We start from the raw sequence: 60,948 nt of genomic DNA, 5'->3' as shown, positions 1-60,948 counted from the left end.
ACTGTGTATTTTCAGTTTTTGAAAGTATTCCACTATCGTTTTTTTGTTCTCAGTTTTGTTAGCAGGTAATTATGTATAGTATATTTTGGTTATTTTTTATTTCTTCTGTTTTTTGTTTAGATTTCACCTTGCTCATTTCATATTTTATTGATCTGATTTGCTGCCCTCTTATTTTAGATTAGCTAAAGGTATATTCATTTTATTAATCTTTTCAAAGAACCAGCTATTAGTTTTATTTATCATTTCAATTTTTTGTTTCCAATTTATTTCTTTTCTAATTTTCAGAATCTCCTCTTTCGTGCTGATTTTATGTTTGTTTATTGGCTTTTTATTTTTTAATGCAAATTCAGTTCATTAATTCTTGCTTCTCTATTTTGTTAATGTGTGTTTGTAGGCATATGGTTTTGCCACTGAGGAATGCTTTAGCTACATCCCAGAAATTTTAGCATGTTGTTTCAACATTATAATTTTATTTTACATAATTATTAGTTGTTTCCTTGTCTGTTTTTTGATTCATTATTTAGGATTTCACTGTTAAGTTTCATTTGAGTTCGTGTCTTTTGTTTGTGGTCCCTGAACCAATGGCTGTTTTTATTGTGTTATGGTCTGTAAGGGATGTATTAACCATTTCTACTTTTTTGCATTTGTTTGTAAGCTCCATGTGGTGCTGAGAAATATGTATTTTTTTTTGCTATCTTATTTCAAACATACCTTAAGACTTTTAGCTCTAGTTTCTCCAGCAATTTGTTTAATGTCACGTTTTCTATATTGTTTATCTTTCTGTTTGATTTAGCCAAAACCGAGAGAGGAATATTGACGTCTTCATTACTGTTTTGTTACTGTCTATGTCTTCCTGTAGCAAGTTAGTAATTCCTTTTTAAATTTGGATGCTAAGGCATCTAAAGCATATACATATAACTGATATTGGTTTGCTGTCTATGGTTCCTTTCAGCATAATGTAGTTTCCTTGTTTGTACCTTTTTATTTTTTGAATGTTTATATTTAACTTTTCACATAGTATGATTTCAGCTCCTACTTTGTTTGGATTTACTTGATGCATAGTAAACATTTTTCTATCCCTTCGGTTTTATTTTTATGTGTCTTTGTTTTTCAAATTTTATTTTATTTTTTGGCAAGCAATGGATTTTAGGATTTTGTTTTCTTATCCTATCTATCACTCTTTTTTTCATTTTATAAGATTATTTAATCTAATTTAATCAAATAACATTTAAAGTTTTGAGAGTTAGGTTTATATTTTCCTCCATTTGTTTGAATACTTTTTCAATTGTAATTTTCCTTCCATTTGCTGGAAATACAATACTATATCTGTTCAGTTAATACACTTTAGTCTTTTTTTTTAATGTGTCCCTATTCCCACTGGCTCTCTTTCCCTTACCCTCAATTCTCCCTGCCCATTTGTTATCCTTCCTCTTTGGAGTTTTAATTATTAGCTCCTATGTCTTTCCTGATTTTATCTGATTATCTAATTTTCCCCCTCTTTTCTTCCTCTCAGTCAGGTAGGTGTCCCCTTCTCCTCCTCTCCTTCAATTAGTCCTGTTCATTAATTTTTAAAATTTCTTTTTTTCACATCTTTCCAGCAAGGATTTCTCTTCTTTACTCTCTTCCTTTTCCATCATCTGTCTGTCTACTCTGGACTCCCCTTCTCTGGTTCACGACCTCATATTTATCTAATCCGCCTATATTCTGTACATTCTTTATGAAGTAAAAACTTCTGAAGTATCCATTATTTGATACATAGTAAATTTTATGCAGTTCTTTCTCAGACCGTGTAGAGCTTGTCCCATGAATTTCTCTTTTTCATTGTGCCTCACTCCCAGAAAAATATCAGTTCCTACAGGTGACAGAGAGGCCACTGTTCCATGGCAGGACCTCTCCACCCCACACCCCTGGTTATGCAGCCTTCCTCTGACCTATATTTTTCCCTTGGTAAATTCTTCCCTATTTTCCTCAAAATTTTTTATTTGGACCTTCTCCTCCCATTCTCCCAGGCTCCAGTTGCCCCCAGGAGTTCTAACTCCCTGCCTCTGGAAGCAGGTCAAATGGTCTATTCGAGGGCCAAATCCCAACAGACAATACCCAGTACGTGGATCCCATCTCCCTTCCCAGAACATCCCTCTTCACCCACAGGAGCATTCAACAGCGGAGCTCCCTTTCACCATCCAAACAAGGCTTCCTCCTTTCCAATTTCTCTCCCACCTCTCTTATCTATAGGTTCTCTTCCCAAAAGTCCAAAGGAATCGCACTCTCCTCACTGCTAACCCTCAATTTGACCTAGGCACATCACAGACTCTCCTCCGTCGCCTTCCTCTCTTCCCCCCTTCCATGCACCCTTCTGTTTTGTAATGTAGACAAAAGACATTGATTCACCTATAGGAGAAGTGTTGTGACATTCTTTCTATGACGCCCTAGGCCCACCTCTTCATATTACCTCCACCTGACTTCGGCCTTCACCCTCTCTCTTTGTATATACACTTAGAAAGAAGTCTCTTACTGACCTTTCTGCTGTCACTCTGTTGCTGCTGTTGCCCTTGGCTGCTGCATTCATTTATCTCTCCTGAATTTCTGTTGTCTGAGATGTTCAAAAAACAAACAATCTCTTCAGGCCTAGATTTCTTACTAAGAATATTTTCAATTTCTCTATATTACTGAATTTCCATCTTTTTTCATTTATGGTTAAACTCAGATTTCTAGGGTAATTCACAATGGCCTATACCAGGGGTGGGGAAGCTGCGACCTCAAGGACACATGTGGGCCTCTAGGTCCTCAAGTGTGGTCTTTTGACGGAATCCAAACTTCACAAAACAAATCCCCTTAATAAAAGAATTTGTTCTTTAAAACTTGGACTCAGTCAAAAGGTCGCACCCAAGGATCTAGAAGGCCACATATGGCCTCCAGTCAACAGGTTCCCCACCCCTGGCCTATACCCTATTCCACTGTTCTTTGGAACATATTACTCCATTCCCTCCTGTGTTTTCTGTTAGATGCAAAATAATTTTTGTGCCATCCTAATTTCCTTTCCTTTGTATTTGAAGGTCTTTCTTCTGCTCCCTTGTGGAATTTGTTGTTTCTAAATTGAATTGTTCAATTTAACCACCATGTGTCTTGGAGCTTGCAGCTTTGGGTTTTTTTCTGGAGGCAATCTATGTATTCTTTCAATTGATATTTCCATTTCTGTGTTCACAAGTTCTGGGCAGTCTTCTTTTATTGTTTCTAGAAATCTGTTATTCAGGCTTTTGGACTTATCGTATTCTTCTGGGAGACCAAAAATCTTTAAATTGTGTTTATACATCATTTCTTCAAGAACAATATGTTTTGCTTGAATAGAAAGTATCTTTTCTTTTAATGTTATTTTTTTTTTTGCTTTTCTTCTCCTAGATTATCCTACACTTCTGTGTATGTACATTCTCAATCAGTTGTTCTCTTTTTTGTTTCTTCAGTGTGATGTCATTACGAATTCAAGTTTATTATTCTGCCATTATTTCTACTACAAAAGCCACAAATTCTGCTCTAATAATTCTCACCTCTTTTAGACCACTCAGAAACAGTGGGTTGTGGTTCCATGTTCTCCTCATATTCCACAGGGTGCTCTGTCTCATCAAATGTTGATTCATTTTCCTTTGTTTTGCTTGTTTACTAGATATGGAGGTCACATTTTTTTTCTGCTCTTAGTATTTATTTATCTTATCTTTATTTATTTTAGTGTTATTTATCATCTACTTATGCTCAAGCTCTTTGATTTTTCTTCCACTCGAGATCTTTAGAAACTCTAGTCTCTCCCCGCCCTACCATTCACATTCTGACTCCTTCCTCTCTCAGAATATTTTCCCTTGGGACTGGATCTCAGAGTGTCTCCACCTTCACCCAGACTGGGTAATTCATTGTTCACCAACCCATTCTTCTGCCCCAAGTAACTTTTGTTGGGGCATAATTAGCCTCAGTTGGATGCTGAATTCTTTCCCTCAGGCTTAGTGTTGTGCTGTGTAGCCCCTTATACATGTTTTGTTCCCTCTGTCCTGTTTTGTTGAATGATGAGGTCAGAAGCCAAATTGTATAGATTTAGGGAAAGGGTGAGAGGAGATGAAGTAAAAGCACCTATTATGGAAAGCCTTTCCAAAGAGTTTAGCCACAAAAGGAGGGAGAGAGCTGGCATGATATCTAGTGGGGATGGAAAGATCAAATGAAGGTTTTTGGAGGATGAGAGACATATTGGCATATGTGTAAGCATTGTAAAACAGCTAATAGACAGTGATAGATTGGAGATAAATAATAGGGTGGGGTGGAGGTGAGAGAGAAGGCAATTTGTTGGAAGAGATGGGATAGAATGAGATCCCTTGTTCAGGTAAAGGAGTTTGCCTTGGAAAGGAGTAAGGCTACCTCTTCATGTGAGACAAGGGTGAAGAAGGAGGTAATAGTAGAAAGCATCTGTGTGATGAGATGAGGAGGAAGATGAGGAAGAAGGAGTTCTTGGTGAAAAACCTTAATTCTTTCAGCAAAATATGAAGCAAAGTATTCAGTGAGAAGAAAAGTCATGGAAAGTTTGAGGAGGAATGAAAAGGTTTAAAAGTTCTGCTATAGTGAGTGAGATAATGAGTTCAGTAAGGAGGTATAGAAGTATTGCCTCACAGCAGAGAGGGCCCAATTGATGTTAGGTACCATAAGTTTATAGTAGATCTAGTCAAAATGGTTGCACATCCCCTTTAGGAACAATGATATAGTTTATCTGATCATGGTTTATGGTTTCTGAACTAGAGAGTGAGTGAATAGGTGAGAGGGTAAGGGGCAACAGTTGGTCAGGACATCAGTTAGTTAACAAGCATTTATTAAGTGCTTACTATGTTCCAGGCTTTGTGCCAAGCTCTTAGTACATTCCAGCCATGTGCTAAGTACTGGTAATATGAATATAAGTAGAAAGACAATCCTTACTTTCAAAGGGCTTGGCATTCTAATGGGGGAGGACAGTATGAAGTATGAAGAAGGAAGCTGCAAAGGGGTTGGAGTAGTGGGAGAGACAAAGGTACCAGGTAAAGGGAGTGTGGTAGGGAATGTCTAGAGCAGGGGTGGGGAACCTGCTGCCTTGAGGCTACATGTGGCCTTCTAGATCCTTGAGTGCGGCCTTTTGACTGAGTCCAGATTTTACAGAACAAATCCTTTCAAACAAAGGGCCACCCTTGAGAATTTGGTGAGAAATGAAGAAACAGTTGTCCTGAGAGCCCTCCTTAAATAAAGGTTCTGGGTGGAACCATCCAATAAGAGAGAAAGGCCAGAGGGGTGGATGATACTTTCAATGGGTGAATTCCAGGGCTAGAGGAAGAGCCTTGGCATGGTAAAGGAGATTGTAGAGAAGGTGGTTGGAGAAGAGGAAGTGAAGTATGGCTGGGGCTAGTCTGAAATAATGTTCTGTGAGAGGCAGTCACCAAACAGGTGAGCTGGGGCCTGAGGGTAAAAATGCCTCTGGTGCATGGTTTCTGGTGTGGGTTGTGAGCTGAAATACCATGGAACTGGGAGTCAGGACAGCTGGATTCTAGTCTTTGCTCTTCTAGTAAACTCACTTTACAACTTTAGGCAAGTCAGTTGACCTCTTTGGGGCTCGGTTTCCTTATCATTTAATACATACTTAGTAAGTATCTGCTATATTATATGCTTCCCACTGTTGAAGAGCAATAATGATAAACTCGATGTATCTGTGAAAGTGACTGCATCATAGCATGAATCAGTCAGGCAAATGAGCCACTTACTCCACAAATGGGAAAACCAATATTTCCAGTACGTAGATAAAAAATTTCACTATATAGACAAACCTTGAAAAACTGGTCTGACACAGATCAATGACTCTCGTTCATTTTTGCCTATAATGTGTAGATATGGTCCAAGGTTCATTCATTGAGCATGGGAGTCTTAATTTAACTTGTCCATTTGCCATCTTAAGACTATTTCCATACTTATCTACACACACATATATACATGTGGAATAATTAGATTGTTGGAACAACAATCCAGAAAAGTCAAAGAAAATCTTTATATGGTATAAGGCCAATCAGTAAGTGAAAGACCTTTCTGGCCCGTTGAAGAGGCCTCAGGTGGGCCAACAAAGAGAGGCCTGATTAGAGGCAGGCCCATACCCTTTTACTAACTAGGTGTGAGGCCCCAGGCCCACACCTTTCTGCTACGTAGACTCTGAGCCCTCAGGACCCTGAACAAGGTATGAAACCTCTGAGGTTGGCATTTTGCCTTTGGGGGCACATTCATTGAAAGAGTGTTGATGACAAGACTCTGGGTTAGCCATTGAAGCAGTGGGGGGATGGGGGGGTGGTGCTGCACTTTGAAAACCTAGATGTTGGTGCTCCTCTGGTAACTATGTATCGTGATTTGGTTAGACAGAAATGTTGATCTGTTTATATTGTCTCTACTTGTAATTTCTGTTTGTATTTGCTCTGAAGTTCAGGGTACTGGCTTTTCCCCCCCAAACTAAGTGAATGGTATTTGTATGTTTAATTAAAGTAAGATTGTTAACCCCTTAAAGTTATTTTCCTTCAAAAAGTGGATCAAAGGACCTGTGCTAGCAGCCTTCCTGTGTGCTGGTGCTGGTGGTCTTATGCAACCACAGTAGCGGCAGGCAGCATTGTTGTTACATATGGTCTGGATTGTCTAGAAATATTCTACCTCACCAACTTGTGGACTAAGTGAAAGGCAAGGCTGGAGCAGACTGGATACATTCCTATGATGCCTAGGCCTAACATGGTGAGTAGTAAGTTAAAGTTTGTGAAAAGAATATGAAAGCCAGAAGATGACGCACAAAAGCTACAAATGTAGAAATATCTTAAAACGTTTAGTAACTCATAAATGCATAAAATGTATGTATTGTTATGAATAACATTACCTGTACAGTATGTATTTTACTGTTTAATAACATAAATGAACATAATATCATAACATAAATGAATAAATGCATTGTTTTCCTGAAAATCAAATTTGTAGTAAAGGAACTGTGGTTCTGTGCACTGGTTTAGGGCTGCCAAGCATGTTTACAGGAGTCTATCATGTGACATCTTGTGGTGATCTCGCAATGATCTTTGCATCTTGAATTTCTTGTATCTTGTGTCATTTAAACAACATAAACTCTTTAAAACTCATGGGTCCCAAGTGTAGTGTTCCTAATGCTTTGGAAAGTGCTACCAAGAAACAGAGGAAAGTGATGAACTTGAAGGAAAAAGTAGAATTGTTTGATGTGCTTCATTCAGGCAAAATAACTGCTGTGGTTACCACCATTAAGGTGCTAACGAGTCAACCATAAGGCATATCAAGAAAAAAAGAGAAGGAAATCTGCACTGCAGCTCCACCAATGTCTGCAATAAATCAAGAGATCCACATGTCTCTCGTGTGGAAAGTGCAATATTCTTTTGGGTGCAGGATTGTTATAAATAAGGCATTGTGATTGACTGGTATTATACAAGAAAAACCTAAGATCTTCCATGATTTCCTAAAGGAAAATGAAGGTGATGGGACTATCCCTGCAGATTTTCAGGACAGCAAAGGCTGGTTTGAAATTTTTTTTTTTAAATGGTTTAGCCTACACAATGTGAAAGTAATGGGAGAGGCAGCCTATCGAGAGTCAGTTAAGGAGTTTCCTGAAACCCTGAACAAACGAATTGAAGAGAAAGACTACAAACTGGAATAGATATCCAGTGCTAAAGAAACTGCCCTATAATTGGGGTGGCGAAATGCCTCAGAGTATATACATCAACCAAGAAGAGAAGCAAACCCCAGGTTTTAAAGATGCAAGGGATAGAGTAACCCTGGTCTTTTGTGCCAGTGTCGTAGGGTTCATAATAAAGACAGTCCTGATATACAGTATTTCCCAAAGTTAAAAACCCAGTAACCCTTTGGAACTCATCCCTTCCACCTCTGGTGTCACTCTAGCCACTCCATCAACCCCTACCACCCCTGCCCATTCTCCTTCTTTTCAGGACATGGAAGATGATGATAATGAAGAGCTCTGTGATGATCCACCTCCATGACAAGAATGCTGTACGGTTAATAAATTAATATTAATTTAGTGACAATATTAATAATAGGTTAGTGATAATATATAATAAGGTGCTATATACAGTGTACAGCATAACAAATAAGTTAGAGGGGTGTTATGTATGTATATGTGCGTGTCTTAACTGTATGGAAAGAATTGTATGTCTGATACCTGCACATACATAGTCATGAGCATTTGTCATCACCAACGTCAACCAGCATTCGACTCCTTCATTTCAAGTTAGACCATAGCAATATACTGAAGGTGGCTGGTAAATATCAGTAGGGAATTTCAAAGGTTATGTTTGTAAAGCATCTTTTGTTACACATGCAGTATGTTCAGTACTATTCTCAAATTTGTTTTGTTTTTTTAAATGTTCATATTTATTTTGTATTTTTAAAATTTCTTTTTCATACAGTGTTTTTACTTAATATTGATCTACATATAGCCTATGGCCAAATACTTAATCCAAATTTTACAATAAAGTACTGTAATAAAATACCCTATAAAAGAGAAAGAAAAAAAATCAGACTTCTTTTCTGGTATAAAGAGAGGGCCAAAATATTTTACATGGATTTTCCAGATTGCAGGAGTGCTGTACCCCTAACACCTGCAATGTGTAAAGGATAACTGTACTGATGTGCTGGTCAGTTAACACTGCCTTATCATCTGACAGCCATTTCTCTGATTCTGTGTTTCTCCAGATAGAAATGTGACCAAATTAGAGCAAACTATTGGTTTTGTTCTAGGCACATACCTATCAGGGGACCTGAGGATCCCTTACTGCTTATTTGTCCATTCACTGCTTCTCTGTTTTTCTCTTGTATTGAGATTTGGAAGGTCAACATTCCAAAGGCCACTTGTTTCTAAGTAATTGCTTTGTAATTAGAGGAAGTTGTTACCAGGTGAGTGGTTTAGCCTTGGTTTCCACAGAACCAGGATTCCGCTGTAGATACAATTGACGTGCACTTCTGTTTGTTTGGCTGTTTTAACAAAGGTTTCTGATTATTCTTTTGGAAAAAAAAGATATGCATAACAACACTCAAGATTTTTAAAGGCTCCATGTAGGACAAGATTTTAGAGAAAATATGTTCAGGTATGACTTAAACAAACATTCTAAGCCAGGTGTGGTGGCATGCCCTTGAAATCACTGAAGTCGAGAAGGCTGAGCCTGGGGATCTCTTGAGCTTTGGACTTCCAAGCAGCAGAGGACTGAGATAATCAGGTGTCTGAGCTCAATTTGGCATTAATACAATGAGCCCTCTGGAACATGATTCCACAAGGTTATCTAAGAAAGATTAATCCCACGTTGGATATGGAGAGGTCAAACTTCCATGCCAACCAGAGTAATATAGAGTCTGCAAATAGCCTTTGAATTTCCAGCCTGGGCCAAATTAAGAGACTCAGTTTTTATAAATAAACAAACAAATAAATAAAGGAATAATGGATGGATGGATAATAGATAAATTCATAGATAAAAATAGATAAAAATAAACATATATGTATCTCTCTCTCTCTACATATATATATATATATATATAACATATATATATATATATATGTATATACAATTTTTACAAGAAGCATTCAATTCTAGAATGGAGAAAAACCAGAGATGGACTAAGTATTCACTGATGTTAGCAAATAATCCTTTACTAATGTGGAGAAAAGGCAGGATTAGATTAGATTGTCACTGACATTAGTAAATAATTTGCCTTCCTGCTCCAACACTGGTGCTTCTTTATGCTAGTGCAGAATGCTTCCTTCTAATTCACTCTGGATCTTTTTCTTGGAGTTAGATTCTCCTCCTCCCCTGCCCCAATCACACTGAGTTTGTGAATGGCAGCTGGATAGGGATTTACTTACTGGGGACAAGGCAAGAAAAGATGGGAAAACCAAATAAACAATAGTGATTAGGAACAAGAAAGAGATTAGGAATCCAGGTTTATAGACCAGCTCCATTTAGTATCAGCACCAGTGATCAAAACAAAGAGATGTAAATCTGATATGTTGGACTGTATTTATAGAGTTGTGAGGACATTTTAGGGCCTGGTTTACAGAGCTCAGAGAAGAAGACAGAAGGGCCTTGTTTACAGAACTCTGGAAGCATTTGTGGATCTGGTTTATGGAGCTCATGTAACATGAAGTGGGGGTTGCATGGAAAGAGTTGGGGGATTTTGGGGGGTTTCCACAAAGTCTCCGTGACTCAAAGGGAACAGATTTGGCATACATCTAAGGGAAAAGGTACCCAAATGCGGCAAGTCTTATTGTCCAGGGCAATATTGCTGGGACTGGGTTACTAGGTTTAGGTAAGGAACTACCATAGATGAAATCAGGTCAGGAACAAGGCTTCTTTCTCTAAATTACAGGTCTGTAACTCAATTCTTAAGATGACTATCTTGGTCAGGGGTCCCCAGGAAAGATGTTCTGGTGTTCTTAACTGAGTCTTTCTTTAGGCACTAGCTTCAGTATAGTATCAATGATGGGGCTTGGACAGCAACAAGATTCATCCATTTGTTCATTCAGCAGATATTTATTAAATACCTACTATGCAGAGTGTGGGGTAACTAGGTGGTACAGTGGATAGAGTGTCCTGGAGTCAGGAAAACCTGAGTTCAAACCTGCCCTCGGACACAGACATGCTATGTGACCCTGGGCAAATCACTTAATACTGTTTTCCTTGGTTTCCTCATCTGTCCAATGAGCTGGAGAAGGATTGGCAAACCACTCCAGTATCTTTGTCAAGAAAATCCCAAATGGGGTCATGAAGAGTCCGACAAGACTGAACAACAACAAGTGTTTTATGCTGGGTGCTAGGTCAGATACAAAGATAAGTAAGAAATGGTCCCGAAGAATATACCTAGAAAAGTAGAATATGGCAAATGAGAGAGTCCAGAGAGACTTTCAAAGGGTGGTACCCTCAGGATCTTGAGTCATATGATCCAACTCCTCATTCTTCTGATGAGGAAAGGGAAGCTCAGAGAAGGACTCAGAGTCAATTGTCCAAGGTCACATGATGGGTTGGAAGTGGCAAAGGGAAAAGCCAGATCTCCTGACCCTTTTGTTACTATGCCATGCTCATTTTAAATTGTTCTGTTAATCCCAACTTAAGCCATTATATAAATCTGAGCATTAATGAAGAACATTATGGAGTCATTTATTATTGAGGCAAAAATCTGTTTGTAAAGCTGGTATCCAGAAGTGCTATTCTGTATCTTAAGTATTATAAATTCTCAATCTCTGATTATGGTTTTTTTATACATGGAACTTCCTCATATGACAACTGGCTCTAACCATACTATTTTTAAAAGCATCTTCCACTGTGGGTGTTTGTTATATCCAATTAGAGTTATTTGTGTGGAGTTCAAAGCTGGTCAGGTGCCAGATGGTTTGAAGCCCTGGGAGAAAATATATATGGCAGTCAGAAAGAGAAGGTTATTTATCAGGGAGCCAGAGCAAGGAAAGGACTTTAAATAGGCTCACAGTGATCAAAACTGAGGGTGAAAGAGGAAACTAGACTCCTGGCTATCCTGACATACAATGATACCAAAGCATTAAGGAATGATTAGGCATCTTTAATGAGTGAGAAGGGAAAGGTTGCAGGCAAAGTTGAGAATCAAAGAATCCAAGTTGGGAGAGGTGGTAGCATCAGGAAACCTCTAGGCCTGTAGCAGACCCATGGCATCACATCCTAGCTAGAAGAGACTCATCCTTTTCTCATTTTTCCAAACCCCCTCCCCTTTTTTCTTTATGGGAGCCACATCTGTGGCATTAAACTTCCATCCTCAGTGAAAGGATACAAACGGTCTGACTAAAGTTAAGCAGTATTTCAGAGGTCAGACTGCTCTTACAGATTCAGACTCACTTGTCTGAGTGTTGTTTAACCTACTGATACCTGAAACTTCAGGAAATTTGGAGAAAAAAAAGGAAAAAAAAATTCCTTTCCCAGTGACCTAAAACAAAGGTAAGGAAGAGTCAAGATTTGGGAACTGAGTCTAAGGCACTGGCAAGGAGATTGAAATTTCATATTACTGTGGCTTTATCAGCCAGCTATGCGGCCTGACCTGGGACAGAAGTGATGTCAGAATATAGGTGGACCTTACCCCACAGCTGGAGATAAAAGCATTCCTGTCTGGAGCAGAAGTACTGAGTGGGTAGAAAGCAAGGCAGGGCAGTATCAGTGCCAGGCTGCCCTACCTACTTGCTGTGAATACCATCTAAAGTAGAATTTGAGCTGCACATCGAACTAGGGGTGTACCCCAAGGCTCTGTCCTGGGCCCTTTTTTCTCTGCATGTAAGCACAGCACTCTCTCTCTGTGGCCCCATCAGCTCCCATGGTACAATAATTACTTTCATGTAGATGACTAGTTCTATATGTATTTAGTCCTAATGTCTCTTAAAGTCCATTTCTGTGTCACAAACTACCTACTGGACATTTCAAACTGTCTGCCCTGCTCAACTAAAGAAAATCAGATGAAACACGTCCAAAACAGAACTCATTACCTTCTCCCCCAAACTCAATCCTCTTTTGAACATTACTATATGTGTCAGGGTTGCCGCATATGCATACCATCAAGGGTCATCCAGGCTGAACCCCTTGGAGTCATACTTGATTCCTGGATCTCCCTTGTCCCACATACCCAAGTCATTTCTACATAACAACTCTCACACTGGTCCCCTTCTCTCCACCCATAACACAGTCTCTCTAGTTCAGGTCCTCATAATAGCTGACGTACACTATTTCAATAGTCTCCTAATTGCTGTTCTTGCCTCAAACTCTTCACCGTTCTAATTTATCCTACATACGGCTGTCAAAGTGATTTTCCTAATGCATAGCTTGCACTATGTCATTCTTGCTTAACAGACTCCAGTGAATCTCTACTATCTCTACTCCTCTTTTTGGTGTTTAAAGCCTTTCATAATCTGCCTCAACAGACCTCTCCAGCTTCATTATCCTTTATTCATTCCCGTTTACAGACTGTGGGATCAAATTAACCTATTAGCAGTTCCTTATACACCACAATGCTATTTCTCTGTCTTTGCACAGACAGACTGCCTCCCCACACCTGGAAGTCTTTCCCTTCTCATTTCTGCCTCTTCAGAATCCTTCCTTTCTTTTAAAGACCAACTCAAATGCTAGCTTCCCAATTATCCCAGCTGCTATTAGTGCCATCTCCTCAAAACCTAACTTTTATTTAATTTATATATGCTTCTCAAAGGCAATGTGGCTTCGTGAATAGAAAGCATAAACCTCAGCCTCAGAAAGTCCTGAGTTCAAGAACCACTTGATACAAATTGGTTGTGTGACTGCAAGTCACTTAAATGCTCGGGGCCCTAGTAACTCTCTAAAATCTGTAAGCTGCTGAGAAGATGCTAACCTGCATCTGTTCCAAGATTTTCGTCAAATAGAAGTTCCCTGTGCCAGTTAAATCACTGATCTAGCTACTGTCCCTTGTAGGCTTACATGTGCATTTGCTGTTAAGCCTGATAAACCTAATCGAGAATTTTTATCTTTGTATCTCTAACACCTAGTGCTTAATAAGTGCTTGTTAATTATCTGCTTCATTGGAAGACTGTCAACAGGACAAAACGAAGCCAAAGTCCATAGTTTCAGAAGACGATGACCCACCTTAGGAAGGCAAGTATTCAGATTCCTTCTGCCCAGGGCAGTTTTTCTGGTTCTTTCTGCACCGCCAGGCCTTTCCCTCCGCCTGTTCGGGCGGGTAATATGACTGTCCAGGGTTACATACTGCCAGCTGCACATTGAGCAAACCAGAAAAACAGCCCTCGGGAGGAGGCGATATCTTCAAGCTCTCCCTTCGCCAGGATGGGCACAGCAAAAGTTCCCAAGACAGAGACTTTGCCCTTCTTTTGGCCCCGGGTTTCGTCTGTATGACCCGCCCTTCCCAGCCTAGCTCACACCCGGCCCGCATCACGTCACTCTTGGTGGGCGGGGAGGGAGGGAAGCTGCACAGGTGAGTGCCGGACCTCCGGCCAGAGCCCTTCAGTTTTCCTGGTGTCTCGCTCTCCCTTCTCCTGCCCACAGCTTTCCTCTGCTCTCCCACTGGGTGGAGGAGACTGCCAGCGCCCGGCTGATGCTATGATTGAGCTGTCTGAGCTCGAACGAAACCCCAGCGAGGCAGTGCCTCTGAACGGGACGGTTCAGCAAGAGACCTGTCTCCAGGTGGAGTACCCCGAGCCAGCCCAGGTAGGAAGCACGAGCTTTGAGTATGCTTAGCCTAACGCGGTTATATGAAGTTCCTGATTGCGACGTTAACAGACTCAGGAATAGACTCATCTAAAGTACTTAAGAAAAAATTAACGTTGCTTAATTGACCAAAAAACAAACGAATGCAAAGTATGTTGCGTATTCGAAACCCCAAGGAAGAAAGTTTGAGCTCTGAACTGGGACCACGTAAGGCGTCCCACAGCCTCCAGGTTTAAATTGACAAGGAAGTGGCTTCTTTTTGGCTGATCTCCCTAAGTAGATAGAGGGAGATAAGATTTTGCGGACCAGGACTCTGAGGTTTGGAATTCTTTTCTTACTCAGTATTGTGGTTGAATTGTGTTGCGTGTAGGATCAGGGACCATTTTTAATGTTTCCTCAAAGTTGTTAAATAATTGTCTATTTGGAAATAAAGGCGATGCCACAGGGCAGATCTGAAATATTTTAGATATGCTTTGGAATGTAGCTGTCTACAGTTACTAAAACAAATATCGTTTTCCTTTTATTGTAATACTCTCTGTTAGAGCTACCAGATATTTTTGAAAATGTGCATTTGAAACTATGGGTGCCAGATAATTGCCATTTTAGTATAATTGTATTTAACATTATCAACAAACTATGGGATTTTTCTTTTTTTGGAAAATGACATTTTCATTGGTATGGTAAGTAAATACTAAATAGAATAGAAAATAAATTATCTTTTGCACTGAACAACAGCAAGAAATAATCCAGTAACTACAACCAAAAGGGAAGCTAGAGGGTTGTTGGCTAAAGGTTGATTCCATCCATCTGCTTTGACTCCCACCCCAGCTTTCAGTCAGCAAACTTTTCTTAAGCACTTACAGCAGGCCAGTCAACATTTTCTACCCTCAGACCAATCCACATCTCCTTCCCCACACAATCCCTCAGAAGAAGAGAGAGAGAGAAGATGAGTTGGGATTGAAGTGTGAGAGTTATGGAGGAGATTAGCATACGTTTTTCACCTGCTTAGAAGAAATGAAATGAATTTGAAGTCTTCCATTCCAACCTTAGTCCTTGGCAATTTTCAGTCCGGACTTGTCTTTCTTTTCAGTTCAGTCCTAATTGTGTCGTATGCATCATTAGTTTTCAATAACTGGTTATAAGACAGCCATGATGGAATTTTGTGCCAAATGCCATCTTAAACATAGAAAAAAAAATAGAGCTGTTAGAGAGCTCTCCACATATCGGTCTAATGGTCACTTTTTCTTTCATTGGTTCTTCCCTCACCCCCACACCCTGAACCCCCAAGCAGGGAGTTCAAATGTGGAAGTTCCCTTAGAAACATACACTTGATGTTCTGGTGCTTATATTTCCAGGAATACATAATTCTGTTAAAAGGTTTGTGTGAGAACAAATCGGCTTCTCTCTTGAATTTGAAATGATGGGAATTCTGAGAATGTTCTAACTATTACTACATGTGGCCACAAGCATGAACCTGGTATATCAGTAATCTAGGCCAGTGCCTAGGACTGGGACTTTGGATCTTAGAAAAAAAAGATTGTCTGGAACTTCAGTCTAATATTTATTGAGTATGTGTATATGTCAAACTATATAAACCTGTGTTCTCTCTCTATTTTTCTTTCTGCCTCATGTGATGTGTGTGTGTATTTTCCAGAGATATGAGTTTCAGTCCTAGAGTATCTAAATTTAAACAATGCCCAATTAAATTAAATTTAAATTTAAATAGTTCTTATTTAGTCTACATGCATTTATTGTCTATATTTGACCTTGAGCAAGCCACTTAACTTCTTCGTATCTATTCCCCTCCCCCCCCCACCACAATTTTAAAAATTAGGAATGATATTTACCAGACATGTTATAGAACTGATTTATGTATAAGGTTGGACTAAGTACCTTCAATGCTCCTTCCAACTATAAGATTCCACAATACCTGCCTACAAGTACAGCTGAGAGGTCTGGAATCTGTGATGACAGTCATCATAATTCCTGTGATTGGAAGGTCATATTGGAAAGGAAAGAAGAGCTTCCTGTCCCTTTCCTTACCTGTGTCTAGGGCAAGAATTCTTAATCTAGGGTCTATAGCTCCCAAAGACATATGTGGGTAGATTTCATGGGGTTCATGAACTACTTTTTTCAATATTTTGATAACTGCATTTCAATATACAGTAATTTATTTTCTTTGTAATCCTGTATATTTTATTTTATGCATTTAAAAGCATTATTCTAAGAAAATCCATAAGCTTCACCAGACCCAAAAAAAGGTTAAGAATGCCCTGGTGTAATTGAAAGAGAAAAGCAAGACTGAAAGCTACTCTGCCTGTGATCTAGAAGCCAGTCAGTCAATCAATGTTTTTATTAAGTGTTTACTATATACCTGGCCTACCCTCTCGACTGGTATTTTGAAATGCTGTCCCTCCAAGGGTGATAACAATGCAAATATTAATGATGTCATTTTAAAGAAGTTGCCTTTTACAATTAACTTTTTTTTAAAGCAAATTTATTGATATCTTTATTACATCTTTTTTTTAAAGCAAATTTATTGATATCTTTATTACATCTTTTTTTAAAGCAAATTTATTGATATCTTTATTACATCTTTATTACATCCAATATCCTTTCTCCCCCCCACCCTGCCAGAGAACCATCTCATATAACAACAACAAAAAAAAAATTAAAGGAAAGAGGAAATAGAGGAGAAAAAAATCAGCAAAACCGATACCGTTTTTAGAAGTCTGAAAATATGTGGAGTGGTGTTTTTTTTAAAACCACTGGACACCCCTATCTCTGCAAAGGAATAGGATGGGAATGTCTCCTCATATCTTAGGGGCCATGCTTGTTCTTTGTAATTTTACAACATTCACTTTTGATTGTTTGATGGCTGCTTTTTCTGTTTACGCTGTTGCTCACTACATTCTGTATCAGGTTACATAAACCTTTCCATATTTCTCTGTATTTATCATATCTGTTATTTCTAACAACAGTTACCTTCCAGTCCATTCATGTACCACTATTTGTTTAGCTATTCTAATGGGCATCTACTTTGTTTCCAATTCTTTGCTACTACAAAAAGTGCAGTCATGAATATTTTGGTGCATCTAGGGATTCTCTTTTTATTGATAACCTTCTAGGGTAAAAGCCTAGTATTAGAATCTTTGGGTCAAAGGGTATGGACATTTTAGTTAGTTTATGTGCCAATTTCCAAATTGTTTTCAAAAGTGGTTGTGCTGACTCACAAGTCCACCAACAATGCATTAGTGCCCTAATCTTCACCTTTAAACTTTTTCATCCTGTGTCTATTGCCCTACTGATTCCCAAACCTCTTTAGATTTCCCCCACCACATTCTGTATTGTTGCCCATCGAAACTAATCTCACCCCCCAAAATGCCACAACTCTTACCTACCATTTGTTATCATAGTAACAGGTCCTCAGGATAGAGAGGTAGAAAAGGTCAATAGGACTGAGGGCTTAGCAAGTGGAGAAGCCTGGATTACTGCTTACTGTTTGCTATGGCTACTACCAAATAATGGTTCAGCATGCTGTGGTTCTGATTTCCTAGCTGTATTGATCCAATGGACTAGATACCTTCTTGGTTCACAGAGGACTATTTGGAATTGTAGATTTGAGTTAATTAATAGAGAAAATAGAATGTATTTCCTCCTTACCGCTAACTTTTAAAATCCCCAATTTCCTTAAAGACTCAAATCTTGTGCCACTTTCTATGCAAAGCTTTTCCTAATAGTGCCTTTTCCTGAGAGGCTGCTAGATGGTGAAGTGGATAGAGTGTTGGTCCTGATTTCAAATTTTGACTTCAGAAACTTACTAGCTGTGTGATCTTAAGCAAGTCACTTAACTTTTGTTTGCCTCGGTTTCTTCATTGATAAAATGGGGATAATAATAACATCTACCTCCCAGGGTTGTTGTCAGATAAAATGAGATAATATTTATAGAATGCCTGGCACATAGTAGGTGTTCATATGTGTACATATATGTGTATTTATATACACACTCATACATACATATATGTATATGTGTATGTATAATCTCATTTGAGCCTCATAATCTGGTAAGGCAAATGCAATTATGCCTGTTCTACCAATAATAAAACCAAGGCTGAAGGTAGTTAAGTGACTTGCTAAGGATCATGCATCTCATAAGTGTCTGAGGTAAGATTGCATTTCTGGTCATCCTGGCTCTGAGAGTAATGCTCTTTCTCTTCTGTCATGCTGCTTCTTTGGATACATAGCTATAACAAGCAGCAATAATTTTAATAACAACAATGAAAACAGCTGGTCAGGTGTATAAAGTGCTTTGAGGTTTGCAAAGCACCTAAGAAATTTTATTTTTTTCGATCCTCATGACAACTTTAGGAGGTTGGGTGCTATCCCATTTTACAGATGAGAAAACTGAGACTGAGAAATTCAATGAATTGCCCAGGATCACATAGCTGGTCAATGTTTGAAGCCGAATTTGAACTCAGGTTACGCCCTCCTCAAACCAAGTCCAACGCTATTTGAGTCCCGTTAGTTGCAGACTCTCATATTTACGACTGTGGGATATGTGACAGGCTCCTCTAATCAGGAGAGGCTTGGCATTATTTAAGAGAACTCAGAACACTACCTCACTTTTTGTTGTCACTCACTCCCATCGTGATCTCATTAGAGGAATATGTGTCCATGGGAGCATCTAGTTTAATTTTCTTGTTGAGATGGTGATAGGTCAGTTTAAAAGGGGCTGCTCCTCTCAAAATATATGCTTTCATATTTAATAATAAAGTTAATAATAATAACATAATATAACAAAAATAATAACAAAGTTAATAATAATAACATTTGTATGGCACCTACTATGTGTCAGGCGCTGTGCTAAGCACATTTGATCCTCACAACAATTCTGAAGTCAAAATTTGAACTCAGGTTTTCCTGACTCCACAGACCCACCTTGCTGCCTTTCTATATTAGTATATTAGGTCATATGCCAACATGTTCACCTATCTCTAGGTCATTGAGAAGAGGTGGGCATCTCTACTTCTTTGTTCTAGACTGTCACACAGAGACCAGTTAAAATCAAGTTTTAGTATTTTTATTTAATGGGAGAGAAGCCTTTAAGTAAGCATTGCATATCATGATGTTTACCATCCCGAAGAGTAATTCTCTCATGAGAGCGAATGTTTTTCTTCCATTCTGTGTACATTGCTTATCTGTCCTGATATGCTCTTTCAGCTTGTTTATACTACAAGGACCATCCCACTAACCATCATAGAACTTTTCTTCATTCACTTTAGGGGACGCTATTTAAGAAACACTGCCTTAAAGGGATATAAAATATGTAATTTCCTTTTTCTAGTCAATTCTCTGATCTGCCTTTGTAAGAAGTGTGACTTTTAGGGCATGAGACTGATTTCTTTTTTCTTTTTGTACATGAACTTTTATTTCCAAGTAATAAGTTCATCAAACTATTCACCTTAGGAGGTTATGTATTCACTTCTCTGACACTGGCATGGCACAAAGTATTTTGGGAATTCTCTGGAGATGATTTAAAAGATAATTCTATCCAAGTATTTGAAGGCCTGTCTCGTAATGAGGAGTTAGAATTGTTCTGTCTGGCCCCAGAGGGCAGAACCAGGAATGACAGGTGAAAGTTGCAAAGTAGTCATTGAGGTTTGATGTCAATGAGAACTTTCTAGCACTTGGAGAGGACTAAAAATGGAAGTGGTTTGCCCAGGAAGCAATGGTTCCTCCTTCACTGGAGTCTCCAGGCAGAGGCTGGACAAACCCTTATTGGGGGCATTCCCTTTCAGCTGACTTTCCTTGGGTTGGATTGCAAGGCTGCTGAGGCCATGCATGTCCAGAATTTTTTGATTCTGTTCCAGAAGCCTGTGTTATGTCTTTTCGGATAACCTCAATGGTACAAAACGGTTCAAAAGCTTTTGAGGGGGGCAGATTTGATGGTTTCTAGGCAACCAAAAGGCAGACACAGAGCTAGCAAACCCAACTGGGTGATTTCCCTAAGAAATGCAGCTTTGGGTCAAGAGTAGAGTATGATTAAAAAGAGTATTAAATAGAGTATGTGATGAGTCTGGCTGGTCTCATGGAATGTTCAAATTCCTCCTTAAGGCCATTCCAAAACAGGAATTCCCAAAATGTTTTAGACCAATGGCAGAATAGCAGGAGTAAGTAAGCTTATAACTTCCTAAAACCCAGGGGTCATAGATATAGACTTGGATGATTCCTCAAAGACCCTCTAATCTAGTCTAGAACAAATTTTGTTCTGCGAAGCTTGGATTCAGTCAAAGGGCCACACTTGAAGACCTAGAGGGCCACATTTGGCCTTGAGGCCACAGGTTCTTCACCTCTGCTCTAGTCCAACACACTGTTATTTTCAATCTCTTTTATGTACTAGCCCCTTCTGTATTGCTTGCCAATATGGTTGTGTCCTCTGTCACAAAAACACCTCGCCCTCTGCTCCAGCCATTGACTAATGTCTCTTCTCTCTCACTGTTAAACTCATACAGTCATCTTAATTCCTGGCCTCCATTTAGTTCCTCAAATGCTTCAAAGAGATAAATTTTGCCTTGGTATCAGGAAAAAACATTCTAACATTTAGAGCAGTCTAAAAATGGAAAGGATTTCCTAAGGAAATAGTGGGTTTCTCTTTACTGACAATCTTCAAGCAATCTGGCTTCAGGACCCACCATAATATTGATATGTTTCTCTCAGTTTTTTATTATATTGTTGATATTGACATTTTTTATTCCTGTCTGACTCTTTGTGACCCTATTTGGGGTTATCTTTGCAAAGATACTGGGAGTGGTTTGTCATTTTCTTCTCCAACTCATTTTACAGATGAGGAAACTGAGTCAGAGTTAAGTGACTTGCCCAGGGTCACACAGCTAGTAAGTGTCTGAGGTTGGATTTGAATTCAGGAAGATGAGTCTTCATGACTCCAAGCCTAGGTGCTCTATCCACTGTGTCACCTCGCTGCCCTAATTATTAAATCTGGTGGTCTTTTCTCAACTCTTGGCTTCCTCGAACTTTCTACAGTTTTTTGACTTTGTCATCTGCTCTGTTCCATCCTTTATTTTTTCTGTTGCGTTGTTCTCTTCTAGTTTTTCCTTCTGTCCAACCATTCCTTTTCAGACTCTCCTTTTTTGAATTATGACCTAGAGCCTATTCTACAGCTCTATGCTGGGCTCTCTTCTCTCTACTCATCTGCTCTTACGGGCATTTTTCCACAATAGGTGTGTGTGTGTGTGTGTGTGTGTGTGTATAGCTAGCCCTGATCTCTTTTCTGAATCCCAGTTTTACATTTGCACATTCCTCCTAGAGATTTTTCCATTTCAATGTCCTACGAATACCTCAACCTCAACATGTCTAAAACTCAACTCAGTTTCTCTACTAACCCATTCATTTTCCAGATTTTATTCATCCCATTGAAGGTACCATCAACTATTCTCCTGTTAATCTATATACCAAATGTTGCTGCAATTTTTTTTAATTTTTCATTCTTTTTCACTCTCAGACAAATATCCATTTAATTACAGTTTCCTCTTGATTTTATCACAACATCTCTAGCACTAATGTCCTCCCTATCCATACCATACTAGTATTGGCCCTTATCATCCCTCATCCAGACCAATTGAATCAAGCTCAAATAGATATGGGCTGCTAAGCTATATATAAAGATCCCTACAGTGGTATATTGACTTAGAAAACCACAAATTAACGTTGTAATGTATTTTTATTTATTTTGTTAAGCATTGTTTTGGGCTGCCCCAGGGAGTGTTGTAGGCCACATGTTTGCCATCTCTGATCTGCTGTTTCATAGTTTACTAATTAGTCATCTGCCACCTGACTTTTCCCTTCTAAGATTTCACATGGCTACCTGAATCATCTTCTTAAGTAGCATTTTTTATTGTCCTCCTCATTCCCTCCGCTCAGAAAGCTACCTTCTGTGACTTCCTTTTGTTTCTAGAATCAAATATAGACTCCTTAGCAAGGCATTTAAAGCCATAGAGGCTACCCTTTAAGCCTGGAATGCATTCTACCCTCACCTATGACTTCAAAATTCTTCAATTTGTTCAAAGCTCACTTTAGCCTCCGCTTCTCTTGTGATGCCTTCTCTAATCTTACACATACCCCAGCCCTGCACTTCCTACCAGCTGAAATCTTTCCTGTTACTTTCAGTTACTCCCTGTTACCCCAACCCCCAGGATCAAATATAAAGCACTTTGGCATTTAAAACTCTTCCAGCCTGGCCCCTTCTACCTTTCCTGTCTTCTTACATCACTCCCCTTCACCCACTCTATGATCTAGCTACTTGTTTTTCCTCATATATGGTAATCCATTTCCCAACTCCATCCTCTTGCTGTCCCCAATGCCTTGAAGGTTCCCCTTCCTCTTCTCAGTCTCTTAGCTTCCATAGATTCCTTCAGGACTCAGCTCAAATCCAACCTTCTGCAGTAGATGTCCCTTGATCCACTATGCTTCTAGCACCTTCCTTCTGAGATTACCTTCCATACATATTCATTCTCATATTCTCTCTCTCTCTCTCTCTCTCTCTCTCTCTCTCTCTCTCTCTGTCTCTCTCTCTCTCTCTGTCTCCCTCTCCCTCTCTCTCTTCATCTCCCCCTCCCCCCCTCTTTGTCTTATATGTTGTTTGTACATAATTATGTGTTGTCTCTCCCATTAGAATGTGAGCTCCTTGAGGGCATAGACTGAAAGGCATTTTGCCTTTCTTTGTATCCCCAGTGCTTAGCACTGTGTCTGGCACATGGTAAGCTCTTAATGAATTTGTGGTTTAGTCATTTGAGCAGCTCTGCCTCACTCAAGTCCAATTCACTAGCAAGTCAAGACATCATGTTCACGATGCCATTGGTCCTCTTCGAGAATGAAGGAGAAACAACAAACGACAACGTGTGTTCCACTCTTCATGACCCCTTTGGTGTTTTCTTAGCAAAAATACTGGAGTGGTTTACCGTTTCCTTCTCCAGTTCCTTTTACAGATGAGGAAACTGAAGCAAACAGGGTTAAATGACTGACCTAGAGTCATACAGCTAGTAAGTATCTGAGGCTAGATTTGAACTCAGGTCCTTCTGACTCCAGGGCCAGTGCTCTATCTGATGTACTGCTTCTTAGTGAATGCCCCTCTGAATGATTGCTTATTAATTAATGGAGTTTACTTACCTGTGTTACTGTTCACTGCCCTTATAGAGTATATAAGATCTCTGAGGGCAGGGATGGTTTCATTTTTGTCCTTACTTCCTGAGCACCTAACAATGCCATATATATAAGAAGTACTTAGTAAATGTCGTTGAACTAGAAAAATACAAAAGATGAAATTGTGGCCCAAAACAATTGAGTCACACAATTAATAAACATTAGAAGCAAGATTTTTTTTTTGGTGGGGCAATTGGGGTTAAGTGACTTGCCCAGGGTCACATAAGCTAGGGTCAAGTGTCTGAGGCTGAATTTGAACTCAGGTCCTCCTGTCTCCAAGGTCAGTGCCATATCTACTGTACCACTTAGCTGCCGCTAGGAACTAGATTTAATCCCAAATCCTCTGAAATAAAACCCTGTTCTGATTTTCATTTTTAGTAGATATTCTGATGTCTTTGATTTTAAAAAAATTTCATATAATGTCACAGTCACACCTCATATAAATGTCAGAATTTGTAAGCTTATAGATAAATGGATTGAGCATTTTTTAAGTACTCAGTCTGTGTCAGACACTGTGGTATGTGCTGGGATATAAATATAAGGAAACAAAATAGCCTCCACCCTCAGAGGACTTAGATTCCAATGGGGAAAGACAACAAATAAACAGAGCTGGACATTCCAATGGGGAAAACCAGTAAAGAAACAGAGCTAGAAGGGGGAGAGGCTAACCTGAGAGGGGGCAAGGTGGATGGGGAGGAAGTAGAGAAGTACAGAGAGAGTCAAGCCAGGAGAGATGTGACTGTGGTTAGTGCTCTAGGCTAGGGAGTCACCAATCTGGAGAATAGACCTTAGGGTAGAGGTTTCTCCAGGGTTGGGAAGGTGATTGGGAAGGAGGTGAAGTTGGGAGAATGAGTCCAACCAGAAGACAACACTGTGTACTAGAGACAAGAAATGAAGTGGCTACTTGGTTGAAACTTGGAAAGATTGATGTGGAAATGAAGACACATTTCTATGTGTCAGGAAACTCTCACATGTTTAATGTCTGCTTCTGAGGGGGTACATACAGAACAGGATATCTTGTTTGAGCCAAAAGGTATTCCTACCTTCCTATTCAGCCTTTGTTAGGCTATCCAGGGCACTCTGAGACTTGACTCTAACTGAAGTCTGATGTGGGGAACTTGGAGCGCATTCAGAGGACAGTCAGACTCCATGATGATTAAACATGACTCTCCCAGCAACAGGGTGCACACCCAGTCTACACAAATTTGTAGAGGGAAATACTTTGAAAGTTTGTGAGTTTAGTGGAGGATTTCTTGTGTCCTATCACCCAAACCCAATAAAATGGAATACCATCTGGTGGCCACTGCATTGGCTTAGAATGCAAGCTAAGAGAAAAAGTCGGGGAGGGAGGAAGAAAGTGGTATTTTTCCTCTTGGTTTTCCAGAAATGTGCAATCCCCAGTGTGGAGGGAGAAGTTAAGTGCTTAAAGGGGATTGAAAATAATAGCAACAGGCTTATTTAGTTAAGTGAAAGCTCAAAGACTACATAATAAACCTTCCTAGATTTGAAAATATCATGAAATTAAGGCTAGTTATCACCTCTTCTCTCTTTCAACTGAGGGCAAGATACAAAGAAATGAATTTAAGCTGTATCATGAAGGATTCAAGTGGAACAGAAGGGAGGGGTCCTTTTGGTGAGGGTTCTTAAATTTTGGTAAGAGTTACAAAAAGACCCAGGTTGAAGTCGTTAGTGCCCTTAGCAACTCTCTAAGACTAATTTAGCCAGGAGTATAGACAAGTTGCTGATATATATTCGTGAAGGGAATTTCCACAATGGAAATTCCCTGTACTGATAAAATCTGAAATCCATACCTCTGTTGTTGTGTCGTTTCACTTGTATATGACTCTTTGTGATCCCATTTGGGGTTTTCTTGGCAAAGATACTAGAATTTCCCTCTCCAGCTCACTTTACAGATGAAGAATTGAAGCAAACAGGGGTAAGTGACTTGCCCAGGGTCTCACAGGTAGTAAGTGTCTGAGGCCAGATTTGAACTCAGTAATATGTCTTCCCTAAGCCCAGCACTCTATCTGCTGCGCTACCCACCTGCCATATCTCTTACCTACTCCAAGAAAATGAAAAGAAAAAAAAACAAAAAACAAAATAAGACAAAACAAGGTTTCTAACTGAAATTAAGTGAATGTCTTTAAAATTTCCTGTTAGGTAACTGTAAACTATGGGAAGGTCTACTACACATTTTTGCAGATAGGTACATTTTTGAAATACTCTTAAAAGTCTTCTTTGCTACCCTGTTCAATCCTAGCTGATCATGCCCTTCTATTTTCTAGGCCAGACAACAAAACCCCTGGCAATTCTGCAATGAACCTGTGAAGGCTAAGTATAAACTGTGGATGGCAATTGTTTCTATCTTCATAGGCCTCATTGTAATGATTTTTATAAGTTTGATTATCCATGAAGGTAAGAATTTAAAAAAAAATTGATTCATATACATACAGAGATATCTCTATATCCATACACACACCATATATATATGTGTGAGTGTGTGTGTGTGTGTGTGTGTGTGTGTGTGTGTGTGTGTGATCTAGGTTGGGTTGTCTTATGTTTTTTCAGTGGCCAAGAAATGGAGCTCATGGCTACTTGATATGAAAGTAGTTTGAAAATTAGGGGCTTGCCAAATTTATAAATATAAGAGCTATTCCCCAATTGATAAATGGTTAAAGGATATGAACAGGCAGTTTTTAGAAGAATAAATCAAAGCTTTCAATGGTCATATAAAATGCTGTAAATTACTAATAAATAGAGAAATGTAAATTAAAATAACCCTGAGGTACCACCTCACATCTATCAGATTGGCTAATATGACAGAAAAGGAAAATGACAAATGTTGGAGTAGATATGGAAGAATAGGAACACTAATGCATTGTTGGTGGAGTTGTGAACTTCTCCAACCATTCTGGGAACAATTTGGAACTATGCCCAAAGGGCTATAAAACGGTGTATAGCCTTTGACACAGAAATGCCGTAACTGGGTTTGTACCCAAAGAGATCAAAGGAAAAAGAAAAGGACCTATATGTACAAAAATATTTATAGCAGCTCTTTCTGTGGTGGCAAAAAAATGGGAAAGTGAGGGGATGCTTGTCAACTGGGGGCTGACTGAACAAGATATGGTATATCATTGTTCATGGAATCCTATTATGTTATGAGAAATGGCAAAGGGAATAGTTTCAGGAAAATCCTGGAAAGACATATGAACTGATGCAAAATAGAGTGAGCAGAACTATGTGGACATGGTACATGATAACAGCAATATTGTAATGATGATCAGCTGTGAAAGACTTAGCTACCCTGATCAATACAATAATCCACGACAAATCCAAAGGACTGTGAAAAATGTTATCCACCTCTAGAGAGATAATCAGTGAGCTGTGAATGAAGATTGAAACATATTTTTTTCCACTTTCTTTTTCTTTTTTTTTCACAACATGGCTAATGTGGAAATATGTTTTGCATGATTTCACATATATAATGGTTATGGTATTTCTTGTGTTCTCAGTGGGTAGCGGAGGGACTAGAGGAAGTGAGAGAATCTTGAAGTAGAAATAAAAATTTTTTAAAAATAAAGAATAAAGTATGCCATGGGGAGGGGATGGTGAGGAGAAAGGAAATTAGGGACTTGGCATCAGTATGTAGAATATGGTTGAGTGATTGATTTGAGCACCAGAGGAAGAGCTAGAAATTTTCCTGTTGCAACCTTTGTGTAACCTGGAATATGTCACTTAAGCTTTCTGAAATTATTTCCTCATCTGTACGATCAGGATGATAAGATCTGTCCTGTCTCCTACATAGGGTGGCTGAGAGGATACGTTTACATAATAGGTGAAAACATTTTGAAAACTGCAAAACTATAAAAACCAAAGAATTAAAAAGATAAGAAGGATGGGGGTGGTGAATAAATGCATATGGAGTCACTAATCAATTTACTATGTATGTAGAAAGGAATAAAGACTTTTTGGGAGGAGGAACAAAAACATCCTGTTTTTCTTAGGGACATAATAGCTGTTTTTAAACATTTAAAGGGTCCTCATGAGGAAGAGGGATTTAATTCATTATGTTTAACCTCAGAGGTCAGAGCTTAGAGCACTGAGCAAAAATTGCAGAAAGGCAAATTTTGGCTTGATTTCAGGAAAAACTTCCTAACAATTTAAGCTCTCTGAAAGTAGAATGGGACGTACCTAGATGGGATCCCCCTTTCAGGAATCTTCAAGCAGAAGTTAGGTGACCATTGGTTAAGCATGTTATTGTGAAGCTGATTGGACAGTTGCTAAGTTCTATTCCAATTCAAAACAATGTTGTGATTTCCTAAGAATCACTGACCTTGAATAGCAATCATGAGACACTCCAATCAATCAGCAGCTTAAAAACAGTGTTTACTATGCACTGTTTTGCCTCTTGTAGTTTCATTTATGATTTCTTGAAATACAGTTCTGAAAGAACAGGCTTTGAAAGAACCCATTGTAATTCAAATGGAACTACTACCATGCCTTTAAATCCAAATCACTCTGGCTCTCACTAATTGGCCAATAATAGGTCCCAGCCCAAGCCTCTCTAGCTTACTGTTTGGATGGCTCAGAGTGAGTCTAGAAGCAATTGTTTTCTGTTCTGGCTAGAAACTCTAAGAGTCTTCCCCTCCCAGATTGATTCTTTTGGGAAAGCAAAGGAGGCCATCTTTTGTCTCAATTCTAACCTAGCCTTTAATCACTGAATGGGTGTTGCCTCAGACAAACTGAGACCTGGGAAAGACCTTAGCTTTTTAAGACCAAGGTCTCCCACTGCATTCTGACCCATCGCCAGTCATCTTGACTTGTGTCTTACCAGCGGACTCCGATGACTCTGGAGGGGAGAGCGAGGCTGGTGATTCTGCCCTGCTCTCACCCTTCTGACGTCCTTGGTCCTTTTCATTTTGTACCAGATACTATGCTAAGGTACTGGGAGTACAAAGAAAAGACAAAAACAGTCCCTGCCCCCAAGGACCGGCATTCTAATGGGAGAGTCAATGTATGTGTATATAGGTAAAGGAGATCCACATGGATAGGGATGCACTGAGCCTTGAGATCCAATCTTTAAATTTTCAGTGCAATCATTTACACCTCAAAAATAGCTATAAATCAGGACTTGATTTATTGTTTTGCTGATTGTCTAGCCTAAAAAAAGTGATGGAGAAAATGTTAAAATGCTGATTAAACTCAAAACTGTGTTGTGTACACACACACACACACACACACACACATACAAACACATATATTCCCCCTTTTGAGAGCTGGTTGCCAAACACTGAATAGCACATGCCTGCATATATACTTTGTATCCTAGAGGGGAAGGCATTAGTAGTTGAGGGAACTGGGAAAAGACCTGCAAAAGATGCCTTTGAGCTGAGTCTTGGAGGAAGGTAGGGAACTCTAAGATGCCGGAGGTGAGGAAGGAGAACATTCCATGCCTCAGAGAGAGTCTGTGCAACAACTTGGAGGACATAGGAAGAGCTCTGTGTATGAAGAATGGCATGTAGGGTAGTATAGCTGGACCCAAGAGTAGGTGAGGGTGAGTAAAGTACAGGGTGTTCCTAAAAGTCTTAGTGTAGTTTTCAGCAATTGAAGTTTGAAGTTAAAACTGTACCAAGATTTTGGGAATATCCTATGTAAGAAGACTGGAAAGATAGGAAGGGGGCAGTTCTGTAAAGCCTTAAATGTCAAACAGAGTAGTTTATTTTTTAACATAGAGCCACTGGAGTTAATTGAGTGGGGAAATTATAGGAATAATATGGTCAGATTCGTGTTTTAAGAAAATTACTTTAGAGTGTTTAGAGGATAAATTGGAGTAGGCAGAGATGGGAGGCACTTGCTTGTCTTCTGTCAGATACTCCTAAAAGGCATGAGAAAATGAAGAGAGGAAGCATGATAGTCTTGAAATGGTGGCTGGAGAGTCTCACTGGCCCCTCGTTTGGAAGATCCATGTATTTTCGAATGTTCCATTTAAGGAAACATCTGTGTAGCATATCTTTTCTTTGTGTAAGAGAGAATTGTTTTCTTGCCTCAGAATAAGTCCTCCTCAATCTATAATAAGGGATAGAATTGATCATGCCACTACAGAGAACTAACACTGTATAATTGGATAATAGCGATTTGATGATGTCACACATCCCAACCTGTGCTTCCTTCTCTCACCCCAAAGCATGGTTTGGAGGTTTTATGTTTTATGACATGTTTAAGTGGTACTATGAGAAATAGATCTGTTTTCTTTCTGAAGAGGGGGTGAGTAATAGAAGATAGCTTATGACATCATGTTTTATTAGTAGACAGACAGGTTCCACAAGTCTAAAATTCCCAGTATAGGGCGACTCATGGGAAAAATTCTAGTCTGTTGGCAGAGGTCGATGCCAGATTGCTAAGATGCTGGATATCAGCGACCAGGTTTTATACATCTCTGTAGCTTCCATAGCCCCCAGCACAATACCTCACATATCATTAGATGTTTCTGTAGCCAGGCCTAACATATTACCTCAGGGAATCAGGTTTTCTTTCTCTGAGGGCCTTCGTCAACCTTAGTGCTATATAAATGAGTAATGATTTTTACCCATCCCCTCCATTCAATAATATTATGCAACTTTCTTCTTTCCCTCCTGTTGCAGGAAGCTGGGTCTCAGGTTTTCTTTCTCTGAGGGCCTTTGTCAACTTTAGTGTTATATAAATGAGTAATGATTTTTACTCATCCTCTCCATTCAATAATATTATGCAACTTTCTTCCATCCCTCCAGTTGCAGGAAGCTGGGTCTTTTTTCTAAGGCTAATCCCTACCCCAACTTCTCGTGTACCATGCTTTACCATTGTACCAGTTTTATGCCCCCTCTCGCTGCTCCATTCGTTCATTCGTTCATTCCTTCATTCAACAAATAATTTATTGAACACCTACTGTATAGGGCAATGTGTGAGGCATTGTGGGGAAGGACATGGTCTCTTTCTAGTATCCCTGGGTCTCCTGAGCACAGCTATGCTCGAAGTGCAGAGGCTTATTATGGGACTGATTTCACTGCTGATCAGCATGGGGGCTTTGACCCACTCTTACTGACCTGGACCAGTTTCCCTTCCTTAGGCAACCTGGTAGTCCTCCTCCAGTCCTCAGTGCTGGACACTTGATTGTCTTAACCCTATTGTAGCTCAGAACTCCTGAGCTCAGGGGATCTACTGGTGTCAGCCTCCATAGCAGCAGTCATGTGCCACCATGCCCAGCCATCTCCAAAAGTTTCATAAATCAAATTCAGCAAACATTTATGAAACATCTGTCACATACTACACATGTTGATAGATGCTGTGGACATAAAGAAATGACACAATTTTGCCCTGAAAAAGCTCGTAGTCTAGTGGAAGATGTAAGGTTTATTCAAATAACTGTAGTACCATTTTGAATACAGGGTGTCCCAAAAGTCTTAGGGTAGTTTTAACCTTAAAACTGCTTTTGGCACAGACACACATACACATATTTATACACACATATGTATATATAGAAACACATATACACATATGTACATATACATATTCATAAAGATATGTATAAATAAAACACAACTCCAGTTAAAAACTCAAGTCCAACTGCTATGGATGAACCTGAGTTAGGTCTTGATGAACCTTGGATAACTAATGATCTCTGGGTCTTAGTTTCCTCATTTGTAAAATAATGTGTTAGGTATATCTTGTCTCTGGAGTCCCTCCCAACTCTAAATATGTCATCTTAGGAAAGGAAAGATTTCAGTGTATATTTTATGTGTCTGTATGGTGATGGTGAGGGTCCATGCCAATCATGGGGAATGGCATGAGCAAAGCAGAGATAGGAGAGAGCAGGATAAAAATAAGAGACAGCAAGTGGTCCTTTTTATAATCATTTTTTAAAAAATTCTGATTTTAACAAATACCAAATAAAATAAGCATTGATACATATATGGAAAAACAGAAAAAAAGAGACTGTACACAAAACCAGTACCAGCATCGAGTTTGTAGCTATTGTACAACATGTGAAGAAGAACCATGTAAGATAAGCCTGGAAAGCTATGTTGGAACTAGATAATGGAAGACTCTGAATGTTAGGTTAAGAAGTTTGTACTTTATTCAATATCTTCTAGCATCATGACCGTGGGCAAGTCACTTAACCTCATTCAGCCTCAGTTTCTTCATCTGTAAATGAGGGACAATAACACTACTTAGCCCTCAGAGTTTGGTTTTTTCAATTTTGTTGTCGTTAGGATCAAATGAGATAATGTAGGTAAACCCTGAAGTACTATATAAATCCTGGCTCACGTATGGTAGAGCATCAGAGATTATATTTGAACTTGGATCCTCTAACTCCAGATCTAATGTTGTTTCCTCTGTAGGACACTACATACCAAGAACATTGGTCTTTTTTTGGACTCACCCTTTTCACTCTCATCTTGCTCATAAATGCCATCTATGCTTATACCTTCAACTACCACCTCTCTACAGATAGTACCCTTATAGATACATCTAGCTCCCAAGCACTTCAGTTCCTAGTCTCCAATTGTCTGCTAAACATCCTAGCTTCAATGTCCCATCACCGTTTAAAAATGAACACATACAAAATCAAATTCATCATCTTTTCCTCCCCTAGTCTTCTCCCATCTCCCCTACTCCTATTAAATATGGAGACCAGGATTCTGATCTCAGCTGAGTGACTTTGGATAAATCCTCTAACTTGTTGAGATCTTAGTTTCATCTATAATATGAATGATCTAGATGATGTCCAAGGTTCCTTCCAACTCTAAAGATGCTGTCTTTCAATTTCTGCCCATGGTGCCATGATTCTTGTCTTCCTTCACTCCTCTTCAAACACCTCCACATCCTGCTGGTTGCCAAGTCCTGTCATTCCTTCCTCGGCAATGTTCATCATGTCCATTCCTATTTTTCCATTCCTGCAGCAGACTAGTTGAGATTCTCATTACCTCATGTTTGTACTTTTGCAATGGGCTCCAAACTGGCATCTATCTCTGCTTCTAATCTCTTCCCCCTTTCAATACATTCTACGTGTCCCTGCCAGGTAATTTTCCTAAAACATCACTTGGCGCCTTTTACCCTGCTGCTCATGAATTTTTAGTGCTTCTTCATTGCCTAAAGGAAAAACTACTTGGTCTGACCCCTACCTAAGTCTTCAATCTTATTTCCCACTACTGCCTTTTAAAGAATCCTTACTTTGGACAAACTGGTCTTCTTTGTGTGTGTGTGTCTTGAAATAGTGCCTTTATACCTTTGCACAAACTTTCTCCTTCCTGCAATGTAATTTCCTCCCTATTCCCTCCTTCTCTCTTCTTTCTACTCCCAGCTTGTTTAAGGCCTACCTTTCCTCTAAGGTCCATCTTGTCAAATAAGGAAATTTAAGTAAGGTACTTCTCAAACCTTTAAATGCCATGTAAATGCTAGTTGCCTTGTTATCATTGTTATCGTCATCATCATCGTTTGTTGTTGTTATCTGGCGTCCCCTCTCCTCCATGAAATCTTTACCAATCACCCATTTCCTCTTCTCTTCATTACTGTGGCATTTATCGATTACCTCATTCTTTGGGCACTTGACACTGCACATCTTTTTATGGAAGTGGTCTGTCTTGCTTACTAGATCTTGAGTCCGTACAGGATAGGGATTGTCTTACAACTTGTTATATTCTCTGTGCTGATGACTAGCACATTTCCCAATATATAGGAGACATTTAATAAATATTTGCGGAATGAATGCATGGAATCCTATGTGTGTGGTCCATTCAGTGTGGAAGACATGTAATCAGGGCCTATTGGAGATTCTTCCTTAACCTTGGGCCTGCATTTGACCTTTGAGGTCATAGGATTAGAGATTCCTAGATTTAGAAGTGGAAAGGATCTTAGATGTCCTTGAGTCCAATACACAGAAGACTGAGTTTTACCCAAGGTCATAGAGCCAGGTAGAGTCAGAGATAGGATTGGAACACAGCCCTTCCTGACGCCAAATTCAGCATGCTATCTATTCTTCACACTGACTTTTATTGGAATCGTGCACATAGTCTATGTTCATTGCATTTCCTCTAGGAGCAAAGTGACTCAAGAAAGGTACAAAGTTATCATTCCTCCTTTTTATATGTCCTATTTGTCATTTTTCTAGGGAATAGTTAAAATATCCTTTTGGATTTCTTTACTAGCCCATCTGTACACTGAGGTTTATTCTACTACGGGCAACTTGCTTTTTCAATGGCCACTGCAGGCCATCGCTACCAGGTATGATGGTTGAGTTTTGTTAAACGGCGTCACCCATAAGCAGGAGCTGAGTTCCTATTACCTGTTTATTTCCCATTGTCTAAGAGAAAGTAACCCATAGTATCCTATTCCACTGGGGTAGCATTGAGCTAAGGGTGAATAACTGGTTATTCAACCACAGTGACAGCTCCTAGATTCAAGATTTGTTTTTCCTTTAAATTGAACAGATTAATGAACAATTACATAATTGCAAGAGCTCATTAGAATCTAAGTAGAAACACTAAACTCATTGTCTACAAGAATATCATTCCTGAACACTGCAGAGCCAGAGGCCAAGTTCACAGTATGTTTTGTGTTTGGCAAATATTTTGTCAACATTCTAATTCCATGTATCAGTCCAAGGCAAAGACTGGTTTAAAAAAAAAAAGCCCTTTGCATTTTTAAAGGTATGTTGGGGGATGGAGTACAGTAGAAAAATTTTATAAAACAGTCTTTCACCTACATTTTTGTTTTAATTTTGTTAGTCAAAGTAACTTCTTTGTCCTGACTCCCTAATGATACCAAAATGAGTCATGTAATATTATTTTTTATGATAAATATATATACCTTTAACAAATATCATTTCCATGTCCAAACAACAGAGAACATTGCATATGAAATTGTGAAGCTGAATTATATACAACTGGTTTTATGTATATAATAAATTTTCCACTGTAATTCCTATACTATTCTGCCTGTCCCTGTTACTTTCAGAACTTTCTTCTCTCTACTATACATATTTACAAATGTTTAAGGTTCTTTTCTTTCTTTTTAATATCACTAGTGCTCTTCTCTCTCCTCACTGCCCTAAGCATAAAAAACCCTAAAAGCCTTCTTTTACAACAAATGAGTATATTCCAGCAAATGCATGTGTGTCAGAAAATGTGTGTCTCATTCTACACTTTTAGTCCATCACTTCTATGTTAACATGTGGGAAGTATGATTCATGTATTATCAGTCTTACAGCATCAGGGTGGTTTACTGAATTGATGAGAGTTCTTTGTTGTTTTTCTGTGTTGTTAACTTGTTTCAGTTGTGTCCAACTCTTTATGACCCCATTTGGAGTTTTCTTGGCAAAGGTACTAGAACGGTTTGCATTTCCTTCTCCAGATCATTTTACAGATGAGGAAACTAAGGCAAACAGTGGCCCAGGGTCACACAGCTAGTAAGTGTCTGAGCTAGATTTTAACCCAGGAAGATGAGCCTTCCTGACGTCAGACCTGGCACTCTATCCACTGTGCCACCTAGCTGCCCTATTTTTTCTTTACAATGTAGTTATTGTGTAAAGTTTTCTTCTGGTTCAGCTTACTTTGTTCTCATATCTTCTCTTGTTTCTCTGAATCCACCTCTTTTACATTCTTATGACGCAGTAATATTCCATCACATTCATATACCATAATTTGTTCGACCATGGATGGGAACCTGTTTCCTTCCCGCAACAAAAAAGTGCTGCTATAAAGATACATATATACACATATACATATATATGTGCATGTGATTATATGTGTGTATGTATGTGTATATATGTATATGTATGTAGGTATATATGTATACACACATATATTGGTCTTTTCCCAATTTCCCTATTTCTTTTGGGAAACCTAAGCCTATTAGTAGTATCACTGGCTTAAAGTTTAGTGATCTAAACAATTAAGTGACTTTTTGCGTGAAATTCTAAATTCTTTTTCAGAATGGTTAGACCAATTCATATCTCCAGTATATTAGTGACACATAACATTTAGATACAGCCTCTCCTCTACCCTGGTTTTCCCATTATGTCTTTGGACAGTATTTGAATTCAGCCTGTGCTCTGGGCATCCGATAGCTAAGCTGAATTTAACACATTTCATCTCAGAATCTGCTATATGTGGAGTATCTCAGAATTAAAATGAATAAAGGTCAACATTTACAAAGCAAACTTATAGATGAGCCTTCCTGGTGGCCTTTAAGTTCATTCGTTTGTTTTAAGCCTACTTCCATTACCTGTATTTCTAGTTATACTTCCTATGTACAAAACTCTGGCCTTGCTTTGTGTTTCTTCATCAAAACGCAATACTCGACTTCCTTCTTCTTCACAATAGCCATTAGAATATATATAGGTTATAGAATATATATTTATATACATACATATGTATATATATATAAGTTCTTTTAATTTAATCTCACTGACTATTTTGATTTGACTTCCTTTTTGTTTTTTATTTTAGCAAGCTACAGAGATGAAGATGAAAATGAAATACTTGAATTAACATCTAATAAAACATTCTTGGTCACACTAAAGATTCCAGAAGATTGTGTGGCTGAAGAGGACACGCTATCTAATGAGCTCAGTAAAAGGGTAATTGTACCTATTCATAGTCTCTAATTTAGCTGTTAATAGTTAACATCGAGCAGTTCCATAACCGCATACCTCTGAAACTGGCTTTGGTCTTGAACTTTTCCTTTTGATTTGGGCAGAAATAAAAGCTTAGAAGTGTTTTTTTTTAATAAATTTGAAAATGCTATTTAAGTATGTTTGTCTTTATTGCAATGAATTCCCACAATAATCTCTCTTCATTCTGTCTGCTCCCCTTTGTTCTGTACTAGGTGAATTGTGAATAATGGTGACTGATATATAGCCAAATGCATCAGGACTGGCCAGACGCCTTGATAGGTTGGGATTGGGACTGATATTGGACTGGCTTGGGGTTTGTTCTCTTAGAATCCTTGCTATTTCTGGACCAATTCCAGAAAATCCTAGGTCTGAAGACCTGAGGGAAATCATGTTTTTACAAAGTATATTGATATCTTTTATTTCTAAATCATCTTCCCTTTCCTCACTCAGCAAGCCATCCCTTGTAATAAAGACTGAAAGAAGGGAAAAAAAAATCAGTTCAGCAAAATTAAATAACATAGGAACTGGGTCTGATGGTAGTTGTAATTTTTCCCTCCCAGTAACCGCACCACCTCTGTGAAAAAAGGAGGTTGGAAGTATATTTTCTCATCTCTTCTCTAGAGCCAGGTTTAGTTATAATTAATTACACACAGTTCAGTGAGGAACCGTATTTGATTTTAGACTCTACATTCCTACTACTTTTTCTTCCTTGATAATAATTTGGAAGTTTTGATATATTGATCTAACCCAGGAGCAGGGAACCTGTGGCCTTGAGGGCCTTTGGTGCATCTTTTGATCGAGTCCTAGTTTTACAGAACAAATCTTTTTATCAAGGGGACTTGTTCTGTGAAGTTTGGATTTAGTCTTCGCCTTGAGGGCCTTTGGTGCATCTTTTGACCGAGTCCTAGTTTTACAGAACAATCCTTTTATTAAGGGGACTTGTTCTGTGAAGTTTGGATTTAGTCAAAGGGCTGCACTTGAGGACCTAGAGGGCCACATGTGGCCCGGAGGCTGCAGGTTACCCACCCCTGATCTAACCTAACATCCAAATGGATACTGATTTAGTCCCCTTAAGATGGGGAACTTCCAGAATTGGATCAGGTACCCTATACATCACTTCAATGAGAATAGATTCTTCCTGGAAGCTATGGTTTTGGCCAGTATCCACTTCTGAATAGTCACTTAAGAAGATAAACAAAAGCCAGACTAGATTTGGGAATGTAGTGAGACTGAGTTATCATTTGATTTCCATTTGGCTCCATGTGAGGCTTCCTATAGAGGGTAATTTCTTTCAGACTACCCTACAGATAACCCCTTTGTGCTCCTAAGGATGACATTTCATGTCTCCTTTTGTGGTAAGGTTTGTCTCTTTGAATGATTTTTCTTTCTCATAATTTTGTGTTTCTTATTAATAGTCTTCACTATGAAATACTCCTTGTCATTTGTCTATCATAAACTCCTTTAGTTTAAGCCTGTATTATCTAGAAAGTCTTGGTAGAAACTGAATCCAGAAACACACCCATGTGCCTTATGAGAGTAAAATCCTGCCCTGGACTGATAACTCCAGGTTAAAGGCAAAAGGAATGTGAATATGTGTCATATATTATCTCACTGATCCAGAGAACTGAAACTGTCATGGGGACAGCTCATTTATTACCATCACCTCCCTGGGAAGTGGATAGGTGGGGCATATTATCATTCCTAGTTTATAGGTGAGAAAAGAAAATAAACCTGAGGCCCAGAAGCTTGTCCCTTTATCCCAATAGCGAAATAGGAGCAGAGAAGGGAGCTAGATCCTGTTTGCCTTTCTGGGTGTCTAGGGAAATCTTTATAGTCCCAGCCTAAGAGGTGAAAAGAATAGAGAGCAGTTGGAAGCTTTCTAGATTTGGAGTCAGGGGTGGTGGTGGGGGGGGGTGAGCAGTGAGTTCCAATATTGGCTCTGCCACTTACTAACTGTATAATGTTGGACTAGTTATTTTGCCTCTCTGGGCATCACATTGCTCTTCTGTAAAATGAAGGAAGTTGTACTAGATGACTTCTGAAGTTCTTAGAAGCTTTTAACCTATGATTCTCTGTCTGTTTTTATTTCTTTAAAAAAATTATTTTTTCCCAATTACTTGTAAAAACAATTTTAACAGTCATTTAAAAAAAATTTTTGAGTTTCAAATTCTCTCACTCTCCCCTTCCTATTCTCCCTCATTGAAAAGGCAAGCAATTTGATATAGGTTATACAATTTGCAGTTATGCAAAGCGTATTTTCATTTAGTCATGTTGTGAAAGAAAACCCAGACCCCCCCCCCCTCAAAAAAAAAAACAAGAAAAATAAAGAAAGTTTAAAAAAGTTTGCTTCAGTCTGCATTCAGACTCCATGAGTTCTTTCTCTGGAGGTGGATAGCATTTTTCATCGTAAGTCCTTTGGAATTGTCTTGGATTGCTGAGAATAGCTAAGTCATTCATAGCTGATCATCATATAATATTACTGTTACTGTAGGTACTCTTCTCCTGGTTCTGCTCACTTCCTTCCTAAGTCTTTCCAGGTTTTTCTGAAATTCACCTACTCATCCTTTCTTATAGCACAATAGTGTTCCATCACATTCATATACCACAACTTGTTCAGCCATTCCCTAATTGATGGGCATCCCCTTGATTTCCAATTCTTCGCCACCACAAGAAGAGTTGCTATAAATATTTTTATACACACAGCTTCTTCTTCTCTCTCTTTCTCTTCCTTCCTCCCTCTCTTCCTTCCTTCCTTCCTTCCTCCCTCCCTCCCTCCCTGCCTCTCTTCCCTCCCTGCCTCTCTTCCCTCCCTGCCTCTCTTCCCTCCCTGCCTCTCTTCCCTCCCAGCCTCTCTTCCCTTCCTCCCTCCCTCCCTTCCTTCCTTCCTCCCTCCCTTCCTTTCCCTCTCTCTCTTTCATCCTTCCTTCCTTCCTTCCTTTCTTTCTTCCTTTCTTTTCTTTCTTTCCTATCTCCTTGGGATACAAGATGCAGACCCAGTCATATCTGTATTGCTGAGTCAGAGGGTGTGTACAGATATAGCCCTTTGGGCATAGTTCTGAGTGAGTCTGTTTTTTTCTCTTTTGTTTGCCATCTTTCCCTTCTTATGCCAGTTTCTAGGTATTGTTGGAGACAGATGATTCATGGGAGTTTAGGGGGAATGTGGGATGTATCTCCTTCCTGGCTTAACATGTATTGCAAGACACAATATTCCTTAACTTTCTCCCAATTACCTGCCAGGTTTTTCTTCCCTCTACTAGTAGTGGTTTAATTTAAGATTGTTATATCATTTTGGACACTATTCTAAACATCCAATCAGATACATATACCATTTTAAAGATAAGACCTCAAAAAATTAGTTCCACTTAATTTCCCTGCCAGTTCTTTGTGCTCCCTGTATGAAGGCAAAGTCCAACCTGTTTCTGCCTTGACTAGAAAGTTGGTGGTGAAATCTCTGATAGCAAGAGTCCTGGGGTTGTTTTCTAATTATCCTTTGAGTCAGAGTGTGTAATTATCTCCTTGCTTCACCCTCTCGGTTAGGTATCTGAGAGAGTTTTGTTTGATTTCCACATACACGTGTGTATGTTGGAGAGCTAGCATTGCGTATTAGAGAACAGGTCTCAAAGGCAGGAAGACCCTTGTTCAATACCTGCCTCCAACATGTGTACTAGCTGTGTGGCCCTGGGCAAGTCATTTGACTTTTAGGTGTTCTGGGCAAATTCCTAACACTATAAGTGGCAGAAAAGTTACCAGTCTTCATTGGTAGAGAGAATTTCCTTACCTGCATCTAGTCCTTATCCCTATCCCATACATCTGTTCATCAACTACTCCCCTTCCAAGACACCAGTATGCTTGGATTTCAGCTATTAATATGACAGCTAAAGAAGTTTAATAACTCCAGGTATTGTGATGATCTCATGTTCTGGGGAGTTAGCGTAATGTCCCGTCATATTCTGTATTGGGCTGGGGATAGAGTGTGAAGCAGATTCTTTTCTCTCTCCTAGTAGTTTCTTCAATGCTCTCATGCAACAAGGGAGTCTAAAGCATATGGTGATAAAGGCTATCTCATCCAGGTATCCCTATCTCAACCACAGGCACATCTATGGATGCTAGGATGATCATTCCAGAGAAAGCTCAGAGATGTGCTTGTAGGCTGGGACAAGTCTGGGAGCTGGTCCAGGGACCTGGTCCCTCATGGAGAAAAGACAGAGTATATAGGAAGGTACTTTAGAGGACCAGATAAACATAAGCTGATCTTATCGGGATTACTCCCAGAGTTTGACTAAGGGTCCACTTAAGTCTGGGAAGCAGAAACTATTCAGGAGAAACTTGAGGACAGCCATGGAGTAAGTACAGGGTTTAAGGGAACGCTTAGGCTGGATCCAGGAACCAACCGGGTAGGCTGTAAGTGCAAATTTAGACCAAATAAAATGCAAATGAATGAATGTTTTTGCCACAAGTACTAGAAAACAAGAAACTCATTTTTTAAAAGTAGTGATCTGTAAAATGCACTGGTGCTAAAGAGATAGAAATATAATTAACATAGCTCCTTTCCTTCAAATTTTAGGGAATTTTTTGAATAGAGTGAAAAAAATTATTTGATGAAAAGGCTTGTCTCCTTTTCTGGCCCCAGAGAAGCAGAGTGACTCAGGTTTTATACAGTGCATTGGGGAGTGAGGTGGACTAAAGTCTTTTGTTAGCTGTATCAGTACTCTTTTGTGACTTTCCATCCTATCTCTGTATTTCTATTTTTCCTGTGGTCATGGGATGCTCTCAATTCTAATCAACGGTGCTACTAAGCTGATATGATGTCCTTGTGCTGTATAAACGATGTTGGGTTGGTGACTTGATCCCTTTAGATTCAGCAGGAAATGAGAATTTTTTTTAAATTGCTTTTTAGATCACATCTTTGCCTTTCTCTGACTTTATGAAATATTAATAACAGCAATAAAAGCAATATTAGCATTTGTATAGTGCTTTAAGGTTTTACAGATGAGGAAGCTAAAGCAGACAAAGGTTAGATGACTTGCCCAGGATCAAACAGCTAAGTGTCTGAGACTGGATTTGAATTTGGGTCTCCCTGACCTCAGAGCCACTGCTCTGTCCGCTGTATCACCTAGCTTGTGAACGTATAAGTACACTGATACGTGACTAAAGTAGAATTTCTTTGGGAAGAAATAATTTTGCATTTTAGGATGAGGAAATAATCTAGCCTTTCTCCTCTCTCCACAGCTCACAAATCTATACAGTTCATCTCCAGCTCTGAGCCGATATTTTGCTGCAGTTGAAATAGCTGACTCCAGGTGAGAATGTGGAGCAGTCTTTAAAAATTTGGGGCTCATAATGGCTTTCTATAAAGGCATGGTGGCATAGTAGATAGAGACCTGGCCTTGGAGTCAGGAAGACCTACCTTTCTCTGACACACCTAGGGAAGTCATTTAACCAACCTTTCAGTGGTCCAGGCAATTTAACAAGGTGCACGGAATTTGAAGACTGACATGGGTAGGAGTTCAAGTCCCTATAGCAATGAAAATCACAGATCGAGTCCTTGTTTCCTACTCCCCACGGCATTGTTGTATATGTTTCCTCAAGGTTCAACCAAAGGAAGGTTTTCCTCTTTGCAAGTGCTTTGTGAAGGAGATTGTTGAGTTTTCACCTGGACATTTAAAAATACAAAATACCTCTTAGATCATCTGAGGTGATTTTTTGGCAGGAAGGTAGGCTATGAGGTCTCTTGTGGTTCAAAACAGATGTGATCATCCAAGTGTTTTGGAAACGTGATTGGGTGAGGGATGTCTACAACCATCCATCATTCACACCTAATAGATGTGTTTATGAAGGGCAGAAATAGTAATAGCACTGGGGAGGCAATGTAATTCTGGTAATTATATGTACTTTTGAGGAACTCAGGCATTTCTCTACCCAATCCATTCAACATCCCTGGGACTTATATGAAGGAATAGGAATGACTTTCCATTTTCCTGGAGGACTAATGGAGACCCAAAAAAATTTTAATAGCAAAAATCCTAGTTTCTCAATATTTCAGTAACCCCTGTTCATTTCCTATGGCAAATGAATTCACAGGAGAAAAAGAAAAGAAGATTTTTTTTAAGGCAGGAAAGAACCTTCTTGAGAATCTAATCCAAATGGGCAGAATGGGCCAATTACATGATAGTCCCAAAGGAGTGCTCTAGACTTGGAGTCTAGAGACCTAGATTCAAAACCCGACTCTGGCACACACTAACTGCACACACTTTACCTCAGTTTCCCCATCTGTACTTTACAAGGTAGTCACAAGAAAAACCACTTTGTAAATCTGAGAATACTACAGAAATGTCGCTACTCTTGCTGTTTCACTAGACTTTGCTAGGGCTTTGGAAGAACAAGATTGCATCTCTGAGGGGAGCTACATAGGATGTGAGGCATTTATGCATAAAAAATCAGCGTTCTATCCTGCTATAACCCCCCTGCTCAATTTCCATATTACCTTACAAGATGAAATGTTGCCCTTTTAAAAAAAATTTAAATTATTTAAGAGACAGCTAGGTAGTGAAGTAGAGAGAATTCTGGGTCTGAGGTCAGGAAGATTCAAGTTCAAATCTGACCATAAACACAAAATAGCTGTGTGACCCTGCCACTTAACCTCTGCCTCAGTTTCCCCAGCTGTAAAATGGAGAACCCCTACTTCCCATGGTTGTTGTGAAGATCAGATGAAGTAATATTTATAAAGCACTGAGTCCAGTGCTTGGCACATGGTAGGGGTTTAGTAAATGCTTGTTTCATCTTAATTTTTTTTTACCCCATCCAACTTCATTTATCTCCTGTCCCCTTGGGAAAATATTTTGTTACTTCACCTGTAAGTAGAATTTCTTTTTTAATTTTAATATTTCATTTTTCCAATTTTATGTAAAACAATTTTTAACTTTCATTTTCTGCAATTTTGAGTTTCAAATCCCTTCTCATCCTCCTTCTTCTCCTCCCTCATTGAGAAGGCAAGCAATTTGATAAAGACACACATGTGCATTCATGCAAGACATATTTCCATATTAGTTATGTTGCGGGAAAAAAAAAAACAAACCAAACCAATAAAACAAAGAAAAAGAACAAGAAAAATAAAGTTTAAAAAAAAACCCAGTATGCTTCAATCTGCATTCAGATTTCATCAGTTCTTTCTCTGGAGGTAGATGGCATTTTTCGTCACAGAATTGTTATAAGTGGAATTAAAAAAAAAAAAACCAAGAAACCCCCTAGCATTTATCCAGCTCTTACTATAAAAACCACTTTGCTTGGTGCTAGGGATATAGAGATAATAAACAACATAGTCCTTGTTCTCCAGGACCTTCTAGTTCAGTGGTGAATAGAGGAATGTACACAAATGACTTCAACAGAAAGGACTGTGGTTTGCTGGGAAGAGAATTGACTTGGGAACCAAGAAAGACCTGAGCTCAAATTTCACCTCCTACATTTATTAGTAGTTCAAATACAGGCAAGTCATTTAACTTCTGAGCCTGAAATGTTGTGCTTTTGAATAATATCTCCTTCTATTATTTTCCCTTTCATTTTGATCAGATAGTACCTATATCAAAATGTTGGCTGGGAGATAATAGGCATCACAGTATCATTTATCCTAGGTTCCCATACCCCTAAGGATGAGTTTATCTTGATTTTCTCTTCCTAGGGCAGGTGTAATATAACGTTTCACAGGATTAGTGTAGGCACCAGAATTGAAAAGGACCTCATGGGGTTAAATGACTTGTCCAAGGTCACACGGGTGGGAAGTAGCAGAGCTAGGATTCAAACCCAGGTCCTCTGATTCCGAATCAATTGCTTTCAACACTGGATCATTTCCTTGCCAATGCAGTTTCACAGCATTGTTGTTGTTGTTCAGTTGGTTTCAGTCACCCCATTGGGAGTTTTTTTGATAAGGATACTGGAGTGGTTTGCCATTTCCTTCTCCAGCTCATTTTACAGGTAAGGAAATGAGGCAAACAGGGTTAAGTGACCTGTCCAGGGTCACACAACTAGTTAGTGTCTGAAGCCAGATTTGAACTCAGGAAATGAGTTCCTAACTCTAGTTCCAGCGCTCTGTCCACTGTGCCACCTGGCTACCCAGCATCATTGGTACATTATAGTAAAATTCAGTAGGTAAAGGGCTGTCCTAAAGTTAGGAAGATATGTTCAAGTTCTGACTTTGACAAAGTATGTGTGACCCAATGTACTGGTCAACTTTTATTGCCCCAAGCAACTGTGAGACCATAAGTTACCTACTGGTTTTAATCAGTTTGAAGAGGGGAAAGTGGGAGTTTCCCACCTGGGTCTGGACCTTAAACAACCCAAAACAAACTCTACTTTAGCTTTGCAAAACTCCACTGTGACATTCACCCTGTTGTCTGAGATGCAAACTGCATGATAAGTGAAAATCTTAGCTAATTCCCGGCATTTTTTCCCCAGAACCATTTAAGGATGATGGGTAGGTGTGCCTATAACTCTTCATTTGAAAGAATTGAGAAAGCTGAGTCTCACTTAAGTTCACAGATATTCCCTGGCCCAAGCTCTCTTCTTGTCTGGGGTTTGGGTGATAACTGAGTATGCATTACGGTGCCGAATGGAACAAAATAGAATATACTGCAGCTGATCTCTCCAGGCAACATCTAGAGTAAGTGGCAAGAAAAGCTAAACTAGTTTTGGAAAAAGAATGAGAACATTTTATGCATTTTGGTTAAGAAACCTTTTTTGAATAGGTGGCCCAATTTTTAGTTTTTCTCAGATAAGGAAATGGAGGAAGAAAAAAGTCACCCTCCCCACCCCCTGCCAAAATGGTACTTTACTACCTAAGCAGAAGGAAGTTAAACCTTTACTTTCTGTAAATTCATTTGCATTAACTCAGACACTTAAGTGGGTTTTGTCTTCTTACCATCTATTGAGATGGTCTCACCAGTGATTAAGATCAAAACCCAAGCCATGCCTGTCTGTCCTTTGTGACTCTTGTCCATGACAGTAAGTTTTCCACAGACAAGTCTATCCAATGTGCCAGAGGCCTCCCAGACATCAAGAGAGTGCTCGTAGAATATTAGGGTTGTCAACCTGTCATGCCTTACTCACTTTCCTCTTCCTGTCACACTTTACCCTGATGCCATCATTTACTCATGGTCTTCAAAGTTCCTTGTTGATCAGATGTTCTAATTCATACTGACTGTACTCTTTTCCATTGCCCTGTGGGTAATATTTATTTTCAATTCTTCAACATTTGGTTTATCTCATGTCTTAAAGTCATGCAACACCAGCAGGATGGTGGTTTCTTGTTCCGTATCTTTACTCTTATCCAGCAAGAAATGGGCAAATGGCTGGTGATTTGAGAGGTATTAGTAATTTCTTAGGTTGAGGAACAATTAGAAGCAAATAATTGCCTTGTCTTGTAACATTCTCCATTGTGTCTTACCTCTGAGTCTAGGATCAAAATACAAGTTAAATTACAGGTTTGTAATTTTAGAGAAACTTAGAAATTGTCATCTCTGATTCCTTTTGTAATACAAGAAGATTGAGGCCTGGAGAGTTCGGGTGGCTTACCCAAAATCACAGAGGTATTAGGAGATGGAGTGGTCCTCTTACTTCAAGGATGGTTCTCTTTGTGCTAGTTCCAATTTACCTAGACTTGTACATAGTTCTCCTTCATGCAATCTTCAGTCCAATCAGACTGTCCTTTCCATTCCTTTTACATACCTTCAGAAAGACTGTTCTCTGTACCCAAGATGCATTTCTTTTTCACCTCTGCTTCTAGGGAATCCTAATATCTTTTAAAGCACAGTTCAAACACTACTATCTACATGAGGTCTCTCTGAATTCCCTCAAGCTACTAATGTGCCCTCTTAAGAAATTAGCTTGTATTGCATGTTTTATATGAGAAGCTTGAAGTCAAGCATCTCATGAGAGCAATTACTTGGAAATTTTAATAGCAAGGTTGGAAGCCTTGTTTTGCGATAACTTTCTTCAGTCAGTGCTGAACAATAGCATTCTATATGGCAGTGAACTGGAGTTGTTGGGCAGCAAAAACCATATCAACCTTTCCTCAGCCCTTTCCTCTCAGGTAGATGACCATCTTCCAGGTGAAGGATCAGCTTATTAAGGAGGACTCTGGCAAGAAACTTGCCAGCAATGACTAAGAGAGAGACCCCCCTGTAATTGTCACAGGACAATTTATTTTCTTTACCTCCAATTGAACTGTCTTAGGAAAATTCTGAAGATCATCTGGCAGGATAGGATACCAGATACTGAGGTCCTTCCTCTATATAAACTGCCAAGCATTCAAACTCTGCTGCAGAGATCACAACTCTGATGGGCTGGCTATGTTGTTCAAATGCAAAATGTACGTTTGCCAAAAAGACCATTTTATGGAGAATTCACACAGGGCAAGCACTCACATGGTGGTCAGAAGAAGTGATACAAGGACACTCTCAAGGTCTTTCTTAAGAACTTTGGAATTGATTGTGTGACATGGGAGACAGTGGCACAGGACCACTCAGCATGGTGTGCCCACATCAGAGAAGGGGCTGTGCTCTATGAGCAAAGCAGAATTGAAACAGCTCTAAAAAAATAAACCACAAGATGTGTAAATTTAGAGAATCCACCCCAAACGTTCACATAGACTGTTTGTGCCCAACCTATGGTAGAACATTCCTAGCTTTTGTTGGTCTGATCAGCCACAGTCGGACATGCTGAAATTTGACTCTAGCACAGTGATGTCATTTTGGTCGTCTTTGAGAATGAAGGACAAAAACCAAAGGAATAACAAGAATGCAACAAAGGAACGCAACGTTCTCTAAAGAATTAAAAATTAATATACAGAGAGTGATGGAAGGTTGTTTAGCATGTGTGAATAGGCTGCAGCACAAAACCAAGGAAGAACCTTGAAGAAGGATGGGGGTAAAAGTCCTCATCAAGAAAAAGATGAACTGGCGTGCTATGAAGAATAAGGGATGAGCCATCAGAATGCTCTTGACCCCAGCCCGTTGGATGGACCTTCTGGTGCATTTATGGGAAGACATGGACAAGAGACACACAGGAAAGGCAAGAATGGATAAGCATTTGTATATAGCAACGTCATCCAAGGAAATGTTAAAATCAATAAGATTAGACATTTGAATCGTTCATTATATTTTCATAGGCATGTATGTGTGATATACATATAGTAGGTATTGTATATTATACATATATATGTTCTATAGCTATGTGTGTGTATGGACACACATGTTCTCTCCCTCTATAGAACATATGGGCTGCTAGGTGATGCCGTAGATAGAGTACCAAGCCTGGAATCACGAAGACTCATCTTCCTGAGTTCAAATCCAGCCTCAGACGCTCAGTAGCTGTTGGACCCTGAGCAAGTCACTTAAATCATGTTAACTCAGTTTCCTCATCTGTAAAAACGAGCTGGAGAAGGAAATGGCAAACCACTCCAGTATCTTTGCCAAGAAAACCCCAAACAGGGTCACAAAGAGTCGGACACAACTGAAAAGACTGAACCATAATAGAAGGTAATTTCCTTGAAAGCAAGGACTGCTTCATTTAGAGGCAGTGTGACATAGTGAAAAGTGGGCTGGGTTGGAGTCAAAGGATCTGTGTTCAAATCCCACCTCTGCTACTTTCTAGCAAATCTCTCACAAACACTCCCTTCTCTCCTCTGGCACTGCCACAGCTCCAGTGCAGGCCCTCATCACCTCCCATCTGCACTACTGTACTACCATGCTTGTTGGTCTCCACTCCAGATCATCTTCCACTCAGCTGTCAAACTGGTCTTCCTAAAGCACAGGTTTGACTATGTCACTACTCCCCATTCAGTAAACTCCAATGGCTCCCTATTATCTCCATAATCAAATATAAAATCTTCTGCTTGGATTAGAAAGCCCTTCATAACTTGACTTTTTCTTACTTTTCCAGGCTTCCTAAACCTCTTTCCCCTCTATGTACTGTGTGAACCAGTGATCCTGGCCTCTTTGCTGTTCTTCACCCATGACATCCCATCTCCCAGTTATGGGTGTTTACACTGCCCCCTCACCCCCATTCCTAGAATGTTCTCCCTCCTCATCTCTGCCTTCCAGTTTCCTTCAAGTCCTAGCTTACTCCTGCCTTCTGAAAGAAGCCATTCCCCATCCTCCTTAAGCTTTGTGCCTTCCCTGAGACCACCTCCAACTTATTCAATATAGAATCTTGTTTGTACATAGTTATTACATGTAATCCCCCACATTAGGTTGTAGGCTCCTCCAGGGAAAGAGTTCTTTTTGCCTTTCTTAGTATCCCCAGTGTTTGCTTGGCACATAGTAGGCACTTCATAAATTCTTGTTGACTTGCTTACTACATATGTGACTTTGGGCAAATCATGTAACCTCACTTGGACTTAGTTCTTCATCTGTAAAATGAGAGTATTGTATTAAATGGCCTCTAAGATCCCTTATACCTTTAAATCTCTGATCTCTGATCCTCCATCACCATTGCTGTTTAAACCCTCCATCTTCTCTGGCAAGTCCTGCCCTCCTAAAGCTCTACCCAATGGCCCACCCTTAGTGGAATTTGAGTTGTGCCTGAGTAGAGGTACCCTGAAACTCCCTGCTAAGTCTCTCCCCTTTTGCTTCTGTAATGATTTGTGAGGTTGAAAGCCTTGCTTTGTGATTACTTTGTGTAGTGCCCAACCCTATTCCTGACTTAGCCTGTATCATTGGTGGGTGAAAGTTCAAGTCCAAGGCCAGATGAGGAAATGAGGCCCAGAGAAAGGAGGGGACTTCCTCAAAGCAGGGCAGAGTTAGCAGCAGAGCTAAAACCAGAATCTAGGTCTCTTTTCTGATTCTTCTGGTCTTCTCCAATAGGAAGATGTTCATTGTCCACTGGGAGAATTAATGAAAAGGCCAGGGACCTGAATGATGGTAAGGAGCCGGTGGTGGGGGTTTGAACAGCTGGAGCTGCCTTCACCTCCTACCTGTCTAGTTAACTCGCTGCTCCATGGCCTCCAAGACTCTCCCAGCTGGTCAAGCCCCTGACAAAGAGGACAGTGCCATCAGTTCCCATTTCTTTATTGCTTTATCATGTCACAACCTTTATGCATCTGATCCTCCGGGCAGCCCTTGAGGTAAATGAGGCAAGAATGAGTGTCCTAGTAGCTCCTTTTAAAGGGATGGCTATTATTAAAAATAATTAGAGGAAGGAAGAGGTTTCATGAGATGTGAAACTCAGGTTAATTAGATTGCAAAGTCCAAAGCAGAGTAAATCTTAGGAGCCCTGGGTGAGGAAGTACAAAGAAGTAAATTGAAGCTTCTGAGTCAATAAAAATTGATTAAGCACCCACAATGTGGCAGATACTATACTAAGCAGTAGGTATGCAAGGAAAAGTTAAATACTGTTTTCTGCTCCTGGCACTTCCAGCAAAACAATCCCAAAAAACTGGAGGACCTTTTCTTCTAAAGCTGTGATTCTGTGTAGTCATTTGGTTTGGGGCCTCATTGTTTGTAAAGGCTAATGGGAATGTGACCACTAGAGGATGCCATTTACCTATTCATATTAAGCCTCAATTCCTTCTCTTTTGAAATTTATTTTTCATTTTGAGTTTACAACTTGACATAATAGTCAAGTTGTAACGAAGAATCATAACCAATGGAATGAATCATGAGAAAGAAGAAATGAAACCAAAAAAGAAGGAAGAATAAAAAAAGAGCAAATAGTTTGCCTCAACAGGAATTCAAATACTGCCTGCATTTCTGCAGGATATTGCCTTGAGAAGATACTCCCAAGTGGGAGCATCTGTACTTTTCTTAATTATTACTGATACTCTGTTTGAGTCATCTTGAACCAATGGAACAAGATAGGAGTTGCAGCTAGGATTAAATATGTAGGCCACATTTAACTAGGATTTCAAACCATTAATTAACGCATCCCCACAGTATCTCTCAGAGAACATTCATGTATGTATCCTTATTTTAGAGTCAGGAGAAATAAGTTGAAGAAAGGCTGAGATGCTTGACTTAGGGCATACAAAGTTGAACTCCTGTTCATGGTGATAGGGTCATAGATTGAGAGATAGAAGGGGCTGTAAAGGTGTCAACCCACTTATTTTATAGGTTGAGGCTGAAGCCCAGAGAAATTAAGGAACTTTTAAGAGGCCACACAGGCAGCAGAACTGGGAATTTGAACCCAGATCCTTTGACACCAAATCCAGAGCTCTTCCTACTGTACCACACTGCCTATCCGCTTCCAGTCTGAATCATATGAAAAACTATTAGGAGTCTGTTATGACACTGGCAGGGACTTCCCTATTTTGAAACAGACAGCTCAGTATGTTGGATGCTGCCATACTGTTTTGAGTTCAGAGCAAGGCTGTCCAACCTTAGGTTTTTATTGAAACAATAGACAATATATTTTGATTTACCATTTTAGTGAGAGCTCTGCAGTAGTTTGGCTTCATTTACCAAAGCATTTATGTAAATTTCTATGCTTATAGGCAGGCTGCATAAATCTCACTGTGGGCCCATTTTCGACAGCCCTGGTCTAGAGTACACAGTTCCTCTGGATATCCTCCTGGCATACCCCGCCCCCCAACATCTGGTAGAGGAGAGGGAAGAATTACCCTACGGTAATATATGGACCCAGTTTAGGCTGGGTCGACTCACATTGTGGGCCCTGCCTCCAGCACACTTATTATAACTATGAATCAGGTTAAAAGGTACATTAAGTCAACACATATAATTGTTATCATACTGCTTGCCTTCTCAGTGGGCGGGGGAGTGCCTAGAGAGAGGGAGAGAATTTAAAACTCAAAATTTTTAAAAAATGAATGCTAAAAATTAATTCATTTTTCCAAAAAGATACATTAACGAAAAAAAATGAAGAGGAAAAGAGATTGACAGTTGAGGTTATTATGGCTAATCATATGTATGAATGATATTGAGATGAATGAAAAACTATGAGACAGAGTTTCTGGGTAATTAATAATCAATTTATTAATTAGGCTACTTGGCAACTCTTTAAATTGATGGTCAGTGGTTTCTCTGGTAACCAAAGACACCAAGGGAGACCCAGAGATGCCTTAAATACCTTCTGAAAGGGAATTGTCCTGACAAGTGAAAATCAGTCTTGATTGGTGGACATTTAATGAGGAGATAGTCTAAAAGTCTTCAGCTCTTCCCGCTGAGAATGAGGCTTGATCATAAAACTTAGCCACCTCCAGCAATCTGGGGAGGGGGAAGCCATTTCCATGGGGACCTCCCTGGTTAGTTTTCTCCTTTACGAGATGGGTCACCCTAAACTGTAATGGAGAGGACCAAGGACAAGGGTCCTTCCATCAGGGTAAGGACTTGTCCAGACTGGATTTTGTTTATATTCTAAAGAGAAATTAAGTCTCCTAAGTGGGATCCTGCCCAAGATTGACTAGCATGTTCTTTCAGGGTTAGGAGCAATCTGTCCTTCAGAAACTGACTTTAATAAGAGCTGGGCCTAAATGAGGAAAAATAGGAGAAAAGCCTGGATCACAAATTAATAATTAGTTGTTAAGGTAATAGTATAATAATTTCTCTCAATATATTTTACATCTTATACAGATATAAGCTAAGTCACTTCACCTCTACTCCAACCCAGCCAGGGTAGAGATGGAGCATGAAGAGTCTAGCACATGCCCTGATGAATGTAATTTCTTCAAAACAAAAGGCATTTTTGACAACTCCTTTCCCACATGTACATGCTACTCAGAATGCATCATGGGGTAGTAAAAAAAAAAACAAAAAACTTTGGACTTTGGGTCAGGAAAAACCTGTGTTCTAAAGACAATATTCCTAGCTTGTATAAACATGAGAATGTCACTCCCCAAGGCTTAATTTCCCCATGGGGAAATGGGAAAATGCATAGCTATAACACCTATCTCACAAGGTTTATTGGGGAAGGGGAAGGGAGGAATCTAGTGAGATAATATTTATAAAGCACTTTTACAACTTTTTACAACAAATAATAAGAAAAATTAAAAGTGGTTCTACTGTCCAGTTGTGTCCTCTGTATGTTTACTATCTCTGTATTTGAATTGTCGTTTGGTAGTGACAATTCCAGCGTGGCATACCACCTCCACTTTGCTGTTCCATCGGGGGATGACATCTTTATGAAGTACATGATGAGCGAGGAATTAGTGCTGGGCATTTTACGTCAACATTTTCATGATCAGAATGTATCAGACTGTGAAACTCTGGGCATTGATCCAGCTTCTCTCTCACTCTCCTGTAAGTATAGAAGGCATTTATCAGCATTTAGGTAGTGCTTTAAGATTTGCAAAGAACTTTACAAATGTCTCATCCTCACAACAACCATGGGGCGTAGATGCAATCATTCCCCTCATTTTTACAGAAAAAAATAACTGAAGCAGGCAGAGGTTAAGTGACTTGTCCAGAGTCACACAGCTAGTAAGTATCTGAGGCCATATCTGAACTTGGGTCTTGCTGACCAGTAGTCTACCAGGGATGGGGAATCTTCAGCCTTGAGGCCACATGTTGTTTTTTGACTGAGTCCAAATGTTACAAAACAAATCCTTTTATTAATTTTTTCTGTGAAGTTTGGATTCCATCAAAGGGCCACACTCGAGGATCTAGAGGGCCACATGTGGCCTCAAGGCTGCAGGTTCCCCAACCAGGGTAGACACTGGACCACCTAACTGCCTCACAGAGACCTGAATTCTATTCCCAAATCAATTGGTCCTACATTCTAAGACATTAACCAAGTCACTTATGTTGTCTATGACTTAATACCACCAGTAACTTTTCTAGGCAAACAGTGGAAAAAATAGATTGGAAAGAGGAGACACTAGAGACAGGAAAACCAATTAGGAAGCTTTAATAATAGTAATCTAGATATGAAGATATAAATCTAGATACAAAGATGAGCAGCTAGGTGGCTCAGTGGCTAGAGTGCCAGGCCTGGATTCAGGAAGATGCATCTTCCTGAATTCAAATCGGGCCTCAGACACTTACTACCTGTGTGACCCTGGACAAGTTACTGAACCCTGTTTACCTCAGTTTCCTCATTTGTAAAATGAGCTGGAGAAGGAAATGGCAAACCACTCCAATATTTTTGCCAAGAAAACCCCAAATGGGATCACTGAAAAATGACTTAATGACAAGATGTGAAGAAATGAGAGCTTGAACTAGACTTAATTGCAAAGAAGGAACAGCTGTAAGAAATATTTTAGAGATAGAATATACAAGATTTGTCACCGATTAGATGTGTGGGATGAAGAAGGAATGAAATGAAAAGTTATGAACAGAGATGGTGTTATTTTAAACACAAATGTTAGGGTGAGGGTTAGATGTTTTATTTTCTAAAGAGGGTGAAGAATTCAGCTTTGGTCAATTCATCTTTGAGGTGCGAGTAGGACATCCAAGTGGAAATATCTTCATGTCACAGCAAAAGTTTATTTTATCTGTGCTTTAAATTAAGCCACTGTGCACAGCCAGACCACTAGAATCCAGCTGGTTCGGATTAAGTCAGCACAGGCTTAATTTAATTTACTCTTCAGTAATCCAAACACTGATACAGCTTCACATCTGTGAACAATTGAGTTGATTGATCATAAACACAGACCTTTCTCTCCTAGACAGTGTTTAAAGTTAACACAGTGTCTTGGAAACTTGTTAAAAGCTGAGTGCAAGGATCCAGGAGACCAGGGGATCAAGCCCTTGCTCTGTGATGAATGAACTTTGTGACCCTGGGCTAGTTACTTAACTCCCCCTTTAGTCCTTAGTCCCTACATTTGTGAAAAGAGGTGGCAGTGAGAGGTATTTTCAGCTTTAATAATCTGTACACCTTTCACCTGGGCAGCTAGGTGGCGAAATAGAGCACCAGGCCTAGGAGTAAGGAAGATCTGAGTTCAAATACCAGCTCAAATACTTACTAGCTGTACGACCGTGGGCAAGTCACTTAACTCTGTTTGCCTCAGTTTTCTCATCTGTAAAATCAGTTGGAGAAGGAAATGGCAAACCACTCCAGTATCTTTGCCAAGAAAACCCCAAATGGGGTCATGAAGAGTCAGACACGACTGAACAACAAAACCTTTCAACCTCTGTTTTTAAGTTGGTTTTTAGTTGTGTCTGACTCTTCATGACCTTTTGGGGGGTTTTCATGGAATAAATGTTTGATGCAGGATTTGAACTCAGGAAAAGAAGACTTCTTGACTCCAGGCCTGGCATTTTATCCACTATATCACCTAGCTGCCCCTAGAGGAATTTACCTGGCAGAGAAATCAAGCCATTGCTTCTAATGTGTTCTTTGTAGCATGAGCACATTCATTCATTCTCATTCTCTCTCTCTCTCTCTCTCTCTCTCTCTCTCTCTCTCTCTCTCTCTCTCTCTCTCTCTCTCTCTCTTTTCTCTCTCTCTCTCTCGTGTCTGAGGCTAGATTTGAACTCAGGTCTTTCTGACTCCAGGTCCTGCATTCTATCCACTGAACCACCTAGCTGCCTCCCATCATGTTGAGAGTAGGGACTGTGTATTGCCTTTCTTTATGCACACAGTTCTTAGCAGGTGCCTCTGACCCATCATAGGTGCTTGATAAATGCTACTTGACTATTTAGATTATATAAATCTATATATTTTAATCTATCACATAAATTACTGGGCACATCAGCCACATGGTAAAATTGTTTGGTTTCTTTTAGAATGTTTAGAATTTATTTTTCAATTTTATCATCTCTTTTACTCTTCCGTTTGGGAACTGACAAAGTTTGGATATTTTAAAAACAGTTGTGATTTGGATTCTAGGTATTACCTCGTGCACTGTTATACTTCTGTAGACTATTTGGTACATACAACAGATGTCCCAAAAGTCTCAGTGCAGTTTTCTATCCAAAAAAAAGGCTTAAAGTTGCATTAAAATTTTAGGACACCACCTACAAAAGGTGTGTATGTGGAGTGGAGAAGAAACTTTTGATTTTTGTTCTGGAGTTGAGGTTAGGAAGGACTGAGTAAATAAAAAATGAAAATATCTTTAAAAATTGACTTCTTTTAAAAAAAATAGTGATATTTTAACAATGGAACTTTTTCTTTTTTTTTCTTTTCCAGAGTGAAATGGAGTCAGACCCTTGGTTTTTGAAGTCCATAGTCTTCTAAGTATCTGTTACTTTTCTGGAAAGGGGAAACTCTTTTCAATTTTAGAGACAGAAATCTGCTAACAGCATCATTCTGAAGACCGTTAACTACATAGTCAAGCCTTGTTCTTTGGATTCCTTATCCTACCATGGTTGAGCAGTCCACTTGACTCTTCCTGTTATGGGGCAGAAGAACAGACTGTTATTACAGCCACAGAGATATGCTCTCCACTGTAAGGAGGACAAAGAAAATGTCATCTCCTGCAGCGAGTCGGGATACTGTGTCCCTCTGAATAGCAGAATAGCACCCAAATAGCCCCAGCTGTACAAGGTTGCAAAGGTGGATGGGAGTGAGAGGAAACTCTTGTGCATGTGTTCAGTGGCCTGTCTCCTCACCAAATAAGAGCATTTCTTAAGCACATTTTTCCCCTAGTATGTCGCAGCTGCATTTCCAATTGTCATTTGAAACAACCCTCGTAGGCAATTGGTAACGCACTCCTCCACTGGGCCCCTGATGGGGGAAAGAAGGCTTGAAATTTCCTCGTGATGAAGGGAAGAATTGAGTCAATTACTGTAGGTTTCTGGACAGCAGATGGGGAAGATATATTCTACCTCTTAGCACAGGTGTGCTTTACTTTGGGGTAGTGCAAAGTATTGAGTAATAAAGCTATGATCACATAGATGAGATAGAAGGCCCTAGCATACTGTTTGCCCTGCTAATTTATGGTACCTTATGTCTGTTCTGTAACACAGCCTTCTTTTTCTAATATATTTCAGTATCTTGATTCTGGTATCTGGGTTACCCTATTTGGGAACTCAGGGCAGCTATGTGGCACAATGGATAGATGGCTGGGCCTAGAGTGAGGAAGACTCATCTTCCTGAGTTCAAATCTGGCCTCAGACACCTATTAACTGTGTGACCCTGGGCAAGTCACTTAACCCTGTTTGCCTCAGTTTCCTCATCTATAAAATAAGCTGGAGAAGGAAATGGCAAAACACTCCAGTATCTTTGCCAAGGAAACCCCAAATGGGGTCACAAGGAGTCGAGCACAACTAAAAGGACAACTAAACAACAGAGACCCACTAAGATGACCTGGCATTTGGGACCACTGTTAGGCATGGGAAGTTTTCTGTTCACTTCTCCATCTTAGTGCTAGCCTTGGAACTCCTCCTTGCCTCAGTCATTTTACACGTTCAGCCCAGTTCTTCATTATTTTGGTGTACTGAATAATCAAACATATGGTGTATTTATAAGAGGCAGGATGATAAAGCAGAAAGAACCCTAGGCTTGGTAGTCAGGGAGACTTGCGTTCAAGCCCTACATACCTACTAGCTCTGTGACCTGGGCATTTAGATAATTTCTCTCTGCCTTAGTTCTCTTATTGGTAAAATGAAGACAGTAGCACCTACCTCACTAAATTGTTAGGGCAGCTAGGTGGCACAGTGGTTAGAGTGCCAGGCCTGGAGTCAGGAAGGCTCATCTTCCTGAGTTCAAATCTGGCCTCAGGCCCTTACTAGCTGTGTGATCCTGGGCAAGTCACTTAACCCTGTTTGCCTCAGTTTCCTCATCTGTAAAATGAGCTGGAGAAGGAAATGGCAAACCACTCCAGTATCTTTGCCAAGAAAACCCCAAATGGGGTCACAAGCAGTCAGACATGACTGAAATGAATGAACAACAGCCCTGAGTTGTGGTGAGGCTCAAATGGGCAAATGTATGCAAAGAACTTTGAAAAACTTGAAGCATCTGATAAATGAGATCTGCTATTGTCTTCTGAAGGATAATCTCTCATAAATACATTGTATGATCGATTATTCAGTACCTCCAAATACTGAGGAATTGGCCTGAAGAGGTAAACTGATGCCCTTGTAAAATAGAAGGCATTCTATTGCACTAGATTCACTTTATATGCTGATCAGCCTGTGACTCAGCAGCACCACCTGGTGGTTGTCACTAGAAACAGGGTCTCCAGTCTATCACTGATTTCATATTGTTGAGGAGATAACCTTTAGTGTTTTCCACAAAGAAACATTTCATGGTTAAAAAATGAAGGATCCTTGGTCTTGATTGTCTTCGAGTTAAGTTGAACCTTAGGCAGAAGTCAGTGAGATGGATGAGTGTTTGTGAATCTCTCACTATTTGCTCTTCTCTACTCTCCCTGCAATAGATGTGTCTGGAAAACTGGAGCCAGATTTGGGCAACTTTTTATGCACCTTAAAGGCAGCATTGTGTGATGGATAGATGGCTGGCCTTGGAGGCAGGAAGACTTGGGTCCAAGTCACACCTGACACATATTAGCTATGTGACCCTGGGCAAGTCACTTAACCTCATGGTGCTCTAGGCAATTCTCTAGGATTGTAAATTGAAGAGAAGGTGCCAATATACATTGGTGGAGGAAGTTTTCTCACAGGAGAACTTACCCACACCAATGAAATCACAGGTCCAGTTCTTATCCTTATTTATGTGTATTACAAGACTGTATGGAATGTGAATGTTCTCTTTTATCCATAAGAAGATAATTAATTTAGAGTTGTCATTTCAGGCACAGCACCTTAAATTATATGGGATTATCCTTCTTTGACATGTTTTTGTATGTTTTACATGTAAAATACAAAGTTTGTGAATTTTAGAAGAAGAAACTTGTTTTTTAAAGGGAGGATGATTTAAGTATTTCTTGAAGTAAATTATTTTGTGTGATATTCCTAGTCATCTTTTTTTTTCTCTTTTTAGCTCTTATAAGTTTGGGATTTGGGGAGAGAGAGAGAGATAGGGAGAGAGAGAATGTGCTCATGCTACAAAAATATGCTAGAACCAATGGTTTAATTTCCCTGCCAGGTAAATAAGTAAATTCCTCTAGGGGCAGCTAGGTGATGTAGTGGATAAAATGCCAGGCCTGCAGTCATAAAGACTCATCTTCCTGACTTCAAATCTGGCCTCAGACACTTACTAGCTATGTGACCCTGGGCAAGTCATTTAACCTCATGTAAAAAATGAGCTGAAGAAGGAAATAGCAAACCACTCCAGTATCTTTGCCAAGAATACCTCTAATGAGGTCACAGAGAGTTAGACACAACTGAAAAATAACTCAACAATAAATTCCTGTAAGAATATGGTAACAGTGCAATAGGCTTAGATTTATGATTCAGTGTCAGTATGTATCTGTGGGCTTTCTTGTTGAGCTGTGGCTGGGACCCATTTATATCTATTTTAAGTATACACAATTTTCTCCTCACTCACAGAACTGGCAAGATATTCATGTTGGGCTATGCCTCCTTTGGGAGTCATGCCCTTGAACCCTGGCACAAATGAAACTCTGCTGTAAGATAGCATCTCTGTGAAGAGGGGAAGGCCATATTCTCATCACTACCCCCACCACATTCATCTAGAGAAGGACTCCTAGTGCTTTGTCCCAGTCTTTTACCCAAACAATTAGAATAAGGTGTGGCAGCTAGTTGGTGCAGTGGATAGAGCACTGGCCCTGAAGTCAGGAGGACCTGAGTTCAAATCCAACTTCAAACACTTACTAGCTGTGTGACCCTGGGCAAGTCACTTAACTCTAATTGCCTAAAAAAAAAAAAAAAGAACAAGACCAGACTTGAATTCAAGAAGAGCCAAGCTGAAAATCAAGTGTGAAGGTTCTTTAGGTGGTGAGGTAAATAGAATGCTGAACTTGGGGTCAAGAAGACTCAGGTTCAAATCCAGTCAGAGATACTTACTAGCTAAGTGACTCTGAGCAAATCATTTAAATTCTCTCTGCCTGTCTTCATCTGTAAAATGAGAATGGAATGATAATAGCCCCTATCTTCCAGGGTTGTTGGGAGGGTAAAATGAGATATCTGTAAAATGCTTTGCAGACCTTGCAGGGCTATATCAATGCTAGTTAGTATAGGCATTAAGCAAGTAAATGCCCCAACAGTAACATCCTGGACCAGAAATGTCAAGGTTACGAGTGCTTTAAACTTGGCCCCCGATGATGAGAGTGACTGAGAAAAAGTAAGGGGTCAGCAGAGTGACCGCTGCTCTTCGTGTCCAGGAGATGCTAGATTAATAGTTGCACAAAGTTTGTAAAATGTTGGAAAGAAATTTAGGGAGACAAGTGTGAGTGGTGCCTATTTCCTTAATAAATTGTTAAAAACCAAGATGGACCATGTGATCAGCTTAGTTTCTCAGACTGAGCCAGGAGTAGAACAATTCAAACCATCAAATGAACACAAACATACACCAACCCTCATTTTCTTAGGAAGTGGGTACAATCTCTGTGATTCACCTTCAGTGGGCTCTTCCTGCACATAGGTTTCACCCGAGCTGGTTGGGCTCAGAAGTGTTAGACCAAACTTTAAAATTGGCAATAGATTTCCTTATTTTTACTTGGCTTTGGTTCTCTTCACTGTGTTTAAGACAAAGATTTATTTGTGAACATGTAGTTATTTATGGGTTCTAGGTGTGAGACCAGAAAGGAAACCACAAGTGGGTCTGTGTGCTGGATAGCTGCATTTACAAGAGCTCGGGGAAAGAACCCTAATGTGGAGATTATAGGGTCTAAAGCCAGAAGGGACCTTAGTTGGTGATGAGTGTAGTCCAGCCCATCATTTCGGAGATGAGGAAACAGACCCAGAGAAAAGGAAACTTGGTCAAGGCCACATAGGTAGCAAATAAGAGAGCTGGCATTTGAAATGCCACATCCAGGGCTATTTCCACTCACCGTGCTGCCAAACGACTAAAAAGCCAGTACAGGATGTATTTATGACCTTGAGAAAGTCATTTAAACTCAGCTTCTGTTTTACTCATCTTGAAGGTGGAGCAGAGAACAGAAGTGATGTTCTGTGCAGAGTAGGAGGTATTACTTCGAGGGTAAAATGGAGTTGTCACAGATTAGGTAAAGATATCTGAAAAGAGCTTATACAGTTTGCTGGGTCATGTGTTTGCAACTTAGAAGCTATCCTGTTTCCAATTTCAACTACTTATTTGTCATATTTATTAAGTAATGAAGTTTGTACATTTTATTTTGTAATATTTTGTGTTCTTTAAGCTTTTTACATATTTGTATAAGACTATTCTCAGCTGACAGAATGAATCAATTTTAATTTTTAAAATGTGGTTTGGGGGATCCTAAGAAGGTTTTCCTTATCCAAAATTAACTCTTACTTGTCAGCCATAGTGCTGGAAACCCTGCCAGGGAAAGTATGTTGGATTGGGAATTAGGAGGCCCAAGTTCTATTTCCATTGTAGCCAATGGCTGTGTGACCTTACACAAGTCATTTCCCTCTCTGGGCCCCTATACTCTTCTCTACCATCTTGTGATACTTCGCATTTTACCTTGGTTAACCATCATCTTCCAGACATCACCAATAAATAAAATGAAGATGCTACCTATGGGTTGTTGTTTGTACTTCGTTTTTGAAGAGGACAATGACATCATGGGGTGATTTGTTCTTGATTTGTTCATGAATTGGATTTAAGTGAGGCCAAGCCTCACTCTCTCTTTCAGAGTCATCAAAGTCCAAAAGACAAAAATCAGGATGACTGGTGATAGCTTGAGAAGTGGAGGATGAACTTGGTATCTTTGATGTCTGATCAGGATGTAAGCGCTCTACAGTCAGCCTGCTTTAGCCACCTTCATGGCTACTGGAATAGCTTATTCTTGTTTGTCCATTTCACACGTGCTTGGGGTAGACAACCCCCTAACTCACAGACAAGTTCAAGGCCCGTGGGTTACCCTCAACCTGGTTTAGCCCA

At 39.6% G+C, this 60,948-nt stretch overlaps 1 protein-coding gene across 1 annotated transcript; it reads left to right on the top strand.

Annotated features, from left to right (window-relative positions):
- The first annotated feature begins 14,040 nt into the window (after positions 1 to 14,040).
- C2H3orf52 (chromosome 2 C3orf52 homolog) lies at positions 14,041 to 56,101 on the top strand. Its single transcript, XM_036742458.1, has 6 exons — positions 14,041 to 14,252; positions 25,754 to 25,883; positions 35,951 to 36,081; positions 41,347 to 41,417; positions 52,180 to 52,358; positions 55,191 to 56,101. Exons 1-6 carry the CDS (start codon positions 14,145 to 14,147, stop codon positions 55,217 to 55,219), a joined length of 648 nt encoding a protein of 215 aa, XP_036598353.1. The 5' UTR covers positions 14,041 to 14,144; the 3' UTR covers positions 55,220 to 56,101.
- The last annotated feature ends 4,847 nt before the right edge of the window (positions 56,102 to 60,948 follow it).

The sequence above is a fragment of the Trichosurus vulpecula genome, chromosome 2 (genome assembly GCF_011100635.1).
Source record: "Trichosurus vulpecula isolate mTriVul1 chromosome 2, mTriVul1.pri, whole genome shotgun sequence".
In the NCBI taxonomy this organism is placed as follows: Eukaryota; Metazoa; Chordata; class Mammalia; order Diprotodontia; family Phalangeridae; genus Trichosurus; species Trichosurus vulpecula.
Note: the sequence above shows the minus strand (reverse complement) of the source record. Positions and strands in the feature narration are given on the sequence as shown.

Coding starts and splice junctions, on each gene's coding strand:
- C2H3orf52 (XM_036742458.1), top strand. CDS start 14,145: ATGATTGAGCTGTCTGAGCTCGAACGAAACCCCAGCGAGGCAGTGCCT. Junction 25,884..35,950: donor AAGTTTGATTATCCATGAAG/GTAAGAATTTAA, acceptor TTTTTATTTTAG/CAAGCTACAGAGATGAAGAT. Junction 52,359..55,190: donor AGCTTCTCTCTCACTCTCCT/GTAAGTATAGAA, acceptor TCTTTTCCAGAG/TGAAATGGAGTCAGACCCTT.